The 53,876-nt window shown below is 48.2% G+C and overlaps 1 protein-coding gene across 1 annotated transcript; it reads left to right on the top strand.

Moving 5' to 3' along the window:
- The first annotated feature begins 4,665 nt into the window (after positions 1 to 4,665).
- Positions 4,666 to 35,012, top strand: LOC140192775 (NACHT, LRR and PYD domains-containing protein 3-like). The gene is made up of 9 exons (XM_072250261.1): positions 4,666 to 4,757; positions 8,112 to 8,687; positions 9,263 to 9,429; positions 12,361 to 12,532; positions 12,639 to 12,704; positions 30,587 to 32,324; positions 32,772 to 32,858; positions 33,014 to 33,181; positions 33,328 to 35,012. Exons 1-9 carry the CDS (start codon positions 4,748 to 4,750, stop codon positions 33,413 to 33,415), a joined length of 3,072 nt encoding a protein of 1,023 aa, XP_072106362.1. The 5' UTR covers positions 4,666 to 4,747; the 3' UTR covers positions 33,416 to 35,012.
- The last annotated feature ends 18,864 nt before the right edge of the window (positions 35,013 to 53,876 follow it).

Below are 53,876 nucleotides of genomic sequence, written 5' to 3'. Positions count from 1 at the left end.
CAGTTCTCCGCTACTTCATTCAGTTAAAGAAATAGCAGTAGACAGTAGTTGTATTAAGCTGTGCGGTATCGGGATGGGATACTTTCTCCGGAGCACTGATGAAGCGTGTAGGGTGGAAAACGACATATACCGAACTTCTTAGTCAAGTCAAGTTTATTGTCATTTCGACCATAAGCTACTGGGACAGTACACAGTAAAAAGAAAATAACGTTCCTCCAGGGCTATTGTTTGCTCTGGCTTTGTTATATTGGAATCTGTTATCTAGTAGTGTGTACTATTATTTCAGTGTCTGTGTATTACTGGACGACCATCGGAGAGTGCACTTGATTCCTTCTCCCACCGGGTTCCATCTGCTCATTCCCTGCCCATCTGGTTCAACCTCTATCCAGTCTGAATCCCACCAACTCAATGATATATATCAACCCACTGTTCAATCTCTGTCCAGTCTGTATCCCACCACATCAATGATATCTATCAACCATTTTGTTCAATCTCTGTCCAGCCTGTGTCCCAATGCCACAATGATATATTTCAGCAAACTCTCTTCTAAATTTTGTCTTCATTGCGAAGATTTGTTTTACAAGTTTTCCAGGATTGGGTTTTTGATAGCTGGAGCTACCAGAGGTTTAATTGAACACAGCAGGTGGCAGGGTAAAAGCAGCCATTTCAATTTTAGTTTCACCGTTACAAAATGGCTGCAGTGTTAATCTTTGTCAAAATGAAACTCACAGCATCTGATGTTGAGTTTGTTATTTCCTTTTTCGGTTATTTTCGGTGAGCCACTTCCTCTGTTTCCAGGGTAACAGCCCGTCAGAGCTGCAGCAAGTGCTGCACTTTCTATCGCTCTGTGGTCACCGCTTCTCAACGTAGAGACAGTGGCCTCAGGAGCAAATGTAACAGTGACTGTGGGAGGAAAGGATGCTGTGAGCATTGACTGTATGGAATGTATTGCACCAGGGTCAGAATGAACTGAGAACTAACAAATGGTTTGGGGTGGGGTGGCATTTACTGTTTAGGGTGTTGTTGATATTTTACAATCAGTTACTATCTGTGCATTAAAACGAGGAGGGAGAGAATACTACAGTTGCAGGAAATTCAAAGTAAGGAGGAGAAAATACTGGAAACGCTCAGCAGATCGGCAGCACCTTGGACAGTCTCAGTTCTGAAACTGGGTCTTCCACCATTTGTCCTTTCAGAGATGTAGTCTGATGAACTGAGTTCCCAGCATTTTCTACTTTATAATTTTACATTTTGTTCCTGCTACACTGCAGGAAACATGGCAGCCAGCTGTACTGGGCGAGATCCCACGCAGCAAGAAGATTGAACTGGGATTAGCTGAGACACTGCCGCATATTACCGGCAGCAAAGAGCCCTGGGAGAGTTGGTGCTTGAGATACAATCTTGGGATGGGGGCTCCAGGAATATGGAACTGGTAGTGTTTGGGCTTCGGTCTACGTTGGTGCTTTTGCAGATGTGGCTGGATGTTCCTCCTTCCGCAGTGAAGCAGACGTCTCCAGGGGCTGGATATTGGTAGCGTGAGTCTGTCAGTGTGAGATGTGGAAACACCCAATGTGATATGTGGAAAAGATGTGTGAGGCTCTGGGTGTGGGCTGTGACCCTCTGAGGTTGGATCCTGGAATACCACACGTTTTCACCCAGATAAAATGAATCAGGGGATCAGGTTGTCCGGGTTTATGAGATGTTGAGCGAATATTTCTGTTCTGTGCTCAGATGATTGGTTCTGAGGTTCTGGAGTTCTGAAGCAAAGCAGAGAATGAGTTCCCATTCCATCCCTCGCAGGGAGAGGCTGTGATTAATACGCTGTTTCGTGTTTGCCCCAGTAGAAATAGACCGGGGTTTCAGAATTCAATTCACTTTTGGAAATTCCCCCTCACTGTCAACTGTCTATCTGCCAGTGGGAGTCAAAGGGAAACTCAAGATGCTGAAGATAGAACAGAACGTGGAACAGTACATCACAGGAACAGGCACATCGGCCACAATGGTGTGCCAAACCAGATAAAAAATAAATCAACCCCCCCCCAAAAAAAAATAATGACGCCTACGTACACAACGTCCATATCCTCTCAATCTTCCTCACACCCATGTGCCTACCTAAACATCTCTTAATAGCCTCCAATGTGTTGGCTTCCACCACCATAACAGACAATGCATTCCAGGCATCCACACCTCTCTGAGTAGAACAACTTACCCTAACATTTCCTTTGCAACTACTCCCTCACACCTTCATTGCATGTCCTCTGGTATTAGACATTTCTAAACAGTGAAACAATACTCCCCGTCTACTCTATCTATGTCTTTCATAATTTTATAAACCTCCATCCGATCTTCCCTCAGTCCCTACCACTCCATGGAGAACAACCCAAGATTTTCCACTAAAAACTGGATGATGTTTGAATCCATTCTGATGAAAGGTTAGGAAACCGAATTGCTAACTTTTTTCCTCTCCTCACAGCTGTTCCTTACCTGCTGAGCATTTCTAGTGATTCCAGTTTATCTGTATTACATTCACCCTGGAACATTTTGTGAGAGTTGACAGAAGAGTAAAGAAGGCACAGCTTTTCCTAGTACATTATCCTGGTACCAATTGTCCTGTTTTCCCCGGAAATGTATTCAGTACAGCTGTTGATAACAAGGTTCACAAGAATAATCTGAAGAATAAGCATTATGCATGTGGAGCATTTGATGGACCTGGGCCTGTGTTTAGTGGGGTTCAGAGGGATGGTGGTTGGGGTTTGGTGGTGGGGGGGGGGGGTGGAAGTTAGGGCGGGGGTGATTATTTACACCAACTGAATAACAGCAAGTCTGGATGCAGTGGGAATGGAGAGGGTGTCTTGATTAGACGGAGAGTCTGGGATCTGAGAGTGCTGCCTCAGAATAAAGAAGCTTCACTTTAAAACTGAGGTGAGAGCAATTACTTCAGCCAAATGTTGGTTCATCTGTGGAATTTGATGCCACAGAGGGTGGTGGAGGCTGTCGTTAGGTATATTTATGTTCTGGATTGCTAAATGGGTTGAGTATTATAGCAGGGAAGCAACAATACAGTGTTGGAAAAATAATGCTTCATGATTGATTATGGAGCAGACTAGAATGACTGTATTACCTAATTCTACTATGTATTATGACTTGTATCTTATACCATGACTGAATGATGACTTATCAAAAAGAAGAGAAAATCTGCAGTTTCTGGAAATCCGAGCAATGGATGGCATGTTATCACCATTACACAGACCTGACTGTTACAAGGGCAGGATTGGTGTTTGATGCTCCAGGTTTTAGTTGTTTCATAATACATATGGGCGGGGGGTGGTGAATGGGGGGGAATTCTCTGTACTAATTAGGGATGGTATCACAGCGACATACACAGAGGACATCAATGTGGGTGAAAGTCAGAAACGGGAAGGGGGCTATCATTCTGGGAGTATTCTATAGGCCTCCCCCAAAGCCACAGGGATAATGAGAGCAGATAACTTGGCAGCGTTGGGAAAGGTGCAAAAGCAACAAGGTTGTTATCACTGTTGATCTCAACTTTCCTGATGTTGATTCCACCTCCTTGTTCCAAAATGTGTCAATGAGGCAGAATGTGTTGTGTGTCCAGGAAGGATTCTTGACACAGTATGTGGATGGGCTCACTGGAGGAGTTGCCGTACTGTATCTCGTATGAGGCAATGATGCTGGTCAGGTGACTGATGTCACAATGGGTGGCCCTTTTGAGATAGTAACCACAACACCCCAACTTTTATCATGGTCATGGACAAGGATAGTAGCAGACCCTACGAGACAGTATTTAATTAGTGGATGGATAGTTACAATGGTATTTGGAACAACTTTGGAGTGTAAATTGGGAAAACATTTTCAACGGGAAACACACAATGGAAATGTGAAGGTTGTTTCAAGAACACTTATATGCAGTTCGGGGTAGATTTGTTCCACCCACAGTGAAACAATGTTTATATAAACAAACTGTGATCACAAGAGATGAGAACATTTAAGCAAGAGGGAAAAGGAAGCATTATTTAGGTTTAGGAAGCAACATCCAAGCAAGGCTCCAGAGAATTATAACGTAGCCTGGAAGGAGGTTAAGAAGTGACTTAGAGGTCGAAGGAACTTGAGAAGTCCTTGAGAAGCAGGACGAAGGAAAGCCAAAGGTGTTCTGCATGTGGGAAAAGAAGAGGAGGATGAATAGACTGAGCGTAGGACTACACAGGAGCAAGGGAGGAAATGTGCCTGGAGGATGCGGTGATAGGCGAGGTGCTTAATGAATGCTTTGCTTCAGAGTTACCAATGAGATAGACAGTGATTGTGACGATAGCAGTTGGGATGTGTAGATGGAGTGAAGAGGCCAGGAGTGAAATGGGCCTGACACAGGAAATTGGGACCATCTCTGTGGGCACTGTGGTCAGCATTGTCTCATTGGGCTGAAGGGTCTGTGTCTGTGCTCTGTTGCTCTGTGACTCTATCAGTAAGATTCGCCAGATATCACTGGACAGACATACAGACATGGTGTGGGAGTTGATGTTAACAGGGAATGTTTGTTCCCTAAGCAAACTGCTGCTCTGATACACAGGGTGGTGATACGGTCACATTTTGCAAAGAATCGTACTCTCTCTGACTCACTGTCTGCTTGTTGTATGTAATTCAGGGCATCACCAACAGCTGGAGCTGTCCTGCACCGCGACCAAAGTGTGAACAAGACGACGACAATCGACAATCGTCAGTCAGAATCAGAATGGCTACAGGTATGTTCACTGGGCTCTTTATAATTAAACTTCTGCCCTGTAGCTGCACATCGAAGGTTCAATCGTTAGGCATTAATATCGAAATAGTAAAATGGATTCAGCAGTGGCTAGATGGGAGACGCCAGAGAGTAGTGGTGGATAACTGTGTGTCAGATTGGAGGACGGTATGTAGCGGTGTGTCTCAGGGATCTGTAGTGGATCAAGTGTTGTTTGTCATATATATTAATGATCTGGATGATGGGGTGGTAAATTGGATTAGTAAGTATGCAGATGATACTAAGATAGGTGGAGTTGTGGATCATGAAGAAGGTTTTCAAAGCTTGCAGAGAGGTTTAGACCACTTAGAAGAGTGGGCTGAAAGATGGCAGATGGAGTTTAATGCTGATAAATGTGAGGTGCTACATTTTGGTGGGACTAATCAAAATAGGACATACATGGTAAATGGTAGGGCATTGAAGAATGCAGTAGAACAGAGGGATCTAGGAATAATGGTGCATAGTTCCCTGAAGGTGGAATCTCATGTGGATAGGGTGGTGAAGAAAGCTTTTGGTATGCTGGCCTTTATTAATCACAGCATTGAGTATAGGAGTTGGGATGTAATGTTGAAATTGTATAAGGCATTGGTAAGGCCAATTTTGGAGTATTGTGCACAGTTCTGGTCACCGAATTATAGGAAAGATGTTAATAAAAGTTCAGAGAGTATAGAGGAGATTTACTAAAATGTCGCCTGGGTTTCATCTCCTAAGTTACAGAGAAAGGTTGAACAAGTTAGGTCTTTAGTCTTTGGAGCGTAGAAGATTGAGGGGGGACTTGATGGAGGTGTTTACAATTATGAGGGGGATTTATAGAGTTGATGTGGATAGGCTTTTTCCATTGAGAGTGGGGGAGATTCAAACAAGAGGACATGAGTTGAGAGTGAAAGAGCAGAAGTTTAGGGGTAACATGAGGGGGAACTTCTTTATTCAGAGAGTGGTAGCTGTGTGGAACGAGCTTCCAGCAGAAGTGGTTGAGGCAGGTTTAGTGTTGTCGTTTAAAATAAATTGGATAGATATACGGACAGGAAAGGAATGGAGGGTTATGGGCTGAGTGCAGGTTGATGGGACTAGGTGAGAGTAAGAGTTCGGCATGGACTAGAAGGGCCGAGATGGCCTGTTTCCGTGCTGTAATTGTTATATGGTTAATAGTTTAGATGAAGAAACTTACACAGGTGCTAACAGGGCAGAGAAAAGTGTCATTGATCCCACTGGTAAAGCAGCTTTGTGTAATCGATCAGTCCAACAGTCCCAGTGCAGGGACCTGACACCAGTAATGGTCGAATGACTTCGTTCACCAGGCAAAGCTCCACCTGAGTGAAAGGAGCCGGAGACCCTGAATCAGTAGGTTGAGAGTGAAACACAAACAGGAATGTGACGGCGGTGTTGTTTGTTACGTAAAAGTCCAGGCTCAGGGTTTGTTGCACATCGGCCTGTTTAGAGGTGAAAGACATCTCCAACTTTTATTTATAAAATTCAGATGAGGGAAATTTTCCAAACTCTGAGGGAAAGTAGATGAGGGAAATTTTCCAAACTCTGTTTTCTGTAACCGAGCCGAGAACATTGCCAGCCTTGGAAATGGCTGAGGATCAGGAGACACTTCATTTTAGATAAACTTGTGGTCTGGTTTGGTGTATCACTGTCTGGTATGGAGGGGCTACTGCACAGGACCGAAAGAAGCTGCAGGAAGTTGTAAATCTGGTCAGCTCCATCTTGGGTATGAATCTACAAAGTACCCAGGACATCTTCAGGGAGCAGTGTCTTAGAAAGGCAGCGTCCATTATGCAGGACCTTCAGCACCCAGGGCATGCCATTTTCTCACCGTTACCATCAGAAAGCAGGTACAGAAGCTTGAAGGCACACACTCAGCGATTCAGGAACAGCTTCTTCCCCTCTACCATCCGATTCCTAAATGGACATTAAATCTCTGGACACTACCTTAGATTTTTTTAATATACAGTCTTTCTGTTTTTGCAAGTTTTTAAAAAATCTATTTAATATTCGTAATTGGTTTACTTGTTTATTTTTTTTTATTCAGTATTATTTTTTTCCCTGCTAGATTATGTATTGCATTGAGCTGCTGCTGCTAAATTAACAAATTTCACATCACATGCCGGTCATAATAAACCTGATTCTGATTTTGTTTTAATATCCCAATCCATGTCTGGTCTGTGGCCAAATGGTGAAAGTGAGTTCTCAATATTTCCCTCTTGAGATGATCTGCTACCTGAATTTAAATTCCCAGTGCCTCTGATGGGAGACCCGGTATAACCAGTGACCAACTGTCACGGTCTCCGGTGGGCATTGTGATTGTGCTCAACTCTGTGATTCCAGGTGGAATAAAACAGAGATTACAGCCTGGAAATGAATCCTTTTATTTGTGTTTACAGCCTCCTCTGACTGCGTGCAATTTATACTCATCACCCGCCACGTGAAAAAATGCCCCTTCAGTCCCTTTTAAATTTCTGCCCTCGAGTCTCAGACTCCCCTAACCTGGGAAACATATTATGACTATCCACCCTCTCTGCACCCCTGATTACTTTATGTACGTGTGTAAGGTCACCCTTCAAGCTCCCCTGATCCAGGGCAAACTGTCCCAGCCGAAACATATAACACAAAAACCAAGCAGCTCCATCCAGTAACATACTTGACAATCTCCTCGACAGTCTTTCCAGCTGAATCACATCCATCCTATAGATCGGCAACGGCAAATGAACGCAAAGCTCTCTCGGTGAGACTTTGAGTTTAGCTACGAGAACTGCACGCCAAGACGCTCCCTTTGCCAATGACTTGTATAGTTGTTACATGACAATCATCCTCCAGGTGACGGGATGGGACCCAGGCATCAAGGCAATGGTCAGTCTGTGACCCAGGGGACAAGACAATGTAAGACAAAGCAAACGGAGAACGTGTGATCTAGAGGATCGGACCATGAGTAATCCAGTGGATTGTTTGTGAGTGACACAGGTGACTGGACAGTTTGTGACCCAGGGAGATTTATGTTTATGAAAGATAATCCCAGTGATAATTCCCCGTATCACCTGATGCTGTTCCATTAATAACCGCTGGTTATCAGTGTGTTCAACTAATGCGTAGTCGGTGATCAGTATTACTGTGTCTATCCAGTTTTTTCCTGGGAGTGGATGTGTCCAGACACCGGCTTATTGTGATGGTCACCTAGCAGGAAGTGTGGTTCACATTGACCAGCACAGTCCCACTCCAAATCTGGTCAGCCGGAGTCTCGGCTCCATTGCAGACACTCATTGTGAATCCTTGTTCGAGTATAAATCACTCTAAACCTGCTATTGCTCATTTACTTCAGGTGGGAAATTAAATCGGGTACGGAAAGTACTCAAGAGGTTTTTACCAGGCAACTCATTGAGGGAAGATGATCGGGACACGGGAAGCAAGGTACCAAAGCAGGGTCAGATTCAGAGCAATGTCCCAATGGAATGCGGTCCGGCCGCAGCGGAAGTGGAGCAAATTCAGCCCAGAGACAGTGACGTCAGAGACACTGAGCAGAACCCTGGAACCAGTACAAGTGAGGCGACTGTCTGTCAGCCCAGAGACAGTGACGTCAGAGACACTGAGCAGGACCCTGGAACCGGTACAAGTGAGGTGACTGTCTGTCAGCCCAGAGACAGTGACGTCAGAGACACTGATCAGAACCCTGGAACTGGTACAAGTGAGGCGACTGTCTGTCAGCCCAGAGACAGTGACGTCAGAGACACTGATCAGGACCCTGGAACCAGTACAAGTGAGGCGACTGTCTGTCAGCCCAGAGACAGTGACGTCAGAGACACTGATCAGGACCCTGGAACCAGTACAAGTGAGACGACTGTCTGTCAGCTCAGAAGCTCATTAAACACGGAATTGTCAAGTCCCCAACAGGGAGTGGGTGAGTGAAATATGAGGGTAATGTTTTCGCAGAATGTGGCAGGGAGGAGGGTAAATGTGATTCCTTGTTGGAGGGTTGGTCAGAGAGGGGAAATGTGTGGATGTGGTACATGTGGTGTAGGGGGGCACCCGTTACCGCACTACAGGAAATGTACTACCTGTTCTGATGATATCCAGGATGTGTATCAGAGGAAACGCAGCTATCCGGATAAGAGAGTATTTCCAGGATAACAGTTGTGGGAAATGTATTCGCCAGGATGGAGAGAGTATCTCTGGGAAGCGACTATCATTGGCAGTCCCAACATTTATTGCCAATCTTAAACCGCGATGGGTGAGTGGGTGGGACGGTGGGAGAAACAGGTTTCTAGTAAATGTGGTCCTTCTGGTAACGTCATGTCTAGCGCATTGATGGTTCGGTTTTAGTCCAGTGTCAGAGATTAGGATAAAATCCATGTTTCCAGATGAAGGCAGGTGAACACTGAGGTTGTTGACATGACTGGTTTGTTGGGTTGGGTGAGAGCGGTGGAGACAGGTGATATTTGAGTTTGTGACTACATTCACTTTTTATATTTGCAGAGCCAGAGTTTACAATCTCTGACCTCCTGGCAGAGGGGGAGAAATATCGACTGTACCAGCTGACAAAGTTCTACAGAGACAGACTTAAACAAGCGATTGAAGAAAAGGTTGAGAGACTCGGTTGGATGTTGACAAAGGAGGGACATTTCAGTAGAGAAGAAAATGAGGTGAGTGTATTTAGTCTATTGTCACCGAACTGCTGGTATCAGAGGGAATATTGATTAATATTCATCTCCTGCACGTTCTAGGAGTTCTACGTGGCAATGGAGATGTTGATCTCTGATGGTCTCCAGCAGATCTGGTTTCAGCTGTTAAGGTGGGGAGCACTGGGAACTACAGGTTCAGTGTCACCTTTTCCTCTCACACCTGCTGTATTTATCAGTGTGATATACGAGCAGTGGCTGCATATCTGGGCTGTTGAACAGACATTCAGTCTAAAACTAATTTCACGTCTTATCGGGACCGTCAGTCAAATTCACCTCAGCTCATTAATCCAGGATGAATATTGTCAGATTGTCAACTGGGACAACTGGCTTCACTGCGGTACTTGAGGGAGGGAAACCTGCTAACCACAGCTGGTCTGGTCTCCATCTGAGTTCCCTAACAGAGTAGCTGACTTGTCATATTCATAGAAAAGTACAGTACAGAAACAGGCCCTTTGGCCCATCTATTCCATGCCAGACTACTGAAGCTGCCTATTCCCACTGACCTGCACTGGGCCATGGCGCTCTATACCCTTACCATTCATGTATCTATCCAGACTTCTCTTCACCGCTTGTACCACTCGCACTTCTCGCTCGTTCCACACTCTCACCACCCCCTGAGTGAAGAGTTTCCCCTCATTTACCCTATCTATACACCTTATATTTTTGTGTACCTCTGTCAAACCACCCTTCAATCTTCTGCGTTCCAAGGCATAAAGTCCTAACCTGTTCAGTCTTTCCTTATACCTCAGGTCCTCCAGTTCCAGCAACATACTTCACAACCTGCTTCACCTCTGTCCTCGAAGTAGGTGATCGGATCTGCACACAGTACTGAAAACTAGGCCTGACCAACGTTTTATACACGTTGAACACCATATTTCACGTCCTGTACTCAATATTTTCATTTATGAAGGCTCGTGTGACAAATACTTTCTGTCCAATCTATCAACCTTTGCTGCCACTTTTAATGATTATGGACCTGTTCTCTCAGATCACTTCGCTCTACCGCACTCCTCAGTGCCCTACCGGTCACTGTATAAGACTGACCCTGCTTGGTCCTTCCAAAGTGCAACATGTCGCACTTGTCTGTATTAAATTGCATCCGCCATTTTCAGCCCATTTCTCAGCTGGTTTAGACACCACTGCAAGGTTTGGTAGTCTTCCTCACTCTCCACTCTTGGTGTCATCTGCAAATTCGCTGATCCAGTTAACCACATTTTCACCCAGATCATTGATATAGATGACAAACAACATCGGATCCAGCACCGATCCCTGTGGCACAGCACATATTACAAACTCCCAGTCAGAGATTCAACAGTCTCTAACCACTCTCTGCCTTCTTCCAAAAAGCCATTGTCTAATCCAAATTACCAGTTTACCTTGAGTGCTGAGCAACTGCACTTTCTTGACCACCCTCCCTTGCGGTGCCTTGTCAAATGTCGTGCTAAAGTCCATTCAGACAACACCCACTTCCTTCCATTCATCAACTTTCCCGGTAACTTCCTGGTTCAACATTCAGATTGGTTAGACAGGAACTACCACGCACAAAGCTGATATCGCATGACACCAAAAATGAATAGGTTGTCCTGAAAGGACATATATATCACAAGAACCTTTTGGTAAGCACTTTACATTATTAGCCAGCACCCCTTCATATTTCATATTCTCTCTACTTACGGCTTTTCGTTGCTTTCTGCTGGTTAGTAAAAGCCTCCCAGTCCTTCTGTTTTCCACTATATTTTGCTATACTCTATACCCTCTCCTTTGCTTTTCTGCTGCATTGACTTCCTCGTCAGCCACGGTTGATCATCCTGCCTTTGGAATAATTCTTCATATTTGGGATTATCTACCTCTACCTGTGCCTTCTGAATCACTCCCAGAATCTTCATCTATTCCTAGTCATAGTCATAGTCATAGTCATACTTTATTCCTGCTTGGTTGTTGCCTCTTCCAATTTATTTTTGCCCAGCTCCTCTCTCATTTCTCTGTAATTCATTTATTCCAGTGTAAACTGATACATCTGACTTTTACCTTCTCCCTCTCAAACTGCAGTGTCAGTTCTGCTATTTTATGATCACTGCCTCTTAGGGGTTTATTTACCTTAAGCTCCCCAATCAAATCTGGTGCAATACACAACACTGAATCCAGATTTGCCTTTCCTATAGTGGACTCAACCATAGGCTTCTCTCAAAAGCCATCTCATAGGCATTCTATAAATTCCCTCACTTGGGATTCAACACCGACCTGATTTTCCAAAGCTACCTGCATATTGAAATTCCCCATGACTATTTTAACATTGAAATCTTTACATGCCTCTTCTCTCTCCCACTGGAATGTGTATCCCACATCCTGGTTACTGTTCCATCAGGGTCATTTTCTTTCCTACACAGTATCTTAACAACTACACCGTCCAATCTGCTATCACTTCTTTAGAAGCACATTTCATTTTTTATGACAACAGAGTCAACCCAACCCTTTCACCCACCTGCCTCTCCTTTCGATTAAATATTTATCCTTGGATGTGAGCACCCAAATATGATCTTTCAGCCACGATTCAGTGATGCCCACCATCCATTTTTTGCTCCCTCGCTCTCCCTCTCTTCCGTTCTTGTTGTCACATCTTTTTGATGTAATGTTACACATTGATGGATAAGTAAATTAATCACGTTGAATATACTGCAGGGTGACAGTAAATCCTTAATCTTTCACAATATTGATTTAGAATTTCCCTCAGTTACTGCTTCTCTGTTAACGACTGAACCCAGGGAGGATCAGGCAGCAGCCCAGTGACTGCATCAATTCTGAAGCTACTGGGACCATGAACAGATATTTTCCTGCACATTCTCCATGTCCGTCTGTCTGCTCCGTGGTAAATTTATTACTTTCCTTTTCTAGAAAGTCACCAAACTGACAAAGAAGGGAAACCGGACTGAGAGTTCCAGACTCTTCCTCAGTTTGGTGATGGAGAAAGGCTTCCGGGCCCGGAGGGCGATGTGGGAATCCTTTGTGACATGGAGGACTGAGTTACCGAAGTTGGACAGAATACTGAGGGAAATACAGGAACTCGGTACGTTAAAACCACACACTGAACACAAAGGCACATTGAAATAAACATTTTAGTTATTTTAATTATTTTAGTTCTGTTTCCATGGATTTTTTAAATATTTAAACAGGTCCTGCTCCACAGGAATACATGAACATCGCCCAAGGGTTATCTGAATTACCCACCCAACTGATAGGTGAGTGATGAAATGCTCAGTTCAAACCACACCTCAAGTGTTAGTCTGTGACTTGGCAAAACCTGGGAATCAAAATTCACCATTAGCCATTCGCTGATCTCTGGATTGAAGTAACAATTCAAAGTATCTCTCTTTGCAGCCTGAATATTCTACATTTTATTTTTCTATTAATCCATCTGTTGGTTCTGCTGAAGCCTTCACTCCAGGTCCTAACGCTCTGGGAATGCCCACACACCCCAGGCAGGCTCCTGATACACTGTATGACCCAGTCCAGGTGAGTTTTCTATCTTCAGACCTTCCATCTTCCAAGCCCCTTTTCCTTTGTAATAGCACCACACACAATTCTGTTCACTGGTGTTCATTACTTTTTGTAATTCCGCTAGTGACTTCTATAGAGTTTGTCTGGTATTTCCTTTTCACCCGTTACTGCAACTACAACATCATTTTTCAGCGGTCCAATATCGAACCTCTCCTGTTTTTTTACTCTTTATATATCTGGGAAAGTTTAAAAAAAATATTTTGTTATTCTTTCTTATATTATTGACCATATGCTTGCATTTGCTGTACCTTCATGTATATCTAGGAACATATATAACATAGTTGCCTTCGACATGACTCAGATAGTAAATTCCAGGTACCAGAACTCAATGAAAAAAAACCACTCTCAATTGCTGTAAATTTACCACATCTCACCTTAACCAAATGCCCTCTGATATTAGACACCAGTCTTATGTAAAAAAAAACAAACAAAATACAGGCTGTCGACCCAAATCTTATCTCTCAAACTTGTACACCTCTGTCAGAACTCTATTCTAACTCCAGAGTAAACAAACCAAGTTTATCAAACCTCGGCTTGTAGCACATGCCACCGAATCTAGGCAACACCCTGATGAACCTGTTCTGTACCCTCTCTAATCCTTCCAAGAGCTGGACAATCAGAAGTGAATACAATACTCCAGATGCACCCTAAAATCATAAGACTTAGGAGCAGAATTAAGCCAATCGGCTCAGTGATTTTGCTCCCCAAATCCTCTCAACCCCATTATCCCGCCTTCTGTAAATGTTGATGCTCTTCCTAATCAGGAACATATCGATCTGCATTTTAAATATATCCAATGGCGTGTCTTCCTCAGCAGTCCATGACAATAATTTCACAGATTCACCACCCGCCAGCGAAGGCATTTCTCCCAGTGTGCGTCCCCGCCAGCCAGGACAATTCCCCACAGTTCCCAAGCATATTAATTTTCTGTATGAGCCTCCCATGTGGGACCTTGTCAAATATTCTACCGACATACAAGTAGACCTGTGACTAGTGGTGTGCCACAGGGATCAGTGCTGGGTCCATTGTTATTTGTCATCTATATCAATGATGTGGATGATAATGTCGTAAACTGGATCAGCAAATTTGCTGATGATACAAATATTGGAGGTGTAGTGGACAGTGAGGAAGGTTTTCAAAGCTTGCAGAGGGACTTGGACCAGTTGGGAAAATGGGTTGAAAAATGGCAGATGGAGTTTAATACAGACAAGTGTGAGGTATTGCACTTTGGAAGGACAAACTGAGATAGAACATGCAGGGTAAATGGTAAGGCACTGAGGAGTGCAGTAGAACAGAGGGATCTGGGAATACAGATACAAAATTCTCTAAAAGTGGTGTCACAGGTAGATAGGGTCGTAAAGAGAGCTTTTGGTACATTGGCCTTTATTAATCAAAGTATTGAATATAAGAGCTGGAATGTTATGATGAGATTGTATAAGGCATTGGTGAGGCCGAATCTGGAGTATTGTGTTCAGTTTTGGTCACCAAATTACAGGAAGGATATTAATAAGGTTGAAAGAGTGCAGAGAAGGTTTACAAGGATGTTGCCGGGACTTGAGAAACTCAGCTACAGAGAAAGGTTGAATAGCTTAGGACTTTACGTAGAAAAATGAGGGGAGATTTGATAGAGGTATATAAAATTATGTTGGGTATAGATAGAGTGAATGCAAGCAGGCTTTTTCCACTGAGACAAGGGGAGAAAAAAAAACAGAGGACATGGGTTAAGGGTGAGGGGGGAAAAGTTTAAAGGGAACATGGGGGGTGCGGGCTTCTTCACACAGAGAGTGGTGGGAGTGTGGAATGAGCTGCCAGACGAGGTGGTAAATGTGGGTTCTTTTTTAACATTTAAGAATAAATTGGACAGATTGAAGACAAGTACGACATGTTGCACTTTGGAAGGACCAAGCAGGGTCGGTCTTATACAGTTACCGGGAGGGCACTGAGGAGGGTGGTAGAGTGAAGTGATCTGGGAATACAGGTCCATAATCATTAAAAGTTTTGGATGGGGTTTGCATCTTGACAACTTGATTGAGTTCCTCCAGGATGTGACAAAGGTGATGGATGAAGTTACACATGGATGTTGTCTAGAAACCATAGAAACCATAAAAAAAACTACAGCACAGAAACAGGTGTTTTGGCCCTTCTTGGCCCTGCTGAACCCCAAACCACCTCAAACATTCTCTCTTTCATACTGCCATGGGGCGGAAGATATAAAGACTGAAGGTGTGTACCACCAGCCTCAGGGACAGCTTCAATACTGCATTTATAAGACTACTGAATGGTCACCTACTATGTTATTATTGGCTCTTAATAATATTAAGACAATTATATAATTGTAACATCGTGCATCCGGTAACTAATAACAACTCACTTAGATAACCACAATATACTCACATGGCAGCAGAAAAAATACCGTTCGGTTATGAACAACAGATAACAGATTATGCAATTCTATTTCAAAACCTGTGGAAAGCAGAAATCTTTCAGTGTAATATTGGCTATCAAAAAACATTTGATTCTCTCCCTCACATGGTTAAGAGAAGTTCCAAATAGATATAAAATTCATCCAATACTTGTGAAATTTCTACAACATCTGATGAATCATTGGCATAAAATAATCGTCCTATTAACAACCACAAAGGGACAACCACCATTATCAAAATTGAGGGATTTTCCAGAGCGACTCACTAAGGCCAGTATGGTTCTGTTTGGCTTTAAACCTGCTTATAATTTACTAAAATGGACAAAAATCAGGTATCAAATCAGGTAAAAAGTACGAATTATACCTTTGCACAGCTATACATTGGTGATTTGAAATTATTTGCTCTTGCATCAGCAAAACTAAAACAAATAATTCAGATAAAAAAAAACAATTTCCAAAGATACAAGCATGAACTTTAGACTAGAAAAGTACAGAACATGAAACATAAAGAAAGGTGCAATAGAGCCAGTAGAATATCAAACAGAGCATCAGGGGACAATGCAACAGAATATCAAACATATATTTAGGATATCAATAACAAAGAAAATAGATAATAGTGTGATAAAGGAAAACCTTCCAACAAAATTTACTTTAAGACCAAAGAAAATCTGAATTTATTGCAAGTCTGAAGAAAATCTGAATTTACATCAAGGATCAAGAAAATCTGCTAAACAGAGCTGAACAGTAAAAATATAACAAAGGTAGTATACAGTCACTATGCCCATATTGACGTATAATTTCGGTATAATATCCTGGTCTGAAACAGATCTGGAAAATATACAGAGAAAAATAAGAACTTAAATGACAGTTTCTAGAAAACGCCATGTGCACTGGATCACACTTAGATTGATATGAATGAAGACAGTATGAGTATGGTGAATAACAGATCTAAAAAAATGAGACAACAGCCAGATAAAAATTCTCAGAATCAGGGTTAATATCACAGACACATGTCGTGAAAATTGTTTTTCTGTGCCAGCAGCACAATTACAGTAAAGTGTGCTCGGTGAGTGTGTGTTTATGTATGCACTTGTAGAAATAGAGTTGTATCAGCGTGAATTAATCAGTCTGATGTCCTGGTGGAAGAAGTTGTCGCGGAGCCTGTTGGTCCTGGCTTTTATGCTGCGGTACCGTTTCCCGGATAGTAGCAGCTGGAACAGTTTGTGGTTGGTGAGATTTAGGTCCGGAATGATCCTTCGGGCCCTTTTTACCCCGTCTCTGAAATGTCCGGAATAGTGGGAAGTTCACATCTACAGATGCACTGGGCTGTCCGCACCACTCTCTGCAGAGCCCTGCGATTGAGAGAAGTACAGTTCCCATTCCATGTAATGATGCAGCCAGTCAGGATGCTCTCAACTGTGCCCCTGTAGAAAATGGTTAGCATTTGGGGGCCCATCCCAAACTTCCTCTACCATCTGAGGTGAAAGAGGTGCTGTTGTGCCTTTTCCACCACGCAGCCGGTATGTACAGACCATGTGAGATCCTCGGTGATGATTATGCTGAGGAACTTAAAGCTGTTCACCCTCTCAACCCCAGATCCATTGATGTCAATAGGGGTTAGCCTGTCTCCATTCCTCCTGTCATCCACAATCAGCTCCTTTGTTTTTTGCGACATTGAGGGAGAAGTTGTTTTCTTGACACCACTGTGTCAGAGTGATGACTACTTCTATGTAGGCTACCTCGTTATTATTTGAGATTTGGCCAATCAATACAGTATCGTCAGCAAATTTAATTAGCAGATTGGAGCTGTGGGTGGCGACACAGTCATGTGTATACAGAGAGTAAAGGAGGGAGCTTAGGACACAGCCCTGAGGGGCACCTATATCGAGTGTCAGAGGGGCAGAGGTGAGGGAGCCCACTCTTACCACCTGCTGGCGATCTGACAGGAACTCCACGATCCAGCTGCACAAGGCAGGGTCGAGGTCGAGGTCTTTGAGCTTCTTGTTAAGCCTGGAGGAAATGATGGTATTGAATACTGAACTATAGTCCAAGAACAGCATTCTCACATAAGCATCACTCTTCTCCAGATGTTCAGAGGCGCTGGCTGTCCACTCTATCTATTCCTCTTAATATCTTGTACACTTCTATCATGTCTCCTCTCATCCTCCTTCTCTCCAAAGAGTAAAGCCCTAGCTTCCTTAATCTCTAATCATAATGCATAATCTCTAAACCAGGCAGCATCCTGGTAAATCTCCTCTGTACCCTTTCCAATGCTTCCACATCCTTCCTATAGTGAGGCGACCAGAACTGGATACAGTACTCCAAGTGTAGCCTAACCAGAGTTTTATAGAGCTGCATCATTACATCGCTACTCTTAAACTCTATCCCTCGACTTATGAAAGCCAACACCCCATAAACTTTCTTAACTACCCTATCTACCTGTGAGGCAACTTTCAGGGTTCTGTGGACATGTAACCCCAGATCCCTCTGCTCCTCCACACTACCAAGTATCCTGCCATTTACTTTGTATTCTGCCTTGGAGTTTGTCCTTCCAAAGTGTACCACCTCACACTTCTCCGGGTTGAACTCCATCTGCCACTTCTCAGCCCACTTCTGCATCCTATCAATGTCTCTCTGCAATCTTTGACAATCCTCTACGCTATCTACAACACCACCAACCTTTCTGTCATCTGCAAACTTGTCAACCCACCCTTCTACCCCCACATCCAGGTCGTTAATAAAAATCAGGAAAATTAGAGGTCCCAGAGCAGATCCTTGTGGGGCACCACTAATCACAACCCTCCAATCTGAATGCACTCCCTCCACCACCACCCTCTGCCTTCTGCAGGCAATCCAATTCTGAATCCACCTGGCCAAACTTCCCTGGATCCCATGCCTTCAGACTTTCTGAATAAGCCTACTGTGTGGAACCTTGTCAAATGCCTTACTAAAATCCATGTAGATCATATCCACTGCACTACCCTCAACTATGTGCCTGGTCACCTCCTCAAAGAACTCTATCAGGCTTGTTAGACATGATCTGCCCTTCACAAAGCCATGCTGACTGTCCCTGATCAGACCATGATTCTCTAAATGCCCATAAATACTATCTCTAAGAATCTTTTCCAACAGCTTTCCCACCACAGACGTAAGGCTCATTGGTCTATAATTACCCGGACTATCCCTACTACCTTTTTTGAACAAAGGGACAACATTCGCCTCCCTCCAGTCCTCTGGTACCATTCCCGTGGACAACGAGGACATAAAGATCCTAGCCAGAGGCTCAGCAATCTCTTCCCCCACCTAATGGAGAAGCCTGCGGAATATTCTGTCTAGCCCAAGGGACTTATCCATCCTAATGTATTTTAACAACTCCAACTCCTCCTCTCCCTTAATATCAACATGCTCCAGAACATCAACCTAACTCATATTGTCCTCACCATCATCAAGTTCTCTCTCATTGGTGAAAACTGCAGAGAAGTATTCATTGAGCACCTCACTCACTTCCACAGCTTCCAGGCACATCTTCCCACCTTTATCTAAATGGACCTACCTTCACTCCTGTCATCCTTTTGTTCTTCACATAAGTGAAGAATACCCCAGAAGAGATCCCAATGATCCAAACCCCCTGCTCCCTGCACCAACTCCTCAGCCACGCATTCAACTGCCATCTCCTCCAATTCTTACCATCACTGTCACGTAGCACTGGCAGCAATCCTGAGAACGCCACCCTTGAGGTCCTGCTCTTCAGCCTTCTGCCTAGTTCCAGAAACTCACACTTCAGGACCTCATCCCTCTTCCTGCCTATGTCGTTGGTGCCAACATGTACCATGACTTCTGGTTGCTTTCCCTCTCATACCAGGATATCGTGCACCCGGTCAGAGACATCCCGGACCCTGGCACCCGGGAGACAACAAACCATGCGGGTGTCCTTCTCACGTCCACAAAATCTCCTGTCTGCTCCCCTGACTATAGAGTCTCCAATGACGACAGCTCTCCTCTTCTCCGTCCCACCCTTCTGCACCACAGGTTCAGACTCAGTGCCAGAGGCCCTGCCACCGTGGCTCACACCCGGTCGGTTGTCCCCGCCAACAGTATCCAGAATGGTGAACATATTATTGAGGGAAATGGCCACAGGGGTGCTCTGCACTACCTGTCTGCTCACCTTCACTTTCCCCCCTCTGACCGTCACCCAACGACCTGCTTCCGACAGCCTAGGTGTGACTACCTCCCTGTAGCTCTCATCTATGACTGCCTCATTCTCCCTTATGAGTCGAAGGTCATCCAGCTGCTCTAGATTCCTTCCAGATCGCCAAGATCTTGACACACTGTGAGACCGCACAGACCCCTGATAGTGTCCTGAGACACTCTGAGACCCACGCACCCTGACAACATCCTGTCACGCTGTGAGACCGGACACAAACCTGAGAGGGTCCTGACACACTGTGAGACCCGACACACCACGGGTAGGGTCCGGACACACTGTAAGACTCCACACAACCTGGACTCGGTCCTCACACACTGTGAGACCCCACACACTCCCAAAAGGGTCCAGACACATTGTGATACCTCAAACACCCCTGGCTGGCTCCTGACACACTGTGAGACCCCACACACCCCTGACAGGGTCCTGACACACTGTGAGACCCCACACACCCCTGCCAGGGAACTGGCACACTGTGAGACCCCACACACCCCTGGCCGGCTCCTCACACACTGTATGAGACCCCACACACCCCTGACAGGGTCCTGACACACTGTGAGACCCAACACACCCCTGACAGGGTCCTGACGAACTGTGAGACCCTACACCTCTCTGACAGGGTGCTGACACACAGTGAGATCCCACACACACCTGACAGGGTCCTGACACATTGTGGTACCTCAAACACCACTGAGAGGGTCCTGACACACTGTGAGACCCCACACACCCCTGCCAGGGAACTGGCACACTGTGAGACCCCACACACCCCTGGCCGGCTCCTCACACACTGTATGAGACCCCACACACCCCTGACAGGGTCCTGACACACTGTGAGACCCAACACACCCCTGACAGGGTCCTGACGAACTGTGAGACCCTACACCTCTCTGACAGGGTGCTGACACACAGTGAGATCCCACACACACCTGACAGGGTCCTGACACATTGTGGTACCTCAAACACCACTGAGAGGGTCCTGACACACTGTGAGACACCACACATCCCTGAGGGAGACCTGGCACACTGTGAGACCGCACACACACCTGGCCGGCTCCTGACACATTGTGAGACCCCACACACCCCTGGCCAGCTCCTGACACACTGAGACCCCACACACCCCTGACAGGGTCCTGACACACTGTAAGACCCTTCACCCCTCTGACAGGGTGCTGACACACAGCGAGATCCCACACACTCCTGACATGGTCCTGACACACTGTGAGACCCCACACACCCCTGCCAGGGAACTGGCACACTGTGAGACCCCACACACCCCTGGCCGGCTCCTCACACACTGTATGAGACCCCACACACCCCTGACAGGGTCCTGACACACTGTGAGACCCAACACACCCCTGACAGGGTCCTGACGAACTGTGAGACCCTACACCTCTCTGACAGGGTGCTGACACACAGTGAGATCCCACACACACCTGACAGGGTCCTGACACATTGTGGTACCTCAAACACCACTGAGAGGGTCCTGACACACTGTGAGACACCACACATCCCTGAGGGAGACCTGGCACACTGTGAGACCGCACACACACCTGGCCGGCTCCTGACACATTGTGAGACCCCACACACCCCTGGCCAGCTCCTGACACACTGAGACCCCACACACCCCTGACAGGGTCCTGACACACTGTAAGACCCTTCACCCCTCTGACAGGGTGCTGACACACAGCGAGATCCCACACACTCCTGACATGGTCCTGACACACTGTGAGACGCAACATACCCCGGACAGGGTCCTATAGAAAATAGACAAGAGACAATAGGTGCAGGTGTAGGCCATTCGACCCTTCGAGCCTGAACCGCCATTCACTGTGATCATGACTGATCATCCTCAATCAGTATCCAGTTCCTGCCTTATCCCCATAACCTTTGATTCCACTATCTTTAAGAGCTCTATCCATCTCTTTCTAAAAAACATCCAGAGACTTGGCCTCCACTGCCTTCTGGGGCAGAGCATTCAATATATCCACCACTCTCTGAGTGAAAAAGTTTTTCCTCAACTCCGTTCTAAATGGCCTACCCCTTATTCTTAAACTGTGGCCTTTGGTTCTGGACTCACCCATCAGCGGGAACAGGCTTCCTGCCTCCAGCATGTCCAATCCCTTAATAATCTTATATGTTTCAATAAGATCCCCTCTCAGGCTTCTAAATTCCAGAGTATACAAGCCCAGTCACTCCAATCTTTGGACATATGACAGTCCCGCCATCCCGGGAATTAACCTTGTGAACCTACGCTGCACTCCCTCAATAGCAAGAATGTCCTTCCTCAAATTTGGAGACAAAAATTGCACACAGTACTCCAGGTGTGGTCTCACCAGGGCCCTGTACAACTGCAGAAGGACCTTTTTGCTCTTGTACTCAATTCCCCTTGTTATGAAGGCCAGCATGCCATTAGCTTTCTTCACTGCCTGCTGTACTTGCATGCTTAATTTCACACTGATGACACTCTGTGAGACCCCACACACCCCTTACAGGACCCTGATACACTGTGAGACCCCACACACCCCTTACAGGACCCTGACACACTGTGAGACCCCACACACCCCTGACAGGGACCTGACACACTGTGAGACCCCACACACCCCTGACAGGGCCCTGACACACTGTGAGACCCCACACACCCCTGACAGGGCCCTGACACACTGTGAGACCCCACACACCCCTGACAGGGCCCTGACACACTGTGAGACCCCACACACCCCTGACAGGGTCCTGACACACTGTGAGACCCCACACACCCCTGACAGGGTCCTGACACACTGTGAGACCCCACACATCCCTGCCAGGATCCTGACACACTGTGAGACCCCACACACCCCTGACAGGGTCCTGACACACTGTGAGACCCCACACACCCCTGACAGGGTCCTGACACACTGTGAGACCCCACACACCCCTGACAGGGTCCTAACACACTGTGAGACCCCACACACCCCTGACAGGGTCCAAGCACTCTGTGAGATCCCCACACCCTTGAAAGGATCTTGACACACGGTGAGACCTGACATACCCCTGACAGTGTCGTGACACACTGTGAGACCCCAAACACACCTGACAGGTTCCTGACAACCTGTGAGACCCCACACACCCGTGACAGGGTCAGGACAAGCTGTGACGCCCCACACACACCTGACAGGACACTGACACACTGTGAAACTCCACACACACCTGACAGGACACTGACACACCGTGAAACTCCACACACACCTGACAGGACACTGACACGCTGTGAAACTCCACACACACCTGACAGGACACTGACACACCGTGAAACTCCACACACACCTGACAGGACACTGACACACTGTGAGACCCCAGACACCCGTGACAGGACACTGACACACTGTGAGACCCCACACACCCCTGACAGGGTCAGGACAAGCTGTGACGCCCCACACACACCTGACAGGACACTGACACACTGTGAGACTCCACACACACCTGACAGGGTCCTGACACACACTGCAATCCCACATACCCCTGGCAGGGTCCTGACGCACTATGAGACCCCATACACCCCTGACAGGGTCCTGAGACACTGTGAGACCCCACACACCCCAAAAGGTTCCTGACACATTGTGAGACCCCACACACCCAGGATAGGGTCATGACACATTGTGAGACAGCACACATGCCTGACAGGGTTAAGAAACACTGTGGGACCCCACACACCCCAGAGGGTCCTGACACATTGTGGATGCCACACACACCTGACAGGGTCCTGACGCACTGTGAGATGCCACACATCCCTGACAGGGACATGACGCACTGTGAGACCCCACACATTCCTGGCACGGTCCTGACACATTGTGAGACCACACACACAACTGACAGATAGGTTCCTGACACACTGTGAGACCCACACACCCTGGATATGTTCCTGACAGACTGTGAGATCCAACAGACTCCTGAGAGGGTCCTGACACACTGTGAGACCCCACAGTCCCCTGACAGGGCTCAGAAACGATGTGAGACCCCACACACCCCAGAAGGGTCCTGACACTCTGTGAGACCCCACACACCCCTGACAGGGACATGACGCACTGTGAGACCCCACACAACCCAGGCAGGGTCCTGACACACTGAGATCCCACATACCCCTGACAGGGCCCCGACACATTGTCAGACCCCACACACCTCTGACGGGGACCTGACACACTGTGAGATTCCACGCACCCCTCACAGTGTCCGGACACACTGTGGGACCCCACACACTCTTGACATGGTCCTGACACACTGTGAGACCCAAAGGCCCCAAAAGGGTCCTGACACATTATGAGACGGCACACACGCCTGACAAGGTTCAGAAACACTGTGGGACCCCACTCACCCCAGAGGGGTCCTGACACACTGTGAGACGCCACACACCCCAAAAGGGTCCTGACACACTGTGAGACCCCACAGGCCCCAAAAAGGTCCTGACACACTGTGAGACCGCACACACCCCTGACAGGGTTCAGAAACGCTGTGAGGCCCCACACACCCCAGAAGGGACATGACGCACTGTCAGACGCCACACACCCCTGACAGGGACATGACGCACTGTGAGACGCCACATAACCCTGACAGGGTCCTGACACACATTGTGATCCCACACACATCAGTGTCCAGACAACCAGTGAGACCCCACACACCCTGGCACAGCTCCTGACACACTGTGAGACCCCTCCCACCCCTGACAGGCTCCTGAAAACTGTGAGACCCCACACAACCCTGACACAGTCCTGACACACTGTGAGACCCCACACAACCCTGACAGGATCGTGACACACCACGCGACACCACACACACATGAAAGGGTCCTGATACACTGTGAGACCCCACACACCCCTGGCACGGTCCTGACACACTGTGAGACCCCACGCACCCTTGACAGGGCCCTGACACATTGTCAGACCCCACACACCTCTGACGGGGACCTGACACACTGTGAGACCCTACACACCCCTGACAGGGCCCTGACACACAGCGAGACCCTACACACCCTGACAGGGTCCTGACACACTGTGAGACCCCACATACCCCGGACAGGGTCCTATAGAAAATAGACAAGAGACATTAGGTGCAGGAGTAGGCCATTCGACCCTTTGAGCCTGAACCGCCATTCACTGTGATCATGACTGATCATCCACAATCAGTATCCAGTTCCTGCCTTATCCCCATAACCTTTGATTCCACTATCTTTAAGAGCTCTATCCATCTCTTTCTAAAAAGCATCCAGAGACTTTGCCTCCACAGCCTTCCGGTGCAGAGCATTCAATATATCCACCACTCTCTGGGTGAAAAAGTTTTATTCAATTCCATTCTAAATGGCCTGTTCCTTATTCTTAAACTGTGGCCTCTGGTTCTGGACTCACCCATCAGCAGGAACATGTTTCCTGCCTCCAGCATGTCCAATCCCTTAATAATTATAGATGTTTCAATTAGATCCCCTCTCAGGCTTCTAAATTCCAGAGTATACAACCCAGTCACTCCAATCTTTCGACATATGACAGTCCCGTCATCCCGGGAATTAACCTTGTGAACCTACGCTGCACTCCCTCAATAGCAAGAATGTTCTTACTCAAATTTGGAGACCAAAACTGCACACAGTACTCCAGGTGTGGTCTCACCAGGGCCCTGTACAACTGCAGAAGGACCTCTTTGCTCTAATACTCAATTCCCCTTGTTATGAAGGCCAGCATGCCATTAGCTTTCTTCACTGCCTGCTGTACTTGCATGCTTACTTTCACACTGATGACACTCTGTGAGACCCCACACACCCCTTACAGGACCCTGACACACTGTGAGACCCCACACACCCCTGACAGGGACCTGACACAGTGTGAGACCCCACACACCCCTGACAGGGTCCTGACATACTGTGAGACCCCACACACCCCTGACAGGACCCTGACACACTGTGAGACCCCACACACCCCTGCCAGGGTCCTGACATACTGTGAGACCCCACACACCCCTGACATAGTCCTGACATACTGTGAGACCCCACACACCCCTAAGAGGACCCTGACACACTGTGAGACCCCACACACCCCTGACAGGGACCTGACACAGTGTGAGACCCCACACACCCCTGACAGGGTCCTGACATACTGTGAGACCCCACACACCCCTGACAGGGACCTGACATACTGTGAGACGCCGCACACACCTGACAGAGTTGGGACACACTGTGAGACCCCACACACCCTGGATAGGGTCCTGTCACACTGTGAGACCCCACACAGCCCAAACGGGTCCTGACACACTGTGAGACTGCACACACCCCTCACAGGTTCCTGACACACTGTGAGACCCCACACACCCCTGACAGGGTCCTGACACACTGTGAGACCCCACACACCCCTGACAGGGTCCTGACACACTGTGAGACCCCACACACCCCTGACAGGGACCTGACACACAGTGAGACACCACACACCCCGGCAGCGACCTGACGCACTATGAAACGCCACACACCCCTGACAGGGCTCAGACACACATTGCGATCCCACATACATCTGAGAGGGTTCTGACACACTGTGAGACCCCCCGCAACAGTGTCCTGACCCACTGTGAGACCACCCACACCCACAACCAGATCCTGACATACTGTGAAACCCCACGAACCACGCACAGTATCCAGACACACAGTGAAACCCCACACAACCCTGCCAGGGGCCTGTCACAGTTTGAGACCCCACACACCACTGACAGGGCCCTGACACCCTTTGAGACCCCACACACTCCTGGCAGGGACCTGGCAAACTGTGAGACACCACACACCCCTGACAAATTCCTGACACACTGTGAGACCACACACACACCTGACAGCAACCTGACACATTGTGAGACGCCACACACACGTGAGAGGGTCCTGACACAGATTGAGATCCCACACACATCTGAGAGGCTCCTGACACAGTGAGACCACCCCTGACAGTTATCTGACACACTGTGAGACCCCACACATCCCTGACAGGGTCCTGACAAACTGTGAAACCTCAGACACTCCCGACAGGGTCCTGACACACTGTGAGACCTCAAACAACCCTGTCAGGGTCCTGACACACTGTCAGACCACACACACCCCTGACAGCGAGCTGACACACTGTGAGACGCCACACACAACTGATAGGGACCTGACACACATTGAGATCCCACGCACACCTGAGAGGATCCTGACACACTGTGAGACCCCCCCTGACAGTGTCCAGACACACTCTGAGACCCCACGCACACCTGGCAGGGTCCAGACAAACTGTGAGACCCCACACAACCCAGGCAGGGTCCTGACGCACTGAGACCCCACACACCCCTGACAGCGACCTGACATACTGTGAGACCCCACGCACCCGAGAGGGTCCTGACACACGGAGAGACCCCACACACCCCAAAAGGATCCTGACGCACCGTGAGATTCCTCCCACCCCCGGAAAAGGGTCCTGACACACTGTGAGACCCCCAAACAAGTCACAGGGTCCTGACACACTGTGAAACACCACAAACCCGTGACAGCGTCCAGACAGACGGTGAGACCCCACACACCCCTGACAGTGTCCTGACGCACGGTGAGACACTGACACACTGTGGGTCCTGACACACTGTGATACCTCAAACAACCCTGAGAGGGTTCTGACACACTGTGACACACCACACCCCCTGACATGGTTCTGACACACTGTGAGACCACACACACCCCTGACAGGGTGCTGACACACTGTGAGACCCCACACACCACTGACAGTGTCCTGACGCACGGTGAGACACTGACACACTGTGGGTCCTGACACACTGTGATACCTCAAACAACCCTGAGAGGGTTCTGACACACTGTGACACACCACACCCCCCGACATGGTTCTGACACACTGTGAGACCCCACACACACCTGACAGGGTGCTGACACACTGTGAGACCCCACACACATCTGAGAGGGTTCTGGCACACTGTGAGACCCCACAAACCACTCACAGTGTTCAGACACACTGTGAAACACCACACAACCCTGGCAGGGTCCTGACACACTGTGAGACCCCACACCCCTCTGACAAGGACCTGACACACTGTGAGACACTGCACACACCTGGCAGTGACCTGACACACTGTGCGACCCCACACACCCCTGACAGGATCCTGACACACTGTGAGACCCCACACACCCCTGGCAGGGTCCTGACACACTGTGAGACACTGCACACCCCTGACAGGATCCTGACACACTGTGAGACCCCACACACCCCTGGCAGGGTCCTGACACACTGTGAGACACTGCACACACCTGGCAGTGACCTGACACACTGTGCGACCCCACACACCCCTGACAGGGTCCTGACACACTGTGCGACCCCACACACCCCTGACAGGATCCTGACACACTGTGAGACACTGCACACACCTGGCAGTGACCTGACACACTGTGAGACACTGCACACCCCTGACAGGATCCTGACACACTGTGAGACCCCACACACCCCTGGCAGGGTCCTGACACACTGTGAGACACTGCACACACCTGGCAGTGACCTGACACACTGTGCGACCCCACACACCCCTGACAGGATCCTGACACACTGTGAGACCCCACACACCCCTGGCAGGGTCCTGACACACTGTGAGACCCCACACACCCCTGACAGGGTCCTGACATACTGTGAAACCCCACACACCCCTGGCACTGTCCAGTCAAACTGTAAGACCCCACACCCCCATGACAGGGTCCTGTCACACTGTGAGACCGCACACACCCCTGACAGGCTCAGGAAACGCTGTGAGATGCCACACACGCCTGAGAGGGCCCTGACACACTGTGAGACCTCACACAACCCGACAGGGTCCTGACACACTGTGAGACCTCACACACCACTGACAGGGACCTGACACACTTTAAGACCACACACACAACTGACAGACAGAGTCCTGACACACTATGAGACCCCACACACCCCTAACAGGGTCCTAACACTCTGTGAGACCCCACACACTATTGACACGTTCCTGACACACTGAGACCACACACACCCCTGACAGGGACCTGACGCACTGTGAGACTCCACACTCACCTGACAGGGTCCTGACAGACTGTGAGACCACACACACCCTGGATAGCGTCCTGACAGACTGTGAGATGCCACACACCCCTGACAGGGTCCTGACACACATTGCGATCCCACACACATCTGAGAGGGTTCTGACACAGTATGAGACCCCACAAACCACTCTCAGTGTCCTGACACACTGTGAAACCCCACATAACCCTGACAGGGTCCTGGCACACTGTGAGTCCTAACACACCCCCGAGAGGGTGATGACACACTGTGAGTCCTAACACACCCCTAACAAGATCCTGATGCACTGTGAGACACCACACACCCCTGACAGGGTCCGGACACACTGTGAGACGCCACACGCATGACAGGGTCCGGACACACATTGAAATCCCACACACATCTGAGACGGTCATGATACACTGTGAGACCGCCCCACCCTCCCCGACAGTGTCCAGACAAACTGTGAGACCTCACACACCCCTGGCAGGGTCCAGACACACTGTAAGACCCCACACACCCCTGAGAGGGTCCTGACACACGGTGAGATCCCACACACCCCTGACAGGGTTCAGAAGCACTGTAAGACCCCACACACCCCAAAAGGATCCTGACACACTGTGAGATTCCCCCCCACCCCCAGAAAAGGTTCCCAACACACTGTGAGACCCCCAAACAAATCACTGGGTCCTGACACACAGTGAAACCCCACAAACCCGTGACAGCGTCCTGACAGACTGTGAGAACCCACACACCCCTGGTATGGTTCAAACACGCTGTGAGACCCCACACACAACTGACAGACAGTGTCCTGTCACACTGTGAGACCCCACACACTCCTGACAGGGACCTGACACACTGTGAGACCCCATACACACCTGAAAGGGCTCCTGACGCACTGTGAGACCCGACACACCCCAAAATGGTCCTGACACACTGTGAGATCCAACACACCCCTGACAGTGACCTGACGCACTGTGAGACGCCACACAGCCCTGACAGGGTCCTGACACACATTGCGATCCCATACACACCTGAGAGGGTTCTGACTCACTGTTAGATCCCCCACAACAGCATCCTGACACACTGTGAGACCCCCCACAACCACCACAAGATCCTGACACACTGTGAAACCGCACAAACCACTCACAGTGCCCTGACACACAGTGAAACCCCACACACCCCTGACAGGGACCTGACACACTGTGAGACCCCACACACCCGTGACAGGGTTCAGAAACACTGTGAGACCCCACACACCCCAGAGGGGTCCTGACACACTGTGAGACCACACACCCCTGACAGGGGCCTGACACACTCCGAGACCCCACACAACCCTGGCAGGGTCCTGACACACTCTGAGACCCCCCACCCCCGGAAAAGGGTCCTGACACACTGTGAAACCTCGCAAACCAGTAACAGGGTCCTGACACACTGCAAAACCCCAGAATCCCGTGACAGCGTCCTGACAGACTGTGAGACCCCACACACCCCTGACAGGGTCCTGACACACTGTGAGACCGCACACACCCCTGACAGTGTCCCGACGCATGGTGAAACACTGACACACTGTGGGTCCTGACACACTATGATTCCTCAAACAACCCTGAGAGGGTCCTGACACACTGTGAGACCCCCCACACCCCTGACAGGCTCTTGACACACTGTACAACCCCACACACCCCTAACAGTGTCCTGACACACTGTAAGACCCCACACACCCCTGAGAGGGACCTGACACACTGTGAGACCCCACAGGCCCCAAAAGGTTCCTGACACACTGTGAGACCCCAATTAATGCAATAGCTTTGAGCTAACTCTTGTGTATTTAAATACTGAGTTCTGAGTTGAGGCATGTAACAGTTTGTTCACTGTCTGTTCCCATGGAAGATGTTCAGCAGAAACACAAGGAGACTCTGCGGGCACAAACTGAAACCCTGAGAGTGAACACGATCCTGATGAGGGAGAAGGTGAAGGTTTTCCAGCTGGTTGATCGATACGCTGAGCTCACGGTCATTTCTACTGTTCGAGATCGGAGACTGGTGGAACATGAGCTGCTGGCAAGAGGCAGAGACCACGAGGAGTGGAGAGAAAAACATCTCCGCAGAGAGCTGGAAAAAATCCTGACTGATCAGCTGTTCCAGAGCAGCTTTTCCTGGAGTAAATCCAAATCTGGGAGTTCAGCAGCAGTGGCCGGAGTCCCGGGGATCGGGAAAACAACACTGGTACAAAAGATTGTTTATGACTGGGCCACAGGGAAAATATACCAACAATTCCAGTTTGTCTTCAGTTTCAAATTCCGGGATTTAAACTCCATTAACTGCAGAATAAACCTGAAGGAACTGATTCTGGATCAGTATCCTTACTTTGGGAATATCCTGAGAGAGGTCTGGAAGAACCCAGAGGGATTGCTGTTTATATTTGATGGTTTGGATGAATTCAATGACAAAATTGATTTTGCTGACAGTCAGAGAGACACAGAACCTCGGTCCACATGCACAGATCCTGAATTCAAGTGCAAGGTGTCTGACATTGTGTACAGTTTAATCCAGCACAAGCTGCTCCCAGGGTGTTCAGTGCTGGTGACAACCCGCCCCACCGCCTTACATTTACTGGAAAAGGCGAAGATCAGTGTCTGGGCTGAAATCCTGGGATTTGTTGGTGAGGAACGGAAGGAATATTTCATCAGGCATTTTGAAGATCAGACAGTGGCAGAAGCTGTTTTCAAACACGTGAAGGAGAACGAGATCCTGTACACCATGAGCTACAACCCCTCCTACTGCTGGATCCTCGCTCTGGCACTGGGCCCCTTCTTCACACAAAGAGTCAGGGACCCGCAGCGAGTTCCCAAGACCATCACCCAACTGTACTCCTACTATATTTACAACATCCTGAAAAACCACGGCCGTGAGATTGAGAACCCCCGTGATGTGTTTCTCAGGGTTGGTCAGATGGCCTTCAGAGGAGTGTCCGAGAGGAAGATTGTGTTCACAGATGGAGATTTGATCAAATACAATCTGCAGCCTTCCCAGTTCCTGTCCGGGTTCCTGATGGAGCTTTTGGAGAGAGAGGATTCTGCCCGGAGCGTGGTGTACACATTCCCACACCTCACCATCCAAGAGTTTGTAGCTGCAGTCACGCAATTCCTAAATCCACATCCCGGGGATATTCTGAGATTCCTCACTGAAGCCCACAACACGACAGACGGTCGATTTGAGGTATTTCTCCGTTTTGTTGCTGGTCTCTCCAACCCAATGACAGCTCGGGGCCTGGAGGAGTTTCTGGGTCCATTTCCTCATCAAACAACCTGCCGGGTGATTGACTGGGTGAAGGAGGAGGTTAAACGCCAGAGTGGAAACACGAAGAGTGAAGCTGGTAAAAGGAGCCTCCTGAACACATTGCACTACCTGTTTGAGTCTCAGAATCGTGGACTGGCTCAGGCCGCACTGGGATCTGTGGAAACACTTTCATTCACTGGAATGACACTGACCCCGATTGACTGCGCGGTCCTGTCTCATGTCATCGGACTCTGTGATACAATAAAACACCTCAACCTGGAGCGCTGCCACATTCAGTGTGAAGGAATCCAGCGGCTGGGACCCGGGCTGTACAAGTGCCGGGAGTTGGGGTAACTTGATTTATCTCTCACTCTGAACTGTGAAACTGTCCCATTGTGTTGTTTCAATGTAAAGGGATTTGGGTAAAAGTGTGATAAATACGATTGTGAAGAATTGTGACAAATGCCATCACCCTTCGTCCTGTGGGATCTCTCTTCCCCATCCCCGTTCCTCCTTCATCCCTGCCCCTCCCGACCCTCTCAGGTCAGGAACACGTTTCTGACCATCGGGGAATGAAACAGGATATGTGGAGTTTACAGGGTCACATCGACAGACTAAATTACTGACATTCGGTGAATACCCTGGAGCTGGGCAGTGAGGGACATTGACAGTGATGGGAACTCCGATCAGTGATTTACTGAAGGGTTTAATGTTTCCTGAAATATCCGAGTGAGAGAAATTCCCTCAGACCCTCGGGTTGAATCACTTTGTTCATCAATTTGTCTGTTTGTGTTTAGACTCGGGCGGAATGACCTGGGAGATTCAGGAGTGAAACTGGTGTGTGCGGCTCTGAGGAACCCGGAGTGTAAAATACAGAAACTGTGGTAAGTACCAGACTGTGGGAGATTGTGTTTACAGTCACTGGGTGTCTGACACTGAACATTAATGTGATCAGTAATTGTGTTGCTGATAAACACTGGGGATTTGTACCGTCTCCAGTCTCTCTGTGTCCTTCACCCTCACTCTCTCTCATCTCCAGGCTGGACAATGTCGGTCTCACAGATTCTGGTGTCGAGGATCTCGTCTCCGCTCTCAATACAAACCCATCACTGACGGAGCTGGACCTGGGTTACAACTCGCTGACAGACCGATCTGTCCCCGCTCTCCGCCGCCTCATACTGACCCTCCCGAGTCTGGAGTGGATCTGGTGAGTGTTTGTGTTAATGTTCAATGTGATAAAATATCAGCGGATCCGCGGGTTTTCTGGTGATATTTGTCTGTGAGTGTTGTCCCCTGTTACTGACACTGTTGTGTGATCTGTTTATTTCATCTTTATTCTCCCATCTGTTTCAGGCTGTGGTACAATCGGTTCAGTGGGACCGGGAAGAAGGAACTGAGATCTCTGCAGGAACCCAGACCCGGACTGACCGTGTCCGTGTGAACATCTGAATGTGTGAACATCCCCGCCCGCGGGATGCCGACAGTTTGGCCGATTCCCCGCCCTCCCCTTTAACCCCCCCCCCACCTTCCCCTTACCTTTAATGTCCGCGCGCCAGGTTTAATTCCCAACCGTTCTAACGGAGCCAGTTCCGTGCTCGCGCTTTGCGTCGATCTTTGCGGCGCTGCTTCCGCCGGATGTGCGGGTTTGAGACCCCCCCCCCACGTGAGACCCGGGTAATTACACAGACAGGAAGAGCCCGGGGGCCGGGGCTCAGTCTGGGACACCGGTGTCCCGGGGTGGGATTAACCCGGGAGAGAATCCTTTTGCTCCCTTTGCTGAGGACGGTGCATTCGGCAGTCTGGCTGATATAATGATGTTAAATTGACAAAGACCTCGGCAGTGACCTTGGATCTGTAGCGATCCCGGACACAGCCCTGAAGTGTGATTTTGTAATCATCGGTTCCCCGATGCAGAGTGACGGTGAGAAACGGGACTGATTATTCAACCGGTCACCCGTTGTCGCCGGTCAGTTAGTTCTGTGTGACTGTGATTGAGTCGGGAGCAGCTTATTTATTCCCGCACGTCAGCAGCTCACACATTTAACTCCATGCTCCGTCAGACCATCCCTCTGCACATGTATCCTCCTTATCACTCGTTCCGCCTCACCTTTCTCTACTTCACACTTCGCATTCCGGAACCGTGTAGTCCCCACCTGTCCTTTATACTTCATCTCGCTATCCTCTCTCACATTCTGGATCCCTGCCCCCTGCAGATTTAGTTTAAACCCCCCCAAGCAGCCCTAGCAAACTTTCCTGCAAGAATGTTAGTACCCCTCCAGTTCAGGTGTAAACCGTCCCGTCGGAACAGATCCCACCTTCCCTGGAACAAAGCCCAATTATCTAAAACCCTGAAGCCCTCCCTCCTGCACTATCCTCTCAGCCACTATTGATCTGTATATTCCTTCTGTCCCTCGCCTCACTCACACGTGCCCCACCTCCCCCTCGTACCCCATCCCTTATTTATTATTTATTATCATTATTATTTTTCCCCATTTTTTTCTCTCCCTTTATTCTCCCTCTGTGCCTCTCACTATAGTGGGTTTCACTTCCCCCTTTCTTTCTCCCTAGGCCTCCTGTCGCATGACCCTCCCCCTCCTCCATCTCTGTATACCTTTTGCCAATCACCTGTCCAGCTCTTGGCCCCATCCCTACCCCTCCTGTCGTCTCCTGTCATTTCAGATCTCCCCTTCCCCCTCCCACTTTCAAATCTCTGACTATCTCTTCTTTCAGTTAGTCCTGATGAAGCATCTTGGCCCGAAACGTCGACTGTACCTCTTCCTAGAGATGCTGCCTGGCCTGCTGTGTTCACCAGCATTTTTGTGTGTGTTCCTTGGTTAATGTGGCCGCCAGGGATGGAGTGAGACACTGACTTACAATGGCCACTGTCGCACACAGAATCTATGGCGAAGGAACATACGGTGCCCGTGGATACAATCCCGGGATCGAGTGTGTTATTGATTGTAATAACAGTATTTTAATTTGTGTTTTATATCGTCTTGGGTATTGCATGTATGTTTGAATTCTAATAATTTTCTCATTAAATAAACTAATGTATATATCTCAGATATTCACACATACACATATACATGTGGATTTTGGGGAGAGGGGTGAGGGGTTTGGGAGGAAGAGGAGTGATGGGACGAGGAGTGGACTGATGAGACGGTGACCGTGGCGAAGTCACTGACTCAGTAGGGGACGAAAAGGGGCAAAAGTTCCTGTCACAAACTGGTGGTTTGAGACGGGGTGAAGAGGAGTGAAACGACAGGAAGGGAGCGGGAGTGGTGTGACCAGGAAGGAGGGAAACTGATGGGACGGGGAGGGAGGGAAACTGATGGGACGGGAAGAGAGGGGAAGTTACAGGACTAGGAGAGAGGGGTCTGATAGGACAGGGTGGGCAGGAACAGGATGGGGAGTGTATAGGGAGTGACTTACTCAATAGTGCAGGAAGGGTGGGTGGTTACGATCCTTCGCAAATAAGACGAGCTGCAAGAAGAGGGGGGTGCGGACAGGGGAAAGGGGGAGCGAGGGGGAGCGAGGGGTCGGGACGCGGTCAGGGCTGATGGACGGAGAGTTGAGTGTCGTAACGGAGGGAGAGGGGAGATACTCACTCAACGATGGAGGGAAGGGAAATTTCCCATCGGAAAATGTTCACCACCCAGGATGTGGTGGATGGCGGGAGAAAGGACAAGGGGACAGAGAGGGGAGGGTGTCAGGAGTGACGGGGTGAGTAGGGGAGAGACTCACTCGGTAACAGAGAGAGAAGCGGCGATGAGGAGAGGCGAAAATTGGCATCGTAAAATGGCAGCCAACCAGCATAAAGTGCACAACATCGAGGTGGTGGGGAGAGGAAAGCGACGGGAGGGAGAGGAGGGGTTTGTGAGTGATGGGATGGGAAAGGGGTTGACAAGATGGTGAGTGTGAGGGAGTGACATACTTCATGGTGGAGGAAGTGGGAGGGAGGGTCACAACCTGTCACAAAATGGCTGTCAGCAGAAGGTTAAATGGAAAGTTGGGAGAGCGAGGAGGGAGGGAAAGAGGAGGGATGAGGAGTTGAGATTGAATAAACAGGGAGGGAAGCGAGTGGGAGATGAGGAAAAGGATGTGACTATTTCTACGATGCTGGGAGAGCAGTTATCAATAGCAGCCATCACAAAATGGCCACCAGCCAGGGTGAGATGGCGGTGATAGAGGGAACAGAGAGCGGAGTGTTTCAGGAGTGACCGGATGGCGAGGGTGGGACAGACCGACTTGTAACAAGGGAGCTTGAACTGGGGGGTACCCACGGGGAGGAATGTGACCACGGGAATGTCACCCACCAACGCCCCCCCCCAACTCCATCTCCAAAATCCCGCCTTGATTTTTCTCTCAGGCCGCTCGGCCCGAATCCTTTGGGCTGTCCCGTGGAGCGGGGAACGTGTCGTCACCGGGGCCCGTCAGAGGCCGGGGTGGGCGCCAGTTCGCTGGAGAAGATGAAGGCGAGGTCCGGCGGTGCGGGCTGGTTAGCGTGGATCACCACCATTCTCTGTGGGTGGGGGAGAGGGAGGGATCAGATTGAGGAGGGGAGGGGAGAAAGAGAAGGTGAGGAGAGGAGACGGAATCCACTGCCCACTCCCTGAGCCTCTCTCTCCCTCCGTCCCCTCTTCTCTCTGCATCTCTTCCCCCAACCTCTCTCTCCCTCAGTCCCCTCTGTCCCCTCTTCTCCCTCAATCTCTTCCGCCCCTCTCTCCCCCACCCTATCCTCCTCTCCCCACCTCTTTCATTCCCTTTCTGCCCCCATCTCTTTCTCTTGCTCCCTGCCGTCTCTCCCCACCCTCTTTCCATCTCCCCCCATCTCTCCCACCCACGTCCCATCCCCCGCCGCCCACACTCCCCCGGTGCACAGGAAGATCCCACTCACCACCGGAGGCCGTGCGGCGCAGCACTCGAGGTTCCCGCAGTTGACGATGGCCGTGAGGAGGGACATCACCAGGGAGACCAGGCAGTTCACCAGCAAAATCACCGTCACCCCGCTCACAGACCTCTGCCAGAGGGAGAGAGGGAGACATGGGGTGAGAGAGACAGAAAGGGTGGGGCTTGGTCCGGGGAAGAGAGAGACAGAAGAGAGGGTAGGGTCGGGAGTGGGAGTGCGGGGTAGGCGGAGGTGGGAGACCCAGACGGGGAGGAAGAGACTGGGGGGCGATGGGTGAGGAAGAGAGGGGGTGGGTGGGAGAGAGATGGGGAGAAAGAGGAGAGGGGGCAGAGAATAGTTGATAGAGGGAGAGTCAGACAGGGGAGAGAGAGAGGGAGGAGAGGGAGCGGTGGGAGACAGAGGGTAGAGAGGGGGGGAGGGAAACGTGAGAGTCAGGAGATGAGAGAGGTCGGACAGGGAGGGAGAGAAAGGTGGAGAACAGAGGGGGGAGAGACGGAAAGGGATGAGGGACAGAGAGGGGTGAACGAGGTAAAAGAGGGTGGGAAATCGAGAAGGGTGAGGGACAGAGAGGGGTGAAAGAGGGAGAGGGGAGAGAGGGGGTGAGAGACGGAGAAGGGGAAAGGGGGTGAAAGACAAAGTTGAGCAGAGAGGAGAGATAGAGTGTGGGAGAGTTGAAAGTGTGAGAGAGAAGAGGGGCAGTTTCGAGGGCGGGGTGAGAGGGGAAGAGATAGTGAGGGGGGAGTGAACAGGGAGAGATGGCCGGTAAGACTGAGGGGGGGAAGTTTGGGGAATAGGGTAGAGACGGGGGAGAGGGAAGGAGCACGTTGGGTGGGGAGAGAGGGGGAGTGTGGGAGAGGGAGATGTGTTTACAAGTGTCGGGGGGAGTGGAGAGAAATCTGTGTTAACTCTTGTCTCAGGAATGTAGCTTTCTCTCCACGGAACACACCAGGTTTTGGGAGACAGTTCCCTGAAAGTGGGGAGACGGAGAGGGGGTGACAGGTTTTGGGTGACGGAGAGGGAGTGACAGTGGTGACGGAACACACCAGGTTTTGGGAGACGGTTCCCTGAAAGTGGGGTGACGGAGAGATGGGGCGGTAAAGGCGGCGTTCGGCATCCCCGCCACCGTCGGACCGGCCACCAGGTTCAGGAGACCGGAGATCCCGGGGCTTAGCCCACTGCTCTACTGTCTGTACACCCATGACCGTATGGCTAGGCATTGCTCATCTGTAAATTCACTGATGATACAACCATTGTTGGTAGAATATGATATGGAGACGAGAGGGCGCAGAGGAACGAGATATACCAACTAGTGGAGTGGTGTCTCAGCCACAACCTTGCCCTCAACGTCAGTAAGACGAAAGAGGTGATTGTGGACTTCAGGAACGGTAAAAATAAGGATCAGATACCGATCCTCATAGAGAGATCAGAAGTGGAGAGAGTGAGCTGTTTCAAGTCCCTGGGTGTCTGGATCTCTGAGGGTCTAACCTAGTTCCAACATATCAATGCAGCTATAAAGGCAAGACAGCGACTATACTTCATTTTTAGTTTGAAGTGATTTGATCTGTCGATAAAAAACACTCAAAAACTTCTGTAGATGGGAGAACATTCTGTCAGGCTCTGTCCTTTTCTCCCTCCCTCTGTCAGTTTCTCTCTCTCTCTCTCCCTCTCTCTCTCTCTCATTCTGTCTGTCTCTTTCACTCTGTCTCTCTCACTCTTTCCCTTTCTCTTTCTCTCCTCCCCCTCTTTGTCTGTCTGCCTGTGTCTCTCTCCCTCTCTCCCCCTCTCGCTATCTCTCTCTCCCTCTCACTCTCTCAGCCAAATACTTATGCCACGCTGCTTTTCATTCAGAATATATGAAAAGTAAGCTTTTGAAACAAATACCTGTTTTATTTAAAGAAACTTAATGAGAGAATCTGCACATTTTATTCTAACCTTAACTTCGAATTTTACTCTGACTCAGTTTTTGCTAACTCTACTGAATATTTTAATAAACAAATTATGAACACATAAAACTTCATTGCGCGAAATTATTTTACAACACTTCCACACCTGCTACGCAGCTGCTGTGCAGAAAGGGTTAACTGCATCTGTCATTTCATTAAATGCCAATATCGTCATTTCCACGGAGGGTTTTGGCGTCACAAGGGAGTTTCCCTCTCCTGTTAAATAGCATCGGAATCACTGAGTTCTCACTGAGCAGCCGCTCCGACACTCACAGCGACTCGCCGATCCACACAGCGGGACAGAGAGAGCACACTCTACGGAAGGAAGGTTTGCTTGTTCCGTAATGGATCAGAGTCCGGGAACAGAAACGTGGAATGTGGCAGAAACTCGGGACAATGTCTTCTGGGCTGCTCAATTTATCTTTGCGAAGCATGAATGGATGACCTTGGATCTTCGAATCACGCACGCATTAAAAGTCATTCAAGTGATTTACTACCCCTGTCTCGCTATCGTTGTTCTTCCCGGTGAGTGTCTCTCCAAAACTCAACTATACAACAATATTTAACCGCTTTCTAATATTTATCACCCATTTGAAATTATTGATACTGCCGCACACTCCAGGTAAGAAATCCCCAAAGGTTCAAATTCTGCAACGATTCTGTTTACTGTGGTTCTTGTAAATCTGCGGGTGTAATGGCCATTGATCCAATCGGTAAACTCCGTTCAATCGTTGCTCACATCAGTTCATAAACGAGGTTCTGATGTTTAACCTCTGGAAGCGTTGCTTCCTCTCAGTCGCTCCATTGTCCGCTCGAAAATATCGGGTTTTGAGTCAAGTTGCTTCAAACTCCTTGTGTCTGGAACGGAATTCAATCTGACTTCTAAACGTGCATTATTCTCTCAGACAACCGGTCTGACTATCAACCAGCCGCCAACGTCACCGCTCACCCAGCACCGCCCGGCTCCGTACGTGCCTGCCACGCCATCGAACAGAACATCCCGCCTTCCCACTTCTCCCAGAACCGACTGTCTATTCTAAAACTCCCGGGTGTCCAGGGAATCCGTGATCCTTTCCTCACGGTTCACCACTGGCATTCGTCCCGCTGCAGCTCTATCTCCGCATTACCTGAATTTGTGAGCAAATATCTGAATTGTTCCACCTCTGTCCTTTCCTGTGATAATTCACGTGATTTAAAACAATCCTTCATTCGCTTTTCAAATGTCACTCTGAGGCTTTCGCTGAATTGGGTTATAATAATGATAAAGAGAGACGGCTTTTTATCTGTTTTCTCCTGTGAGAATTTACCTTATGGTGAATATTCCCGACTCTTTCATTCTCTGGTCATTTCAAACAATGTTCATCTGAATAACATTGTGCAGCAGAAAATGTAGTTGTCTATATACAATACAGTTCGAAGTTCAGAATTTTTCCTTGAATTCAATTGGCATTTTATACAAAATAAAAAAAAAGGAAAGGGATCTCATTTTTACTATAGTATCGTTAAAATATTCTCACAATCATTCGCTCTCCTCTGACGATCTGCCTCCAATCGATATCTGTATCAGATTTGATTCTATGCTGGAACTCAGCAATTATGCTGGCAGACAGGAAGCAAAGAGTGGGAATAAACGGGACCTTTTCAGAATGGCAGGCGGTGACTAGTGGGGTACAGCAAGGCTCAGTCCTGGGACCCCAGTTCTTTACAATATATATTAATGACTTGGATGGGGGAATTAAATGCAGCATCTCCAAGTTTGCGGATGACACGAAGCTGGGTGGCAGTGTTAGCTGTGAGGAGGATGCTAAGAGGATGCAGGGTGACTTGGATAGGTTGGGTGAGTGGGCAAATTCCTGGCAGATGCAATTTAATGTGGATAAATGTGAAGTTATCCACTTTGGTGGCAAAAATAGGAAAATAGATTATTATCTGAATGGTGGCCGATTAGGAAAAGGGGAGGTGCAACGAGACCTGGGTGTCATTATACACCAGTCATTGAAAGTGGGCATGCAGGTACAGCAGGCGGTGAAAAAGGCGAATGGTATGCTGGCATTTATAGCAAGAGGATTCGAGTACAGGAGCAGGGAGGTACTACTGCAGTTGTACAAGGCCTTGGTGAGACCACACCTGGAGTATTGTGTGCAGTTTTGGTCCCCTAATCTGAGGAAAGACATCCTTGCCATAGAGGGAGTGCAAAGAAGGTTCACCAGATTGATTCCTGGGATGGCAGGACTTTCATATGAAGCAAGACTGGATGAACTGGGCTTGTACTCGTTGGAATTTAGAAGATTGAGGGGGGTCTGATTGAAACGTATAAAATCCTAAATGGATTGGACAGGCTAGATGCAGGAAGATTGTTCCCGATGTTGGGGAAGTCCAGAACGAGGGGTCACATTTTGAGGTTAAAGGGGAAGCCTTTTAGGACCGAGATTAGGAAAAACTTCTTCACACAGAGAGTGGTGAATCTGTGGAATTCTCTGCCACAGGAAACAGTTGAGGCCAGTTCATTGGCTATATTTAAGAGGGAGTTAGATATGGCCCTTGTGGCTACGGGGATCAGGGGGTATGGAGGGAAGGCAGAGGCGGGGTTCTGAGTTGGATGATCGGCCATGATCATAATAAATGGCGGTGCAGGCTCGATGGGCCGAATGGCCTACTCCTGCACCTATTTTCTATGTTTCTATGTTCTATGTTTCTATTATAAAATGCCATTGTCCTTTCTGATGAAAATTACGTTCACCTGTATTGTTTATGTGTGTTGCTTGAAATTCCAGCATCTGCAGATTTCCTCGTGTTTGTCCTTTCTGTGTGTGTCTTATCTTTGAAATTTTGACCCGCGAAAATTGATTGTGATCTCAGTAACCTAGAGTAGTCCTGGTACAAAACTCATTCCATTGAAATTCAAAAAATCCTCAACTGATGATTTTATTATCGTCGCCGTTTACATTTGACTGTCAACTCTGTCGGTGTTCTGAAGCGACAAAAACTAAACAAAAAATCTGCGCACTGAACGATTACGAACAGGCCATGGAATTCTGGCAGTGATGCATTGCTTTGGGGATAAAAGAGGGTCATTATTGCGGGGAAGTAAATTTTTACCACGAATCAAATTAAATGCAAAGGAATGGAGGATAATCTTTTTAATAAGGGCAGGAGTATCTGAAGGGGCTAAAGAACGTGGAAGAAAAATCCCAAAGGAATATCATTTGCCCAGTTAACTTTCGGCTTGTGAACGTAACATCGGCTGCAGCAAAATCTGGTCTCCCGCTGAACGTGTCAGAGAGTCGACCAGCTTCTCCGAGCTTTAGGGCAGCAGCTTCAAATCGGTTAATGGGTTGTGTGAAACTTGGATGGATTCCGCTGCTCGGCATCACTCGCACATTGAGCGAATTCACCGGAGCTACTGCTGACAGGCCAGTGACAGTACTTTATATAGAGCGAAAATGCCCGAGACCTCTCCACAGAACCGTAGTAATTGTATGTAATCCACAGTACTACTGCCACAAAAAAAGGAACTGATTTCTTGACTTCAGATGGTAACGTTAAATCTGATTCTAATATGGGTGTCGGTTGTCGACTGAGAGTGGAAAGGGGCCAGGGTGAGACAATCGTAGTTGGGAAAAGCGGGAGGGAGAGGGGAGGGAGCGGGAAGCACCGGGGAGACATTCTGTAATTGACAATAAATTTCAACATCGTTTTCTTCCGCCAGATTTGCAACCTGGTTCTCCGCTCTACGTTGACAATACCGTATTGTGCAAAACGCTTAGGCTACCTAACTAAATATATGTTTGACAAAGACTTTTGCAGAGTAGTGTATAATGATCAGAGGAGGGAGTCTGCCCTTGATCTAAACAGTTATTCTTGCCGAAATTTATCTAGTTGGTTTTAAGTTTCTGTAGAGCTCGTATTTGAAGTTCCATTTACATCTTTCCCTTCAACATATACAAAGTTTCCAATTATCAGTGATCGTTATCTGTGTTATTCACTGCTGTTTCCAGTGTGATATCGGCCCGCAAATATTACGGTTGATTTTTCACTGACTTCACTAACGATTTGATTCTAATAATTGACTTTCTTGATAGACTTCCCGAGGAACATTTATTTACTCATGTGACTAGACACAAAAAAAAACAAATCCGATACATGATATGATAATGTAGAACGCTTCCAGATGTGTCTCCACTATTTTTTTTTATCCCCCTCACAGTGAACCTGGTGACCATTTTAATCTTGTCCAGAGGAAAGTGCGGTCTCTCCAGAGTTGTCACTCGCTACCTGGTTGCCATGGCAGTGGCGGATCTTATGGTTGTGGTCCTGGACGTGATATTGAGCAGGATTCCGAATATTTACGTGGAACTGGAACTTCTCATCTGGGCTGCGCATATACCAGTGTGTAAAATCCACGCCGTCCTGCTTTACGCCGCCACCGATTGTTCGGTCTGGTTCACCGTCACTTTCACCTTTGACCGGTTTGCGGCCATTTGTTGCCAAAAGCTGAAAACAAAATATTGCACCGGGAAAACTGCGGCTGTGATTCTGGGGACAGTGACTGTAATCAGTTGTTTAAGGAGCATTTACTGGTATTTTCGGCTCTCACGGTATTATGCAGTGCTGATCGCTCCATTTATTTGTCTAGATACCGTGTATTATTTCTCTTTATCTGTCGGAATATCAATTGACTTATTTTATTACCTTCTCACCCCTGTAATCCCATTCCTGCTGGTTCTCCTGACGAATGGACTAACTGTCCGGCATGTTCTAGTCACCAGCAGAGGGCGCAGGAGACTCCGGCGTGCTGACAAGGGACAGGGCGACAGGGACCCGCAGATGGAGAGCCGCAGGAAATCCCTCGTTTTACTGCTGATCATCTGTGGCAATTTCGTCCTGCTGTGGGCACCGTTCACTGTGTATTCTGCGTGGAACCGGCTGTCGGTTCTCTCTGCGTTGGCGCTTCCTCCTGATTCACTGCGAGGACTGGGCTCGGTGCTGCAGCTTCTGAGCTGCTGCACAAACACGGCTCTTTACGCCGTCACCCAGACCAAGTTCAGGGAGCAACTGAAGGACGCGATAAAACATCCCCTGGCTCTCGTTGCTGCCAGGATGTCATGAATTAGTAATATTTCCCTGCCTGGCCAAATCAATTAACCACTCATTGCAGGCAATCTCTGCACCAATGGAGCCCGGCGTTGTCCTTGTTCATCTCATTCCTCGCCAGTTTTCCCATCGCGCATGATTCCTCACTCTGGCTCACTGCCGATCATTTCAATCGATTTATTTTCCTGCATTCACCCGTTTATATCCACCTCTCTTCCCCAGTGGAACGAGCTACGTTCTGTTGGTGTAGATCAGCGCCATCGTTGTGACCCACTGTTCTGTCGTCAAAGTCCCACTGTTCATTTTAAAAATCTTTATTAATCATTATTAAAGATCGACACAAAGTACAGTAAGGTAATCAAGTCAATGTATTAATATGTACAATGAATTAAATTACCAAATAATTGGTTAACAAAATTAAGCATTACGTCAACAATAATAATAAAATATAAAGTATTACGAATATGTTTTAAAGAAAAAGAAAGAAAAAAAACTACTAACTAAAAAAACATTAGGAGCACACCCTCGGAGCTCTACGTCATCCGAGCTTCCATAAAAGAAAACCATCAATCCGCCAACTGAAATCCATTCAAACAAAATTCGGAATGAAACTCAGGTCAGATGATGGCAGCGAGCAAATGAACCTGATCTTTTCTCAAAATCAAATCCAGGCTCAAAAGTTCAACTTCCAATTTTCTCCAAACTAAGACATAGCATCACCTGTGAGATGCATTGCATCAAGGTAGGAGCAGAAGCATCTTTCCATTTCAACAGAATAGCCCTTGTTGGCCAATAATGTAACACATGCAATTACATGCTGGTCTGAGAAAGAAATACCATGAATATGTTGAGGGATTATACCAAACAAAACTGCCAACTTATTAGGTTGCACATTATTCTTTTAAAACTTTAGAAATTGTAGAGAAAATAGATTTCCAAGAATGATTCAAAACAGAACACGACCAAAACATATGTGTCAATGTAGCTGTCTTGGTTTTACATCTATCACACTGATTATCAACATTAGAAAACTCCTTTGTCAAATAGTAAGGATGTACAATTTTAAATTGAATTGAAGAGTGACAGGCACAGACCGAAGAAGAATTAACCAATTTCAAGAGTCGCAACCAGTCCGCTGTTAGCAAGGTCATGTTAAGTTCGCTCTCCCAATCTTGCTTAATTTTAAGTGAAGGATAATTATGCTGTTGTAACAATAAATTATAAATTTTCCCAATAAAACCTTTCACGAAAGGTTTCATTTTTAAAACACGTAATACCTAACAGGTCAGAATCCTGTATATATGGAAAATTACTTAAATATTTTTGTAAGAAGCGTCTGACCTGAAGATATTGCGAGAAATGGGAATACGAGAGAGTATTTACTTACTACTTTCTCAAAAGACATCAGAGGATCGGGACTACAGAGCGTCGTGGGAGCTGAATTCTGAAGGAAGACTGTTTTGTTTAAAAAAACTTCTTCGAGTGCAAGAAGGAGGAGACTGCGCAGGCGCGTGACGTAACAGGACAGCGTGGAGAGTTTGAAAAGGAGACCACCCTATATAGCGGGCAGCGTAGTGAGTGGGAGCAGAGTGTAGGGCTTTGGCTTCAATGGGCTTCGGCGGTAAACAGGAAGAGGTGAGAGCGAAGCACCAACTCTTTTTTTCTCCCCTTGGCGAATCGGCCTGGACAGACAGGAACAGCAGGGCTCTCACAGCTAACGGTATGAGCTAACGGTTTAAAAAGTTCGTCTGTTTGGCGAGGTAAGTGGGTGAGTAGACTTATTTTTCCTGTTTCATTCCTGTAGAATTAGATAGCATGTCTGCAGGGTTAGTGCTTTGTTCAGGGTGTCAGATGTGGGAATCCTGGGAGACCTCCAGCCTCCCTGATGGCCACCTCTGCACCAGGTGCACCGAGATGCAGCTTCTCAGAGACCGTCTCAGGGATCTGGAGCTGCAGCTTGATGACCTACTGCTGATCAGGGAAAGTGAAGAGGTGATAGACAGGAGCTACAGGAGTCAGTAGTCATCCCTAGGCTACAGGAGTCAGAACACTGGGTCACTGTCAAGAGAGGGAAGGGAAATGCCCGGATAGTGGAGAGCACACCTGTGGCTGTCCGCCTCAGCAACAAATATCTTGCTCTGGATGCTGTTGAGGGGGATGACCTGACAGGGGATGGCCACGGTGACTGGGTCTCTGGCACTGAGCCTGGCGCTGTTGTGCAGGAGAGAAGGAGAGAGAAGAGAAATGAGGTAGTCGTAGGGGATTCCATAGTCAGGGGAACGGACAGGAGATTCTGTGAGCCTGACAGAGATACCCGCATGGTGTGTTACCTCCCAGGTGCCAGGGTACGAGATGTCTCGGATCGGGTCCAGAATATTCTGAAGGGGGAGGGCGAGCAGCCAGTTGTCTTGGTACATGTTGGTACCAATGACATAGATAGGACAAAGGAGAAGGTCCTGAAGAGAGATTTCTGGGAGTTAGGAAGGAAGCTGAGAAGCAGGACCTCCAGGATAGTAATCTCGGGATTGCTACCTGTGCCACGTGCTAGCGAGGGCAAGGGTAGTCGGATCAGGCAGATGAATGCATGGCTGACAGACTGGTGCAGGGGGCAGGGCTTCAGATTCTTGGATAATTGGGATTTCTTCTGGGGGAAGAATGACCTATTCAAAAAGGACAGGTTACACCTGAACCCGAAGGGGACCAATATCCTGGCGGGAAAGTTTAATAGAGCTGTTAGGGAGGGTTTAAACTACTTTGGCAGGGGGATGGGAACCGGAATGGTAGAGCGGAGGAAGGGGAAAACAGAAATAAATCTAAGATAGTGAGCAGTAAAGATGTCAGGAAAGACAGGCAGGTGATGGGGCAAATGTGTAACCATTGGGATGAGTTGCAGTGCAATAAAGTTGCAGTGAAATCAAAGCAAAAAGTATCAAATACTGGGCTTAAGGTGTTGTACTTAAATGCACGCAGCATAAGGAATAAGGTGGATGATCTTGTCGTACAGCTACAGATTGGCAGGTATGATATTGTGACCATCACTGAGACCTGGCTAAAGGATGCATGTCTCTGGGAGCTGAACATCCAAGGATACACGGTGTATCGGAAGGATAGGAAGGTAGGCAGAGGAGGAGGCGTGGCTTTATTGGTAAGAAATGATATTAAATCATTAGAAAGAGGTGATATAGGATCGGAAGGTGCAGAATCTTTATGGGTTGAGCTAAGGAACAGCAGGGGTAAAAGGACCCTGATGGCAGTTATTTATAGGCCTCCAAACAGCTGCAGGAATGTGGACTACAAATTACAACTGGAAATAGAAATGGCTTGTCAGAAGGGCAGTGTTCTGATAATTGTGGGGGATTTTAACATGCGAGTAGATTGGAAAAATCAGGTCGGCACTGGATCTCAAGAGAGAGAATTTGTAGAATGTCTGCGAGATGGCTTTTTAGAACAGCTTGTTGTTGAGCCCACTAGGGGATCGGCTGTACTGGATTGGGTATTGTGTAATGAACCGGAGGTGATTGGAGAGATTGAGGTGAAGGAACCCTTAGGAGGCAGTGATCATAACATGGTTGAGTTCACTATGAAATTAGAAAAAGAGAAGTCGAAATCTGATGTGTCGGTGTTTCAGTGGAGTAAAGGAAATTACAGTGGCATTAGAGAGGAACTGGCCAAAGTTGACTGGAGAGGGACACTGGCGGGAAAGACGGCAGAGCAGCAGTGGCTGGAGTTTATGCGAGAAATGAGGAATGTGCAAGACAGGTATATTCCAAAAAAGAAGCAATTTTCGAGTGGAAAAAGGATGCAACCGTGGTTGACAAGAGAAGTCAAAGCCAAAGTTAAAGCTAAGGAGAGGGCATACAAGGAAGCAAAAATTAGTGGGAAGACAGAGGATTGGGAAGTCTTTAAAACCTTACAAAAGGAAACCAAGAAGGTCATTAAGAGAGAAAAGATTAACTATGAAAGGAAACTAGTAAATAATATCAAAGAGGATACTAAAAGCTTTTTCAAGTTTATAAAGAGTAAAAGACAGGTGAGAGTAGATATAGGACCGATAGAAAATGATACTGGAGAAATTGTAATGGGAGATGAGGAGATGGCAGAGGAAAAGAACAAATATTTTGCATCAGTCTTTACTGAGGAAGACAGCAGGATACCGGACACTCAAGGGTGGCAGGGAAGAGAAGTGTGCGCAGTCACAATTACGACAGAGAAAGTACTCAGGAAGCTGAATAGGCTAAAGGTCGATAAATCTCCCGGACCAGATGGAATGCACCCTCGTGTTCTGAAGGAAGTAGCTGTGGAGATTGCGGAGGCATTAGCGATGATCTTTCAAAAGTCGATAGATTCTGGCATGGTTCCGGAAGACTGGAAGATTGCAAATGTCACTCCGCTATTTAAGAAGGGGGCAAGGAAGCAAAAAGGAAATTATAGACCTGTTAGCTTGACGTCAGTGGTTGGGAAGTTGTTGGAGTCGATTGTCAAGGATGAGGTTACAGAGTACCTGGAGGCATATGACAAGATAGGCAGAACTCAGCATGGATTCCTTAAAGGAAAATCCTGCCTGACAAACCTATTACAATTTTTTGAGGAAATTACAAGTAGGCTAGACAAGGGAGATGCAGTGGATGTTGTATATTTGGATTTTCAGAAGGCCTTTGACAAGGTGCCACACATGAGGCTACTTAACAAGATAAGAGCCCATGGAATTACAGGAAAGTTACATACGTGGACAGAGTGTTAGCTGATTGGCAGGAAACAGAGAGTGGGAATAAAGGTATCCTATTCTGGTTGGTTGCCGGTTACCAGTGGTGTTCCACAGGGATCAGTGTTGGGGCCACTTCTTTTTACATTGTACATCAACGAATTGGATTATGGAATAGATGGCTTTGTGGCTAAGTTTGTTGACGATATGAAGATAGGTGGAGGGGCCGGTAGTGCTGAGGAAACGGAGAGTCTGCAGAGAGACTTGGATAGATTGGAAGAATGGGCAGAGAAGTGGCAAATGAAGTACAACGTTGGAAAGTGTATGGTTATGCACTTTGGCAGAAAAAAATAAACGGGCAGACTATTATTTAAATGGGGAGAAAATTCAAAGTTCTGAGATGCAACGGGACTTGGGAGTCCTCGTACAGGATACCCTTAAGGTTAACCTCCAGGTTGAGTCAGTAGTGAAGGAGGCGAATGCAATGTTGGCATTCATTTCTAGAGGAATAGAGTATAGGAGCAGGGATGTGATGTTGAGGCTCTATAAGGTGCTAGTGAGACCTCACTTGGAGTACTGTGGGCAGTTTTGGTCTCCTTATTTAAGAAAGGATGTGCTGACGTTGGAGAGGGTACAGAGAAGATTCACTAGAATGATTCCGGGAATGAGAGGGTTAACATATGAGGAACGTTTGTCCGCTCTTGGACTGTATTCCTTGGAGTTTGGAAGAATGAGGGGAGACCTCATAGAAACATTTCGAATGTTAAAAGGAATGGACAGAGTGAATGCGGCAAAGTTGTTTCCCATGATGGGGGAGTCTAGTACGAGAGGGCATGACTTCAGGATTGAAGGGCGCCCTTTCAGAACAGAAATGCGAAGAAATTTTTTTAGTCAGAGGGTGGTGAATCTATGGAATTTGTTGCCACGGGCAGCAGTGGAGGCCAAGTCATTGGGTGTATTTAAGGCAGAGATTGATAGGTATCTGAGTAGCCAGGGCATCAAAGGTTATGGTGAGAAGGCGGGGCAGTGGGACTAAATAGGATGAAATGGATCAGCTCATGATAAAATGGCGGAGCAGACTCGATGGGCCGAATGGCCTACTTCTACTCCTTTGTCTTATGGTCTTATGGTCTTATCCCTGGAGTTCGGGAGAATGGGGGGAGGGGGGTATCTCAGAGAAACTTTCCGGATGTTAAAAGGCCTGAAAAGATTAGATATGGCAAAGTTATTTCCCATGGTAGGGGAGTCTAGGACAAGAGGGCACGACTTCAGGATTGAAGGACACCCATTTAGAACAGAGATGCGGAGACGTTACTGTAGTCAGAGTGCGGTAAATCTGTGGAATTTGTTGCCAAGTCGTTCGGGTTTTTAAGTGGGAGATAGATATTCTCTTGACTAGCCTGTCATCTTCCGGATCGGGGTCTCTTTAAATTTACTTTGTTTATGTTACGATCCGGACCGTTGACTCCCTGTTTCCCTTTGGTTCCCTGTTTTCCCGTGTCCCTCGGCCTTGGTGATTAGAGGCAATTTACTCTCGGCTGAACCGGTAGTTTATAGTCTCCGGCTTGCAGCTGTTCGGCGCGGGAGCGTCTGCAAAGTCACTAAAGGTACGGATTGCCAATGTCATCTGACCAGAGCAAGTCTGGTCACCGCTCGAAGCGAGTGCCGGTAATTCGCCTTTCCTCGCCGGAGCAACCCTGTCAAAGCAAGCCTGCAGTTTCCTCACCGAGGTGGGTCCGTCAGTTAACCCGCTGGGGGAATCAAGAACTGCTGTCTACTGTTCTAAGTTCCGAGTCAAGTCCCGGCCCTGGCGACATCTAAGTTCCGAGTCAAGTCCCGGCCCTGGCGACATCTTAGTTCCGAGTCAAGTCCTGGCCCTGGCGGCATCCAAGTACGGAGTCAAGTCCTGATCCTGGCGGTATCAAAGTACCGAGTCAAGCCCTGGCCCTGGCGGCATCCAAGTACCGAGTCAAGTCCTGATCCTGGCGGCATCCAAGTACCGATTCAAGTCCTGGCCCTGGTGGTCAGTGATCCCTGTCCTACCCCCCTGTTTGAATCCCTTCTCTGCCCCTCTCGCCTCTAGCCCTCGTCTGTAGCCCTCGCCTACACCTCAGTCTAGTTCTATCGCTGGAGCTAGATAGGAACTGTCTGTTGTTCGTTGGTGTTTGTCTTGTCTTGTCCTCGCCTCCGTGGGGTAAGTCAGGCCGTCTTACCGTTGCCCTGCGGGGCATCATGTCTTGTCTTCTCTTGTCTTCGCCTGTGTGGGGTAAGTCAGGCTGTCTTGCCGTTGCCACGCGGGGGGTCATGTCTTGACTTGTCTTGTCCTCGCCTCCGTGGGTAAGTCAGGCCGTCTTGCCGTTGCCCTGCGGGGGGGACATGTCTTGTCGTCTTTGCCTCTGTTGGGTAAGTCTGGCCGTCCTGCCGTTACCCAACAGATGGACCTGTCCCACCTTGGTGTGGAGAAGGTGAGTCCCGGCCCTATGTCCTGTACACAAGGAGGGGTCCCGGCTCTGTGTTCTGTCTGTGAATCCCGGCCCTATGTCCTGTACCCAAGGAGGGGTCCCGGCTCTCTGTTCTGTGCGTGAGTCCCGTCCCTATGTCCTGTACCCAAGGAGGGGTCCCGCCTCTGTGTTCTGTGTACGTGTCCATGGTTCCATGTACCTGCTCTTCCGAGACCAAGGCTCTGCTTTTTCCATGTTCCTCCTCTCCCTAGCCCATGTCATGTCCATGCCTGGCTCTGGGGTCCAAGCCCGAGGCAAGACCCAGGTACTGGGTCCTTGCCCAGTCTCTGGCTCGGAGTCTATACCGTAGCCTCTTCATGTCGCCTCTAGTTCTGGGATCCGATTCCGAGTTCTAGCCCAGACCTTTAGTCCCAGCCTAGTTGTAGTCCTGAGTCCTTGTCCAGTTCGCTATTCCTGCTTCTGCATTGCTCTGCTGGTATCGAACAATGAACTAAATTTAATTAACCTCACAAGCTGTGTCTTGCATTTGGGTCCACCTTTGCTCCCTATGCCCCCCCCCCGCCATTGTGACATAGCCAGGTCATCAAGGGGTGTGGGGACAAGACAGATGAGTGGGGATGACCGGAAGAACTGAATCAGCATATGATTAAATGGTGGGGCAGACTAGTTGGGCCGAATGGCCTGCTTCTGCTTCTGTATCTTATGGTCTTATGCTCATATGGAGCCACAGTTAAATCAGCGCAAGATTAAAATCCTCACAGGGCCTCACTGCGAGGAGCATAAAAACTTAGTGGTTACACATCAGGAAACGTGTCCAAGATCGGAAATACAAACATCAAACAAGTCAACAAATTCAGATATCTTGGCAGCTAAATAACAAGTAACACAGGTGTCAAATACAGAATATCAATGGCGAAAGAAACTTTCCAGTAAATGAAGTCCATATTAACAAGTAGAAAGATGAGCATGTACACTAAAAAACAGAATACTGCAGATGAATTATGAAAGGACGCTGGCGACTAATATCAAAGAAGATACTAAAACCTTTCTTAACGACATAAAGGGTAGACAGTTGAGGGTAGATGTAGTGCGGAATTTTTAACAACGTGCAAAATGACATCTAGTGAGGTCCGCTCATTGTAAAACCCTTCAGTGTTAGTACTTGGAATTAGGGAGTGTCAGTGAGGGCCAATATATGGAAACCCATTGCTTTGGACTGTTTTCCGAGATTAAAACAGAACGAGAGGGAAGTGGGGGGTGGGGTGGGGGGGAAGAGAGAGAGAGAGATTGAGATTGAAATGTGTTCATTGAAATGTGTTCTTTGAAATGTGTTCATTTTTCCATTGAGATTCTCCGAGTCTTACGGGGGAAAATCTATAGCTATTGAAATCAACAGTTTCAGGTTCAATTTTGGCACAAGACAAATTCCGAGAGCGGAGATGGGAGCTTGCAAATGATAATTGAGAAAGGTTGATTCAGGCTAGACTTTTAAAGGTCTGACAGCAGGAGATAAAGTTCTCTATATTTCTGTTGGATTGAAGAGAAAGTCTGGCAGGAGTATGGAACATTGGATGGCACGATTTATTGAGTTCGACGCCAGGAGGAAAAAAACATGCGATTCCCTAGGTCAGTTACAGACAGCTGGGATGAAGGGAAGCACTGAAGACGAATATTGGATGCTGCTGCCTTCTCAAGATGGAAATATGGTTTGCCAAATGGATGATGAGATCTTTCCCTTTGAAGATTAACGATACTCAAACAAATCATAAGTGTGTTGTGAAATAATATGTTGAGAGGGAATAAGCCCTCAAAGGCCTACGTTATCATTTATGTGTGGGGTCGCCGCGGGTGAGAATAGTCTTCAGTGTGAATATATTATCTCATAATGTAACCGTCGAGAAATAAATGAACGTACCTAGAATACCTATCTAGGGGGAATCAATGGGATATTTTGGGGTTTCTTGGTCTATGGGAAGAAGTGCTTCATATCTTAAAATAAAGGTAACCAAATCTCCAGAGCCTGACCGGGCGCACACAGTGCAAAGACCAAAATATTCGACACAACACCCTGACGTCTGTGCACATCCCTAAATCTGCGTGTACTGTCTATTTCGAATACTTATCCCTAAATCTTCGCGCAGCTCTAAATTACGGTGCAACCCAAACACCGTGCACATCCCCACATCCGTGTGCACCAATATTAAGTTCAACACCCCCCTCCCCGCAGGTCTGTGCGCACCTCCATATCCGAAAACATCGCTCACATCAGCGTGCACACCCATATCCACAGACAGCTTAAAGCGTCTGCTCCTCCAAATCGACATGCAACCAAACAATTCTCTGCCCCAATTTCACCTCGGACACTTCCTCATTCACACTGGATTATTCCTGAGCAAGAATCATTTCAGAATGCTCACAAAATAGTTGCTTCAATGAAACAGCTTCGAGCTTCCTCCTACCTCGAATTCTGCAGATACCCAAAATATGTCCAAATTACACTGACATCCCGAATCCACATGCACACCCCAATACGGGGTCGACCCTAAATCTGCCGAGACACCCGAATCTGAGCTCATCTACTAATCCGTGTAGTATCCGCCCGTTCTTTTGCAACCCTTCTCAGGCCGTTCGGCCCGACTTCATCTGTACCTGGAGCGGGGCCCGTCGATGGCAGGATGGGGGTGGTTTTGATGGAGAAGTTGGATGCGAGTTCTGGGGGTGCAGGCTTGTTAGTGTGGATCAGCACCATGGGCTTCAGGGCGAGAGGGAGGTGTGTGAGAAGCGGGAGAGGT

The sequence above is a fragment of the Mobula birostris genome, unplaced genomic scaffold (genome assembly GCF_030028105.1).
Source record: "Mobula birostris isolate sMobBir1 unplaced genomic scaffold, sMobBir1.hap1 scaffold_2594, whole genome shotgun sequence".
In the NCBI taxonomy this organism is placed as follows: Eukaryota; Metazoa; Chordata; class Chondrichthyes; order Myliobatiformes; family Myliobatidae; genus Mobula; species Mobula birostris.
This window is presented reverse-complemented; position numbering and strand designations above follow the sequence as displayed.

Coding starts and splice junctions, on each gene's coding strand:
- LOC140192775 (XM_072250261.1), top strand. Junction 9,430..12,360: donor TCAGTAGAGAAGAAAATGAG/GTGAGTGTATTT, acceptor TTCCTTTTCTAG/AAAGTCACCAAACTGACAAA. Junction 33,182..33,327: donor CCGAGTCTGGAGTGGATCTG/GTGAGTGTTTGT, acceptor CATCTGTTTCAG/GCTGTGGTACAATCGGTTCA.